This window comes from Pinus tabuliformis, chromosome Q (genome assembly GCF_031772625.1).
Source record: "Pinus tabuliformis cultivar Carrire ecotype Pingquan chromosome Q, CPIR1, whole genome shotgun sequence".
NCBI classification, from domain to species: Eukaryota; Viridiplantae; Streptophyta; class Pinopsida; order Pinales; family Pinaceae; genus Pinus; species Pinus tabuliformis.
The window spans coordinates 498,333,334-498,405,422 of NC_142296.1; the positions used below are offsets into that span (position 1 = coordinate 498,333,334).

At 37.0% G+C, this 72,089-nt stretch overlaps 1 pseudogene; it reads right to left on the bottom strand.

The window, feature by feature from the left end:
* Nucleotides 1–18,053: 18,053 nt before the first annotated feature.
* Nucleotides 18,054–19,161, bottom strand: LOC149220340 (armadillo repeat-containing protein LFR pseudogene; annotated as a pseudogene).
* Between the last annotated feature and the right edge of the window lie 52,928 nt (nt 19,162–72,089).

Here is a 72,089-nt window from a genome sequence, read left to right on the forward strand (position 1 = left end):
GCTCAGCTGAAAATAAGAGACCAGTTAGGCCCTTTTATCATTAACAAGAGGGAGGCATGGGAAGATGCTGATAAGATATTAGGGGAAGAACTTAAATTAAATAAAAGCTTCTGGTGGGTGCCATATGACCCAAATAGCTTCATAAGTGACAGAAGAGTAAGAAACCGGCCATCAACTTACATACATCATAGGATCCCTGAAGTAGAGCAATTTGCTAATCAGGATGAGTGGGTTGAGGGTAAATTAATAGAAGAACTCACTGAGCAAGAACAGATGGAACAAGCTATGAAAAATCTTGAAAAGACCCTTCACCTAGACTCTTTTGGACAGGTATCTTTCAAGCTGCCTCAGCAAACCAGAGTGGGTACATCTTCAGCTGGAACTTCATAGCAACTAGTACAAGAAACCAGCACACCAGTTTCAGGCTCTTCTAAAGGTAAGGAGGTAGCAGGTACAGAGCAGCAAGCCATGACTGATCAGTAGGGGCAAATTCCTCCAGTACAGACCAAAGCACTAGAGATACCAGCATTACAGACTCCTCTAAATGAGGAAAAAGGCAAGAAAAGAGACAGAGAAGAGGCCACACCCATCAGTGGACCTGCAGAACAGCCAGGTGCTAAAAGGCAAAGACTGAATCCTCTATCTGAAGAGGAAATCATTGAAGAAACAATAGAAAGCCTAAGAGGTGAGAGGGCAACTAGCCCACATACCTCCCCAGTGATAGACACATCAACCAGCTCACACAGGCAGGAGCTAGAAAGGAAGCATAGTGTGGAAGTTTCATCCACTAGACCATCAAGTAAGCAGACCTCTGATGTCAAAAGAACATTCACAGAGATAAAGGCTAGAAATGATCCATTGAGGCTGCAAATTTATGACCAATATCTTAAGATGGCCCCCACAAAACAGCAAAGATTGATGTCTGCCTATGACATAAAGGAGGGCAAAATGATCATGAGCTATTTTAAGCCCAAGGTGCAGCAACCACAATCGGCAGTTGATTATATCAGGACAAATCTAGAAGTCTTGGCCAAAGACATTCATCCAATAGACCAGATTGAGCTGCACAAACAAACTGGAGAGATGGTGTATTCACACTAGCTGATAAAGCTATGTTGGCTCACAAACTCCAAAACTCATTGGAGAACACATCAGCTCAGCTATATTTAGAGAAAGCTTCCTCTCTAGCAAAGGACAACAGGTTCAAATCCTTGGAGGATATTATCATTGAACTGAGACATGATCCCAAAGATGCCAAAGGCATAAGAGCACTAATGAAGAAAAAGTAAGAGGACATTGGTGCCCTCAGAAAACAACTCAAAATGCCACCTTCTATGCATCCACAGACAACAGATGTTGTACAGCAGAAATCCGAGGAGGACATGATGGACCTGCTCATGAGGTTGAATGAAAGATTGAGTGAGATAGAGTAGGCATTGGAGAAAGAACTACAAGGAAAGCAGGGAGAGTCAACCTCCCAGCCACCTGAAGTAGCTCCAACAGTCACAGTTGCCCCTCCCACAGTTATAATAGCAGTGCCTCCCACTATCCCAGCATCAACAGCAGAAATCACCACAAGTACCTCAGCAACAACACCAGGCAGCAGTACAGCTATGACTACAAAGCAACTAATAAAAGCCATGGAGGAATTGAAACTCCAAGAATCTGAATTGAAGCAAGTCAGAGAAAAAATAGTAAAGATTGAGCAAAGTTATGATAAATCCAAGATGACTGTGGCAGAGAAAACAAGAGTAGTCAAACCATTGGAGAACAAGCTAAGAGCCTTAGAAAAGGATCTCTCTTTGCATAAGCCTTTGGCAGAAATCAGGGGAATCCTGTGGAACAACATCATTCGGTCATTTAGTGATGTATGGAGGTCTATTCAGACCATTTATGAACAGATTGATTTGATAAAAGTAGCCCAAGTGGAAGTTCAGAATACCAGAGCCTTATTGGGACAAATGCCTGAGCAAGCTAACAGGCTAATACATTTTTTGAATACCAAGACCAGTGAAGAACTGGAAGCACTGGATATTAGAGACATAACAGGTACCATTTTGGACATCAAGAGAGTTCTAACCATGAGAACTCTAATGCAAAACTTGGACAGAAGATGCCAAGACATGCAGGTAGAAATTGATTCTTTCACAGAAAAATTTACAGTCTTGAATCAAAAGGGTTTGCCGAGTCCTTTGGGAGATAATGATCGTTTGATGAAGCACAAGGACTATGTACATAAATTAAATACATTTTCTGTCAATCAAGCTAATGCATCTTCAAGTACTTCAGCAGAAAAAGCACTTCCATCTGGCCAGTCCCTTTATGATAGCCTGGAAAATCTATTCTACATAGAGCATGAGGTGAAGCATCTGTTCACCATCCCTCCTAACTTCTTCAGGTACACAGAGACTGACGAGACTTTAAGGAAGCTATAGAGACATAAAATACCAGGACCAGAGTGGTGGAAAAGCATGTTGGAGATCCTGTAAATTTGTCTTTGGTCAATGCAAAATTTTGGACCATCTAATATAATGCATAGAACAGCAATAAATCGTAGTCACGCGGGTCAAGCACATCACTTGAGAGTTAAAGGAAGTCCAACCTGGGAAAAATAATCAGCACAGAGGATCAGTAGAAGACAGCTGGGAACCAACTTGCAGCACCTACCTTTAGTACTTCTCATAAAGACAGAACAACCAGCGCAGCATGAATTTATTGCATCTATTTATTGTCTCCCTGTTTTCGAGACTGTTTGTCTCTATCTATCTAAAAGAAGCATTAATTATCAACAGATATCATTTCTATCAGATATTTTGTATAATATCATGGCATTTTTGTATAAATACCCCTCCAGACTTAGTATTTTGGGTTGGGTGGTGCTGAATGTTCAGAGTTTTGACTGTAATACTGAAGAATTTTTTGGAATAAAAGCTGTTGGAACCAATTATGTCTGGTCTACTGGAATAGGAATTGATGCCAAGGACCATGTTATAGAATTCTTGAATCATCTCATGGATCAATAAGTCTTTCTAACTTGTGTTTTATAATTTCTGTGTTTAATATATCATCTATGTGTCATTATCTAAATAACAGGGAAAAAGAATAACTCAGAACTTGCTTAATTGCACTCTGTGTTCAGTCTTTGTTATTATTAATGTTTTCTTCAGAAATAACATAAACAGTGAATTCTTGATTGTTCCTGTTTCCCCTGATTCTTTCACCTTGAATATTTTCTAAGGAATTCTTAACTATTCCTAAGCAGTACTCAGCCATTTTCCCTCTGTCAACATCATGAAGGATTATTAATTGCCCTTTACCCATTGACTCCATTCCACCTGATTCCAACTTATGAATTGTTCCATGTTTGATTACCTTACTCTATGATACCTCCTCTGTTAATAAACATGTTCCAGGAAGCTGTCCTTATTTGACCCCATCATGCCCAATGGAATGAAATTCTTCAGTGTTACCTCACAGTTCTGTCGAATTTCCATCTCTCCAACCAAAACTCAAAACAAAACCTTGCACTTCATAGCTAGCCTAATATACTTCAAAACAAAGCTAAATTATAAAGAGAGAGCCCTCTCAGGATGTAGATTGGCTAGAATCTGTGTCTAAAAGGCTGGTCTGTGGTTACCTCGGTCGTATTCCCTTTCTTACAACTTTTGGGAACAACTTGAGTGATAACACATACTAGGGACGATTGTCATTCTTGGTGACTTACTCTCATCATATTACACCCTATTAGACTTTTCTTGACTTTACTGAACTTATTTTAGTCTTTTTGAAGTGTTTTTAGTAAAAAATTGTGCTTGACTGTCTCTTGATTTGACTCTCTGGCACCAGCGTAGTGTTGGCCTGGACACAGTGTGCTACACAGTAGCCCCTTCCTTAGAGACAGTGCATTGTAGCACATTGTCTCCCTCTCTAGCCTGCACTGATTCCTTTTAGGCTAAAAAACCCACCTTTGGCTTGATTTTTTCCAAAGTTGCTTCTATTTTTGCTTGCTAAAAGATCAATGATTCTTGTGGTTCTGAAATCAAGTTGTATTTCTCCTCCTAGCCCTACTTTGGCCTTGATTTTTTAGTGTTTCTTAAATGATTTCTTTATCATTATCAATTCATTGTCAAATTTAGCTTATAGTCGATTAATATTTTATGAAAAGGAACTGTCGTAAAGTCTTCGTTTCTTGCAAAAAGATTGATTGATTGTATGTGCATTAGTTTCCTTTTGTTCATCTAAACATTAAGGGAATTGAAAAGAAAAACTTGCATTATGCATCTAGAGGTTTGTGTGTGCTTGTAGGAATAGTATAGGGAAATTGCATTAGATGTGCTCTTTGCTCTTTGATTAAACATTTTGATTGATCTATCCCTTGCAGTTAAGGTTTTTGTTGTTCAAAATCAAATGGAAAGAATGTTTCTAATCATAGTTTCATTCTGGGAATTTCAAAGACATCATGCGGTGAACTTGAAAGAAAAACTCTTAATCAAGATTAACTTAAAAGTTATCTCAATTAACCTAATGGAGCATTGTCACCTAAAGAATAACATTTAGAGGTTCTAGGCTAGAGACGTGTTCCGGCATCGTAAAACACAACAACTGTCATGAATTGTCTATGATACATTCCGAGTGTGATATCTCATTCCACATACGTAAGTATATCGTAGCTCGTCCAGGTACATTCAGGTATATAGGGCAGTGTTATAGTATGAAAAGTATAAAGGAATTATCTCACTGTGTAGTTTTGCATTAGACAGTGCTAACATGGATTGGGCCTCCACGTACTTTCGGGTATATATGGGAGGACTAAATTAGGTTGCTATCCATTCTTAGGTAACTGACTCAGTCACCTTGTACACTGTGATACATCGAACACAACATTCAGGGACATTTCCTGCACATATGTTAAGTCCTTGGTTTATTAAGACAGTATATTGCAGTTCACAGTTGCTTGGTAATCCTTTTTCCTAGATTACCCTCTTTTTGTTTATTTCTTTTTGTAATAAAATCAATCAAAAATCGCGGAGGAACATCAACCCTTACCCCATCATTCGTAGAGAACAATGAGTAAACTGCTTTTACCCCCTGAAGCTACACCTAGTCGGAAAAAGCGGTCTCGTTTGACTAAATCCAATACATCACAAACTCCTGGTTCTTCATCTAAATTACCATTGTCACCTATACCGGTAAGTACTGTGACCCCAGTTACTCCTACAATTATTGGTACATCTGTTACTGAAGTGGAATCTCCACAATTAACTTAGGACACTAAAAATGAACTTAGTGAAACGGTAACCCAAGTTGTCCAACAAGAATTTGATTCTCAACCCAAAGTTGTTCAACAAGAAATTACTTTTAAACTTGAATCTGTTCAACCAGAAGTTGATCCTAAACTTATCATAGTTCAACCAAAATTTACTTCTGAACCAAAAGTTACCTTTGAACCTGAAGTTGTTCAAGAAGCCCTACCTGAACCTATTGTTCTTTTACCAGAACACTTGGATCTTAAAGTTGAACAATCTGAAGTTGTTATGATACTGGAAGAAAATCGACCAGTTTATGCTCAGACATTTGTAACTATTGAGCCTTCCCCTTTACTGTAGAGTAAAATACCAAAATTCTATTACAGAACTGACAGTGAAATCCTTCCACCTGGTTTGATTTTGATTGAATAGGAACCTGAAGAAGAAACACCCAGAACTCCAATTCTCTTTGGACCTGAACTTTATCTTTATCCTCATACTCCTCATTTTACTGCTCCTTTTGATCCTGATTACTTTCAGACTCTCGTTGATTCGTTAGGACATTTATTAGGACATTTGAATATGGCAGAATCAACATCCCAGATTGTACCATCTGTTACAGTTGTGGCAGAATCCTCTGTCGCTACTTCTTTGATGTTTACCACAACACTTGAATCACATTTGTATGGTCTTTCATCTATCCTACCAAGTTACCAATCTTTATCTAGAACCCACTTAGGTGTTGCTTCTAGTCCATGGTCTTCACCCATGTCCTCCATAGGAATTTTACCTGGTTCTTCACTTACGGATATTGAACAGTTTGATCCATCAAGTCAATATCAAGCTGGTTCATTTGGTTACCATCCAATGTATCCGCTTTACATTGGATTACCCCCATATGGAGAACAATATGCACAATCTCCTTATCCTCCATTTTCTAGGTGGAAACCACATGGCAGTATGTCGTTGTCTTTAGGTCAGCCTGGAATGACTATTTGTAAGTGGTAGCAAACAATGCCCGTTCAACCAAGGCTTGTGTATCCATCACAACCAATGCAATCTATTTCATCCATACCTACTACGACTGTTGTTACAACTTTACCATAGTCGCAAGCTCAGTTAGTTGTATCTCAACCTTTGCAAGCTGGTCCTTCAACCTCTGTCCCCTAAGTTTCGGTTTTACATATTCAGTCTTCTCAGACCTTTTTACAACAACCGTTTGTGCCTAGAATCCAACAGCCTCAGGCCAGTTTACCATTTACTGGAATAATTCAGACTTATACTGGTGTAATATATTCACAACCTATTCAAACTTACATTGGTGGGCAACAATCGTTAAATCAACAACAATTCCAACAATACCAAACTTATCCTAGACTTGGTCAACAAGCCTATGCTGGGTTTGGTCAACAACAAGTTTACCTAGGTCCTGGTCAACAAGCCTATGGTGGGTTTGGACAACAGCAAATTTATCCTAGTGCCCAACAACCTCCTTATATCGGATTTGCTCAACAAACTTACCCCTGTCAAGGTTACCAAAAACATTTTCCTTATGTTGGTATGCAAAGGCCTATTTCCGAGGAAATTCCATCTTACCCTGGTTACGCTCAACCTGATCTTAATAGACAGTTTCCTTTTGTTGCAACACTTGAATTACCAGATTTAAATCGGCTTACCAATGATCCAATTCTTTATGCACCTTGGTGGCCAGTGATTCCTCATAAATTGCCTTCCAATATTCTGAAATTCAATGGAAACCCTAGAGAAAACCTATCCAACCATGTTATGATTTTTCATTTATGGTGTTCATCAAACTCCTTGAATGATGATTCAGTTAGACTACGTATTTTCCAGCGAAAACTTACTGGTCCGACTGCAAAGTGGTATATTGAATTACCACGAGCTTCATTTGATAAATTTACATCCTTAGCCACCATGTTTTTAACCCACTTCCAGTTACCCATCCGATATGAAACTAGAATGGAACTATTGACTGATTTTAAATAGACTACTACTGCTCACATTTCTGATCATACTCATGAGTGGCATCGTCTTCATCGAATGGTCAAAACTTATGTTCCTAATAAGATTTTAGTTGAGTGGTTTATAAAATCCTTGTTGCCATCTATCACCAAGGATGTGGCTAAAGGAGAAGTTGTCACTAAAGAGCAAGTAATTTCTCATGCCCAATACTTACACTTGATTTACACCTAGTCTGACACGTTTTATGACAAAATTCCAAATGCACCTAGACCAACTTTCACTGTTCCTCCACCCCCATCGAGTAAGGACTCTCATGCCAGTGACGGTGTGATTGGTTCTTCAAGCACACAAACAACAGGTAGACCATCTGGTCAAACACTTGCTATTTCCAATCAAACTTCTACTGCATCTGATAATACTCCTGCTTCCAAAATAAATGCCGTGTCATCTGACAAAGGCAAGAATGAAAAGCAACCTAGAAGCAAGAAGAAGGGGAAAGCTAAAAAGAAACAAGATCCTCCCCCTTAAGACAAATCATCTGATTCCTCTTATCTAGCTAGGAAAATTCATTATCCATGTTTAATCTGTAATGAGGAGAATTTTACACAAGACTCTCATCACCGCTCTGAAGTCTCAAAACTTCTTAAGACTTCTAGTGCATCTGCTGTGTTGACAGATCCTTTTCTGAATCCAGAGACTCATTTGGTTGCTACAGATCATGCTTCCACTTCACAAGTGCTTATGCTATCCACCTCTAAGCCTAAAATTGATGTTTTGGTGTCTACATGAAGTAAATATTATGGTAATCCATCGTCATCGTCAAATAACTAGGCTTTAGATCAACCAAATACTTCAACTTTGACTTCGTCTTATCCTATTCCACCACCTATTGCACCAAAGTTAACAGTAAAACCACCTAAAGGAGTTGTACATAAGTCTACATTCAACCCTCGAGCTCAAGCAGCACAAAAATATAACATAGTAGACGATTTGGCTCAGTCACCTTCTGCTATGTCGACACTTGAGGTGCTTCAAAATTGTCCCTCCCAAAACCAGGCTTTATTGTCAGCAATCGATGGAATTGATCCAATGGATTTTAATCTTGTGGTTTTTAATTATGCGAGATATACGCCACAATTACCAACTCAATTAGCTTTCTTGATCCAAGTAAAGGCTTTGAATAAACTCGTTCACCAAACCATTGTTGATGAGGGTGCATCTACTTGTATCATGTCAATGAGTTGCTGGAAAACACTTGGCTCCCTGCCTTTGTCACGGTCACCTACAACTTTAAAATATTTTGATGGTCGCACTTATACGCCTTGTGGAATTTTAAGTAACCTACATATAGAACTAGGGGGAAAAATTGTAACTGTTGAATTTGAGGTTGTTGACAAACCCCTTGACTACAACATTTTTCTAGGAAGACCTTCGGTTTATGCTATGGATGCTATGGTTTCAACATACTTTCGTATGATCGCTTTCCCTCATAAAGGTGGAATCACAGTAATTGATCAAGTCGGCTTCTTTGCCTCTCTTTCACGGGCTACTACAAGCATTCCATTAGTTCACAGACCCCCTATATCTCTTCATAACGTTGGAGTAGGTCTCTTCAAAGATCCTTCCCTAATGGGTACTTTTTCATTATCGTCACCATCACAAATGAAGAAAGTTGCAAAAGTTGACACTTGCAACATGATATCTTCGAAATAATGACTTGAAAAAAACACATTTTTTTATAGAATTCATATTAGCCAAATAAATTGGTTTTCTATTATGAATTGAGGTTTGTACTGTGCCAGGAATCTAGATTTTCACAACCAAACCTCTTTATTATTTTTTTTATCTTTTTCTATTTTTTTTATTCTTTTCTTTTCTGGATGGAGGCAGGGTATAATGGAGTCAGGAAGTATGGAAAGCTTATGAAAGTAAGATAGGTTGAAATCATGATCTAGGAGTAGATGGATAGATAGATAATAGATCTGGACTTCAACATGGTAGATCTGAATGATTGTGAAGCTTAGCATACAATATGGTAGATGAATGAAATCATGAACAATATGGCTTATGAAAGGATTCTTTGGAAATGGATGTGACTTGTCATGGTACAAAACTTGACTTCTTCTTTTGATGATTAGCTTCATGTCTTTTGCCTCGATCTCGATCCATCTTGTAGGTTTGTTGGTGTTGTTGGTCAGCAACTGAAAGCAAGCTTCACGAGTTTGAGTTTCTTTGGATGAACTAAACATCCTGTGAATTTAACTTTGCTTTGACTTGAATATTTGCATTTCATATTCTCATATATTAATTGTTAAATATTGACTTTGAAAAGTCCTTCATCCATGGAGTTCACTCCTTAAATCTTCTTATGACTTGCAAAAACATAGCATTTACCTGCAATATAATATTAGATGATGGAGGAAGATAGGTGTACAGTCTCTCTTCTTCCAATTAATATATAAATAACTACAAGAAATTCTTTAAAAAAATTCCAAAGATGATATACAAAGAAAACACATTTGTTTTACCCCTTGATGATGGTGGCCAACCTAGACCTCCTAGCGATATGTTGTTCACAAAATCTTTGTTTTATGTCCAATTAGAGTGATTCAAAAGAAAATTTGAAGTGAATTCATATGGATACTTCCATTATAAAAAAAAATCAAAATGGTTTAAAATGATATGTTAAAAATGATGAGAAGTACCATGTTTGATAGAGCTTCTTGTGAATGTTTTACTAGACCGACATTCACTATTTGGAGTGTAACATTTTCATTAAAAATCAGATTGGTGTCATTCTACTTGGAGATTAAAGTATATTAATTTTTTTATATCCACTAGAAACATATTTTTAAAATTGTTATGTTTGATATCACAAAATTGTTGATGAATAGACCTAGGAGGCATAATTTCACTATGTTGATTTTAAGACATGCTGGCACTAAATGTGGCATAACATTTTCACCTAGCCTTAAAATGGGATTATTCAAATTGTGTCGTGAAATATACTTGAATATATATCTCCCACATAAACAGGTTTTGAAAGGAAGATAATTTGATATGTGAAATATTCCAATGAACAGTCAAGACCTAAAATTATCACCATGCAGATTTTTTGACAAGCAGATAGTATTTTGAGCATAACATTTTCATATGATGCCGGATTGAGGTGACTCAAATTGATTTGGAAACTAGATTCAAAGGGATATTTTTCCTATGCATATCATGTAAAAATGTTTCCATTAGACCCTTTTAATCAATGTTGTACTAATTCTATTCTCAAAATTTCACTTGAGACCTAGTATTTATTTTGATCATATTTTTTATTTGCGATCCAAATTGAAAATTTCAAAATGGATTTAAAGACTAGATTTCAAGAGATAACATGTTTAAAAACATGCTTTGAAAATGATCCTATATGGTTACCCAAAATAGGATTGTCCTTGCTGCATTTTTCCGTAAAATCCTTCCAAATGAGTATTGAACAATGATTTGAAGAATTATTCATGGGAGCTTGAACCAAAATTCTTATTGTGAATTGATTTACATATTTATTTATTAATTTATTCTATCCTACTCTATTGTAGAAAAACAAATCATTCTCTTAAGTATAAGAGAATTTCAAAATCATTCTCCTCAACTGTCATAACACAAAGTTCTTCTTGTGGAACTTGTTCAAAATCATGAATTCACAAGGGATCTTGTGATACATATTCTAGATTTCCTTCAATATACAACTCTATTTTTTGAATTTCATTGCATCTGATCCATAATTCATTGATATCCTTACAAAGATAACTAGAAGAAGCTTCTAGATTCTCTACTTATGGATCCTCTTCATGGATTCTTTGTTCCTCTTCTATCTTTTGAAATGAAGATTCATCCCTAGTGACCATTCTAAATTGTAGACAAAGATTTGAGAAGATCCTTGTGGTGGCATACCCTCCTTCTCTAAATGACTTATTTAACATCATGTTTTGTATATTTTTGTTTTGAAAATAAATTTTGTAGTTAATGAGTTTTTTTTAGTGGTTGGGGGTTTTGTTTTGAGGATCTACCTTTCTAATTTCTATGTCTAAGTGTGAATAACCATAAAGAAAAGTGTTTTTTCTTTTATGTTTTATTGTTGTTTTTGTTTTTTTTTTATATTTTCTAAACAATCTTCCTAACCAACTCTATCTAAGTGTGCTTCCCCGACAATGACACCAAAAATGTCAGTCTAATTTATGGATTTGAATTAGAGCATCTATTTTAATTATCAATCTAGGTTGGTAATCTTAAAAGAAAACCAAAGTATATGGAAGCTTAGATTAAACTAGTGTAGGAAGTAGTTGTTTAGATGAAAATAATGGAAATGCATATTACAAATATAAAATTTACTAAAAAGAAAACATTGAAATTTTAATCTAGAACCAAGAGTGCAATGAGTCTTTGTGGAGCATAGCCAATGAGGAAGAGGCTCTAACTTAGAGGTCTTGGTTGTCCTTTCTCATTATCCTTATTCCAACAAGATCAGTTCCACCATAAAGAATAGCATAACCAAATCAAGAAAGTAGTAAAGATTAAATTCATAAACACAATTTTTAGTTCAGTTCTTAATCTAGAAGGAAAAGGTGGATCTAACTTAGATGCCTTGGTTGACCTTCCCTGCTTAAACCAATTACTAAAAATAAATCATTCCAAAAGCATAAATGATAACTAATTCAAGAAAGCAGTAAAAATTAAATGCAAATTTTCCATTTCAGTGCCTATTCTAGAAGGAAGAGAATCTAAATTAGATGCCTTGGTTGACCTTCCCTGCTTAAACCAATTACTGAAAGGAAATCATTCAAAAGACATAAATGAACATGGCATATAATGAATCTATTCATAAAATATTCACAAGAAACTATAAAGGAAACAACAATCTAAAATACTCACAATTATACACAAAATTACACTGCAGTGTACTTAGCTCAAAATGGGGGCCCTCCACCCTTGCTTGGTACACTTGAAACTATCAGCTACAGTAGATCATAAATCACATTCCACAATAGGAACAACAAGAAAATAGAAGACAATTTCTTCAAATTATATTCAGAAATAGAGAAGTCTCAATAGTCATAATACATGTTCATAGTTGCTAAATAATTATGCTTAAATAAGGAAAAAGTATAACAAACTCAAATAAAATATCTGTAACAACCTATAAGAGCCCCAATCCATCTAATTAGGTTGAACTCATCCATTTTGCTGCACAAAATATGGTAGGATTCCACAAAATCACAAAACTACCCCTTAAATTAGGGGATTTTCTGGGTGACTGGTCAAGTTTGACCAGCTTTGACTAGGCATGTTCTGACTCATTTGGATTGTGCCAATAGGAGTATGTCCATCCTTGGTTCCCATACTTCTTGAATATATCTTCAATTTCCACCTAGTTGTCCTGCACATACGACTTCAATGGAGCCATTACGGGAAATTTTGTTCTAGTCAAAAATAATTTTTAATACCCAATTTTTACTAAAAATTCTAAAAATTAAAAGACATAATTATTTTACCTTAATGTGAAAAAAGAGGAAAAAATATGGAAAATATGACCATGGTATGATGGTAAGGGATGATAGATAGATGGATTATGCATGGTGAAAAAGGGTCAAAATTGAGGGCCAACAGAACTGTCACCGATTTACTATCTTGTGTATTAAACCTCTGCAATATTATCTCGACATACTTCCTTTGGTTTAACCAAGCTTCCTCTTTTCCAGATATCATTTAATTTCCATCCCCAAATATAGTTTGTAGCACCAAGATCTTTCATGTCGAATTTGGAGGACAATTGGACCTTCAATTCCTGGATAATTTATTTGTCATTTCCAATCAGCAACATATCATCCACATATGAGACCATATAAATAAAATGGTCGCTAATTAATTTAAAATACAGACAGTGATCCACTTTACTTTTGGTGAAGCCAAGTCCCCGTATAAATGTATAGAATTTCTGATACCACATCCTTGGTGATTGTTTTAACCCATACAGAGACTTTTTTAACCTGAATACCAGTTCTTTTTTTCCCTTCACCGCAAAGCTTTCAGGTTGCCTCATGTAAATATCTTATTCCAGATCCCTGTGAAGAAATGTTGTCTTCACATCGATCTATTTGACCTCAAAATCAAAAGCAACAACAATAGATAAAAGTAATCTAATAGAACCTACCTTCGCAATAGGAGAAAAAATATCACCAAAATCAATTCCCGTCACTTGGGAATAACTTTTTTCTAAAAACCATCTTTATATTTCTCCACCTTGCCTTCTGCATTCATCTTCTTCTTAAAAATCCATTTTCTTCCAACGGCTTTCCTTCCAGCCAGTAACTCCACTAGATCCTAAGCCTCATCTTTTTCCAAAGATTCCATTTCATCAACCATGGCCTCTTTCTAGAGTTTTCCATCCTCTGAATCTACTGCCTCCCAGACATTTCTAGGATCATTATCAATAATAGATAAAGAAAAATTTGAATAGAAAGAAGATGGACTATAACTTTCTGGCTACCTTCTTTCTCGAATTGGTCTTCTCATGGCTGTAGTTTGTGTCTCTTCATCTTTTGATTCCTCTTCTATTGTAGAGTTTGATTCTTCCTCCTTTAGCTCAAACTCTATCTTCTTAAGTCCTTTGGTAGGAATTCATGTTTAATAACATATTTCACCTCTCTAAACACTACATCTTGGTTGTACACAACCTTCCTTGTATCTAGCTTCTAAAGCTTATAACTTTTTAAACCACCATTATACCCAATAAAGATGCACTTTTCATATTTACTATCCAACTTGGTTATTTTCTCTTTTGGAACATGTACACATGCATCACAGCTAAATACCCTCAGATGCGAAAGAGAGGGTTTTTTACCAGTCCAAACCTCATGTGGAGACTTCTCCTCCAACGCTGATGAAGGTGATCTATTGACCATGTAACATGCAGTCTCCACCACCTCTTCCTAGAATTCTTGTCCCAATGTTGCACCACTGAGCATGCTTCTTTCCTTTTCCATCAACATCCTATTCATTATTTCTACAACTTCATTTTGCTGAGGTGTGTATGGAGTAGTCTTTTTCTGTGCTATACCGCACTTCTTACAGAACTCTTCATATTCCTTCTTGCAGAACTCTCCACCATTATGTATCCTCAACGCCTTTATCTTCTTCTCTGTCTGGTTTTCCGCCAGAGCCTTAAATTCTTTAAACCTATCAAAGACTTCATATTTCTTCCTGAGGAAATATATCCATGTATTCCTTGAGAATTCATCTATAAATGATACATAGTACACAAATATACCCAATGATGGAATCGAAATAGGTCTAAACACATCACTGTGCATAAGCTCTAATATCCCTTGCGCCCTCTTAGCACCAGAGGGGAAACTCACTCGATTCTACTTCCCACATACACAATGTTCACAGAAATCGAAATCCAGAGAGCAATTAGATATACCTTCTACCATACCATTACCATGAAGTATTCAAATGCCCTTCTCTCCAATATGTCCAAGCCTTTGATGCCATAATATGGTCTTTTCTCCAAAGACCACAAGGTTTTCTGCTCCACTTCGAAGAACCACAAAACTATTGCACCCATCAATAATAATGCTACCCAGAAGCTTGTACAAAGTTCCAATCCAAACTCCCCGCATCAATATCAATGCTCCCCGAACCATCTTGCAAGTATCTTTCTTGAACATTGTGTTTACACCCGCATCATCCATCTTGCTTACAAAAATCAGATTTCTGGCCAATGCAAGAATATACAGAACACCCGGAAGTGTTTTAATCCTTCCACCTTGCAACTTCAGCTTGACTTTTCTGCATCTGAAGATTCTATCCTTCCTTTCATCCCTTAAGAAGACATCACCACCATCATATTTCTCATACTCACAGAACCACTCCCTATGGTGAGTGAATTGAATGGATGCGCCTGAGTATATCAACTATACCTTATGATCTACCTATGTTCTTGAAGAAGAAGCCAAGTACACATCCCCACCTTCATCTAAGGTGGTTTGCACCTCTGCAAAAGGAGCATCATTAGATCCCTTTCCTTTCTCCGGAGCTTTAGATCTACAATCCTCTTTGAAGTGCCCTTTCTTTCCACATTTCTAGCACACCTTTATAGGTTTTCTTGGAGATTTAGATCTCCCTCTAGATTTAGATCTCTCACTCGAGGACCTATTTTTATTTATGTTCTAGGACCATATTCATATAGACAAGGCATATCCATTATGTCCCTCCATATTTTTCCGTCTCATCTCCTCCGACAACAAGGATGAGACTATTTCATCAAACTTCAAGGTAGTTGTATTACTACCTATTGCAACGACTAGACTATCCCATGAATGTGGTAGAGAACACTACAAACTTATGCACTTATCTTCATCTTAAATTTTAATATCAAAAAATAACAACTTACTTACCACAGTATTAAAGGTGTTCAAATTCTCTGTCACCAAGTCTCCATCCTAAATCCTCAGGTTATACAACTTTTTACGTAGGAACAGTCTGTTCACCAGAGACTTAGATTGATACAAAGTCCCTAACCTGTCCAACAAAGCCTTCGTCATAGCTTCCCCTGATACATTCAAAAATACTGAATCTGAGATACACAACCATATTGTGGTCTTTGATTTCCGATCCAACTTCCTCTAGTGTTCATCTGACATTTTCGTTTGTTTAGTACCTAGATCTATCGCGATCCACTAATTGTTATCCACCAGTAGATCCACTATCTCGAGTTTCCACAACTCAAAACTCTGACCATTAAATTTCTCGATCTCTATCTTTCCACTACTTGCCATCTTCTTTCACTGCAAGAATCGATCCCGTAGATCTCCCAATGAACCAAGTCTACCACAGGCCCGAGAAAAACCCCTCAGCAACAATGGTGTCCCCTTGAAGCCGAAATAACTTTGATACCAAATACAAGTTTTAATTATGTACATAAATTACTTACATATGAATTCTAAAAATAGAAAATAAACAATGGCGAGAGCATAAAACATAAAATATATATATAGAGAGATTTTCTCCTGGATTCCAAAACAAGGACTACCAGATTGATTTTTCTTTATATTCCTTTCAATGTTACAATATCGATATGTATATATATATATATATATATATATATATATATATATATATATATATATATATATATATATAGATATATATATATATATATATATATATATATATATATACATGTATATATATATATACATGTATATATATATATATATATATATATATATATATATATATCTATATATATATATATATATCTACATGTATATATATATATATATATATATATATATATATATGTCAAAGCATCCATAATCCCCAATCCATTAACCCTTGATTAGAACATAACCGTAGTTCCCTTAACCGGATCTACAAGGTACCATGGGTAAAAAAACATCTTGCCCAAAACCATGTGCAAAACCCATGCACAAAACACACTTGTCAGTTTCAAAGTGTTGGGTTTCTTAAAGGCGGTTCATCTTCAACTATTCTGGATCTAGCTCCTCGTCCACATTCACAATGGATTGCCAAATTTTAGCCTCATTGTCATAATAAAACAATTATAAATCCAAAATTATAATTAAATAAATCAAATCTTGAGAATTAGGAGTTAGTTCCTCAAACTAGGGAGTTTAGTTAGGATAAGAGATTCTCTCCAATTAGTTCTCCTAGATTAGTGTTTTGTTGAGAAAAATTCTCAACCATAGTGTCCAAGATAGACATATTATCTTGAGACCAACTTCCTCATGTATTTATTTGTACTATTATCATTCTTTGTACATTGGATTGATTAATAATGAGAATGTGAGGAATGCTGTAAGGCTGAGGCTTTTTCTGCCATGTCTGGTTTTTCTATATGTTTGATATTTATTTTATAAGTGTGATTGTGTCTTAGTTGATTTAGATTTCTACATGTGGTATCAGAGAAATTGTGAGAAGTCATGAAGAAGATTTTTTTGCATGTGACGAGTACGAAGCTCTATGGTTGACCAAAAAGTTTCTTCTGTTGCTTTAGTGTTATCAATCGTAGCATATGAATGAAGACAATTATCAGAGCATGGACATAGGGAGCCACGACATCTTTTCTAAGAAATGAAACACTCCTTGGATACTGCTCATTCCCGCAATTCCCACTATCTTTGTGTCATTTAGAATCTTTAGATCCCCAGTTATATTTTCGAAATCCTTAGCCACTTCTTGCAGCCCAACCTGGTGTGTAGCCACCTCCAACGGTTCCCGTTGTTTTACGTCTTTGAATACAGTTCTCACTATATGTTCTAAATATATCCCATAGTCACTTTGATCATTTTTTACCATTACGCTAGAAATATTTGCGGCTTCTTTCAGTGATTTCTCCCATTCCGTGGTGTCTCTGCGCTTTAGTTTGTGTTTTTTAAAGCCTTCGGCATAAGGTCCCCTCGTAATGTCATGAAGGTGAAAAGGATCAACGTCATAAAAAATGGGTAGAAGGGTAGAGAGTGCTCATCATGAACTGATTTCAAAATCCAATTTAGCTCATTCAAGCACCAAGGTGATTCAACATATTTCTTAGAAAAATGATGATGTTAACAGAGGCACTGCGAATGGCTCCTTTGGGGCCATCTCCCATGCGAAGTTCCTTCAGATCGATAAAGACGTGCAACCCACACTGCTTGAGATTATGGTAGATCAGGGTGGCATGAGTGAGCTTGGCGTCAGGTCCCCTATGGCTTATGAAAACTTGCCCTAGCATAACATCCGCTCTCAAGGACAATACGAATTGAGGCACTGCTAATGGATCTCGTGATTGCAGTGAGGACACTTTCTCTGGGCCAAATTGTTTTTGAATGCAGAAAGATGTGCAGCCCATGCTGAGCGAGGTGATGATAGAGGATGAGGTGATCGAATTATCTTTAGAAGTATTCCTATTGCCCAGTGTTCATTAGCAAGCCTCAATCGGTAGTCCATTTTGACCTCTGCAAGATTGTAAAGGGAGGCTACAGCTGATGCCTACGTATCTGCCCCAGGAACAAATGGTTCGTTATCTAGATTGACAATCAGTCGTCCAACCAACTCCGCATGAACACAGTGCCAAGCTTTAACAGGTGACCCTAGTATACCCACGATTGCTTCAACTTCCCTCTTCTCAGTTGTGGGAGCCTGTGATGCATTTGACGAACTGAAGATTCGCAAATTCAGAAAGGGTTCCAGGTTGAAAATTGTCTCAATTTCATTTGTAACAAGTTCCTTGTCCTCAGTATCATGGTCTTCCATGCACTGAACAATTGTCTCAAGGCAATGCCGATGTTGAGCCATTACTGACTCATTATCTGACATAAAGGAAAAATTGCATATAACATTTGAAGTAGTGACAACACATTGTTATCTTTCTGCTCGGCCCTCAAAAAATCCCTCTTCATCATACCACCAATCAGAACCCCTATTTTTAGTACCATCTCCTTTCTCCTTTGAAGTTAAAGCATCAGATACTGACCTGATGCGTGAAAGTGGATCATTTGGGCTTGTTATTTCATATTCAGATCCAAAACCTGTGAAGACACAATTTTCTCCCAAAACCCTTGGCCTGGCCAGTTTTGCAGCCTCCCTTGAGTGTGCGATATCACGCCAATCATCAACAACTTGCAAAAGAGCATCCAAAACTCAAAGTAGCTTTGCAAGAGGAGTAGAATCTTTTCAAAGATCCTCCTTTTCTTTGAAGGACAACACTATAAGAGCATTTAAGGCCCATGTCATATCACTCTTTAACCCACTATGTAGTGCCATGACAATTCTTTTACTGTTCTGATCCATTTTCGATTCAATGATTCGATGATGATGATGCTCAAACCCTCTAGACAGGAAGTGGAAAATAGCCTGCTGCGAAGTGGCCACTTCTTCTTTAAGGATTCAGCTATTATAACAGCATAAAGAGCCTCTTCTGTTGTTGTTGTTATAGTTGCAGAACGGGCCTATAAAGACAGGAAATTGCATCGCTGCTAAGGTAAGGTGTCTTTTTTTAAAATTTTGAGTGATTTTTGGAGTAGATCAAATATTTTTATTTTGGGAGTCATAAGGGTGAATATTGGGATTAATTTTGAATAAGGTTGATGATTTGTGGAATGAAAAGATGAACTTCATTTAGTCATATTTGAAGTCATAAGTGAATTTGTTTGAGTGAAAGTCATTATTGTAATCCAAAGTAATGTTTTACTTTGAGAGCAATTGAGTCAGTGCAGGCAGTTTTTTGAAGACAATTTGCTTCCAAAGTTTGCAAGTGCGACATTCTCTTTGAGAAGTTTCCACGACAAAGTTGTGACATTGAAGAATGATGTACTTCAATAATTAATAAAATCATAATTTTTTTGGTGCTTGTGTCCTAGATCTGCCTGAAATTGAATAAGGAGATCTTAGGTACACCATGTGTAATGAATGAGTGTGTATGACTTGTGTTCAGATTATCAAAACACTCTCTTTGTATTATGCTTAAACAACTACATGCACATAAGCGAGCTTAAGTATAAGAACGCTTAATCAAGCTTAAGTACACAAGCACAAAGCGTCACATCATCAACTTGATAAGATGATATTCCAAGCAAGCACATTTCACATCATGTAATCAAAGCAATCAAGTTAAGGACGCTACAAAATCAAGCATTTCAAGTCAAGACGACATCAACATCATCAACACTTTTTGTATCACTTGTAGATAAACATTTTTTAACTGAATTGTACGGGTGCATTATTGGTTGTAATCGACACCCTAATTTTAATTGTTAAGGTGAATACATTAAGTCAAGTAATTCTTCAACTCAGTCATCAAGATTGAACTTATCATTTGTCTCTTGGGTGCATTTTTGACAATGTTTGACACCCTTTCTTTAAAAAAAAAAAAAGTCAGCATATTCAGTGAGTACATTCAAGTAAGCACAAAGTGTCAGTATTCAATCGAGCAAGTTCAAGCAAGCCATCAAGCAAGCAATCATCATCAAACAAGTGTGAGTTCAAACAATCAATTGTTACAACAAGTTCAAGTGAGCGTGCAACAATCAACCAAGCATCAAGCGAGTGAGTTCAACTCTAAAGAAAGCAAATGTGATATTCAAACAACCATCAAGCCCGTTCATATCTACAACAAGTGAGCGCGAGTTCAAGCAAGCAAGATCAAGCATTTAAGCAAGTGAGTTCTAAAAATCTTGCAAGTATTCAAAGCAAGCTAGCATGAGTTCCAACAAGTTCACATGGCAACAAGCATTCAATTGTTAAAGATTCTTAACAATTTGATCCTCTCAACTAATGAAGGTATGGTACAAATTAGCAAAGCAATAGTACAAGCGAGCCTGAATTCAAAGTGAGCAAGCAAACATGGCGGCACACATTCAACTGTCCCAAATTCTTAACAATTTGATTTTATCATTAGTTGGTGACATGGTGAACATTAGAAAAAAACTCTTGTTGATATTCAAGTGCATCTTCAACATGCACATGAAATGATTGAGTTCCTTCAACTCGAGTCACAACTACAAAGAACTGAGTTTCTAGAGAAGAGTGATGCTTCCAAGTATTTGAACAATACAAATACAGCTGATGATTCCAAGTCACTAATCCGACCAACTTCTAGTGTCGAAGTGGTCCCTGATCCAGTTCAACTTTCTTCCAAACCAATCATCATGACATGGGAAGAAATCCAAAGTAACAGAAATCGACAAGGCTTAGGATATGTCAACGATGACGCCAAATTTCATATCCTAAATTATTCAAGGCCCATTAAGTTTGTCAGTGCAAGGTTTCTTGCACAAATCACATCGGCTAGTTCTAAGAAAGTTGTAGACAAACAAACATGTGCGCAAACTAAAGTTGCAGTCAAACCAAAATGCCTTCATTGTCAAAGAATCGGTCATCTGGAAGATCAGTGTTTTGATCTCCATCCTTGTCACCATTGTGGCAAGTCAAATCATTCATCAGCACAATGCAGCAAACAACAACAATCAAGCAGATTGAAGATCGATTATTCATGGATTGATCCCTGGGAATGGTCATCCACAGTTAGAAGATTGTATAAGTTTTACAATTGAATTCACTCATACATATTGGAGCCAGTAGTAAAAATGAAGATGGTACTCTTGCGCAGTTGAATGGGGGAGTGCACCAGTGAAACACTCCTACACCTGGAGGGGGGGAGTTCAACAATAATTTGAAGAAGATTGTCTCTCCTTTTAGCTAGCAAAGGGGGGGAAATGTCAATGAAATTGACAGTGGTTGTCAGACTGAAAGTCTTGAAAACATCACTGAAGTAGCTAGTGGGCATTTTCATCAACGAGTGAGCATCAACAAATTTTCCAGTGGGCGATCGACTTCAAAGTCAACCGTGAGCAATTTTCAAACACAGCAAAAGCAACAGTGAGTTTTTTTTCAACGTCATCAACTAGTGGGCATTCTCAATATTTTGTCAGTTGATATAGGATGTCGATTTCAAGAAAAGGACAGTTGGATCCTTTTGCAGCTTGGCACGTGATGGAGTTGTCAAACGACATTCAGAGATGAATCAAACATGCAGCTAATTCATGTTCTCTTCAGATTTGTGTTTTTTCATCATCCAGCTTTGGTGGTTTTTCAGATAAATGTTTGTTGAGGATCAACTTGAGAACTTGGAAGAGGGTTCCTTGTTCTTATTTTTGATTTATAATTTGGGGGGGGGGGATGTTAGCCTCACTCTCATAATAAAACAATTATAAATCCAAAATTATAATTAAATAAATCAAATCTTGAGAATTAGGAGTTAGTTCCTCAAACTAGGGAGTTTAGTGAGGATGAGAGATTCTCTCCAACTAGTTCTCCTAGATTAGTGTTTTGTTGAGAGAATTTATCAACCATAGTGTCCAAGATAGACGTATTATCTTGAGACCAACTTCCTCATGTATTTATTTGTACTATTATCATTCTCTGTACATTGGATTGATTAATAATGAGAATGTGATGAATGCTGTAAGGTTGAGGCCTTTTCCGCCATGTCTGGTTTTTGTATATCTAATATTTATTTTATAAGTGTGAGTGTGTATTAGTCGATTTAGTTTTCTACACCAAATGTCAGCATTATGACAAAGTTGGCCATGTGAAAGATCATTGTTTTGATATTCATACATGTGATCATTGTGGTCAACTCACTCATCATTCAAAAAGATGCTTTAGAAAAAGCCTCCTGCAAGAACACATATTCACTTTTGATGGTTCACTTCTTGGAAATAGGCTTCAACAACCAAGAATATATTTTTCTCATACCACAAAATTTGTTCTCGAGTTTTGACACGTCTTGCAGTTGAGATTTATTCATCTTCTCAGCTTATATCTAATGGGGGGGAATTATTGGTCATCTACAAGCATCAAAGATAATCAAGTGAGTTTGAGCCACGACCTAAACCTGCTGTCTGATCCTAGAGCTAGAGTCAACAATACCTAGATTTAGGTTTGTAGCTAGAGACAAAGAAACCCATGAGCATGCCTTTGGTTGGTTTCCTTCCTTAAACCACCACAGTTTGAGACCTCAATGGTCTCCCTTTTCAGAAGAATCCATTTAGAATAATACTTCAACTTCTATCTAGATTTGGAAGAGTTCTACGTTGAGACCTCAATGGTTTCCCATTTTTAGAACATTCCCCTAGCAAAAGACTTGAACTTCTAGCCACATTTGGAATTGTTCGAGGAATTACATCAAACATTCTACGTTGATACCCAGAGGTCTTCCTTCTAGCCGGATTTGGAATTGTTCCAGGAACCGCACTAAGCATTCTAGTGTTGGTGGTCATCCTTAAACCACCACTAGTTGAGACCTCGAATTCTGCTACCTTATACCATCATCTCAGAGAGGACATTTAGCATATTGCTATTGTGCATTGTTGTATATTTGTATTATATCTCTCTTCTTTTACTCGTATACACCACTTCATATTAAGGGGGGAAATGTTGGACACCTAATCCACTAAGGATTTTGGATGTGGAATATGAAGAGTGATTGGAGTCCAAGAGACCAGTTGGTATATGAGAATCGAGGGTCATGCACATTGTATAAATGTATATCATTGTGAATAGTAAAAGCATTCAACGTTTTATCTTTCATATCTTGTTTATTATTTTGTATGGTTTAACACACGTAATAATGATTAAAAATTAAATTAATCTCAAAACCTTATTTCAGATTTCATGTATTTTCATTTTTTCTCGATGTGGGTAAATACTCGGAGGTATGCATAGTGGGTGCTCGTTGGATGTGGAATTTAATTATGCAGACAATGAGTGTCTATACTTGACATTTGAATAAAACTGGAGGGAGATAAGAAAAAAATACAATAAAGAAGTAGTTTTATTTTTTTTCATTAAAAATTCATAGCTCTTATTTTGTTATTTTAATTATTATTCCATTGTTTTTCTTAGGAGGCCCATTTCGGACCTCAAGATTCCCCTAATCCATACAACACTTGTTTATAAGACATATTTTTTAAATTAATGATTTTGATTAAAAATGAAAAAAGAGCTCAACTACTTTGAAGATAAATCTTAACCTTGATTTGTGAATACCACTAAAATATTCCATGGAGGTTAAATCCCTTTCACCCACCTAATAATTATTAATAATTAATTTAAAATTCTCATATACCAAGAAATATGCAGAGTATATACTCGTTGGATGTGGAATTTAATTCCGCATCCAATGAGTCTCTTCTGCATCCAATGAGTCTTTGTCCTGGACATTTGAGTAGATCTAGAGGGAGATAACCAAAAAATACACTAAAAAAGCAGTTGTATATGTTTTTATTTAAAAATTTATAACACGTATATTTTTTAAAAACAAATTGGCTAGGTTTTGTGAGTCCTCATATGACAGGCACAACTAACTTGTGGCTTGAGTAACCATGACCTAGGAGCATCTAAGCCACAAAATCACTTGGGGATCTCATTTGGCTTGGGTGACACCAGCCCTTAGCATGGATGGATTTTTTACCCACGGAGTTTTGAACCAGTGATCTTTACACCACAGGTCCCTTAATGGAACTCCCTATCACCGTCCGCTCTACACTCTGTGGACATAACTCTTTTCTATTATTATTATTGTTGTTATTTTATTATTTTCCTTAGGTGGCCCATCTTAGATATCAAAATTCCCCTAATCCATATGACACTTATTTATAAGACATTTTCTTAAATTAATAGGTTTATATAGAAGGAAAAAAGGGCATTATTTCTTTGAAGATAAATATTAACATTAATTTGTGAATGCTATTAAAATATTGCATTGAGGTTAAATCCTTATCATCCAACTAATAATTATTAATAATTAAATTAAAATTCTCAAAACACTATTTCAAAATTCAACGCGTCTTTTCCATGTATTTTCATTTTTTGCCGATGTGGGTTTAATTAGAAGTATGGATAGTGAGTACTCGTTGGATTTGAAATTTAATTCCCCATCCAATGAGTGTCCAAACTTGACATTTCAGTAAACCTAAATGGAAATAATCGAAGAAAAAAAAATTACAATAAAACTAGTTTTCTTTGTATTTATTTTAAAATTGAAAATTTTTATTTTAGTTTTTCCAAAGTGAAAAAACTCTTAATTTTAGTCAACTTCAAACAACGAGCAAAACTACATTCTTTAGATGCTAAGAAAAAGTAAATCATGACTCTTATTTTAATATTTAAATCTTATTTTATTATTTTATGAGAAAGTCTATTTTAAAAGTCAAAATTCTCATAATTTATAGGAAATTGGTTTATATGACATTTTTTAAAAATTAATCAATTTAATTAAAAAAGAACAAAATAAATTTTAACAATAATTTGTAAATACTATTAAAATACTCCATAGAAATTAAATCTTTATCATCCTTTAATAATTATTAATTAAATTAAAATTCTTAAACCCTATTTCAAATTTTAACTTATTTTAAATATTTTAAAAATTATTAATAATTAAATTAAAATTCTTAAAACACAGATCAAATTTTATTATCCATTTTGTCAAATTTAGATTTATAAGAATTCTGCGGGGCGTCCACTATGGGCGGAGGTTTCCTCAACCAAATGTATTGGTGGAGGCGTCCATTACTTTCTCCCCGAGCTTGAATGACGATAATAGAAGTACAAGGATATTTCAAGTCAAGCTTCTCAAACTTGAAAGCTTTTCAATGGTCGTATTTTGTCAAATTTGGATTTATAAGAATTCTGCGGGGCGTCCACTATGGGCGGAGGTTTTCTCAACCAAATGTATTGGTGGAGGCATCCATTACTTTCTCCCCAAGCTTAACCAAATGTATCTGTTTTCAATGGTCGTACAAGTGAAGTGATGAAACTGTTTTCGGATTCTACCAACTAAAGAAACATGTCAACTTATTGGGCATATAACAGATAATATGGGTGGAATATCTCAATTGAGTTCACTGAAGAGAAAATCAAGTGAAGTAAACCCTGATGAGGAAAATAACATCGTGTAAGGAAAAAGGGATGATGATGAAGATACTACCTTCCAAAGGGACAATGAAAAATTATCTAAGCATGTGCAAAATGTGTTGAAGGAAATGTGACCCAAGAACTCTAGAAGTCAAGCAGTAACAATTGCTAGTAGTGTAAATGTAGAGAAACTTCCAAAGGGTAAAGTTAAAGAGATAATGAAAATTCCCAAAAAGGCTGAGGTTACAAAAGGAATTGGAGATAGAGAAATAGGTTCATACATAGTTCCTAGATTTCTATATACAACTAATGATTCTTAGAAGACTTTCATTCTAGTTGTTATCCATCCATAAACCAATGCTACAATAGAGTTAATGGGTTCTAGATCTACTTTACTAGCCTTTATTTGAACTAAGTCATTGATATAGATATAGTTGAGTGGCAGAAGCACACATGGGAGGTGGTGGCAAGAGATTATTGATAGTTTGAGTCAACTACTAGAAATAAGAAGTTAAAAACCATTTTGACTAGAGTTGAAGCACAACTAAACAATTCTAAGGTGGCAGATAAACCAAAGAAAACAATATTAAGGATCTAGAAGATAAAAGAATCAATTTTTTAGGTTTTCCAATGTTAGGTCCCTATAATACTAGTGTATCCCATTATTTTTATTGTTAGTGTAGCTCGCTTATCATTATTGTTGTGCCCATGTAGCCCCCCTATTTTTATTGTTGTGCCCTATAGAAGCCCAATAGTGTTATTGTTGTGCCCTTACATTATTATTGTTATGTAGCCTCTAATTATATTGTGACCCCTTAGAGTCCTATTTATACAAAGGAGGTCTTGTCATTTGTATCAGGCAATAATTTTTCATTTATGTGATGTAAAGGAGGTTTACCCTTCAAAGAGGCTATTTCTCAAGTCATTGATCTATCTTTTCTTCTATTTTTTGAGCTGGTTGCATAACATTTGTATCAGAGCTTTGGATTTTAGGGTTCATTGCTTCAAACGGTCATCTTGGTATTTTTGCTATAAATTGTTTTCTACAAGGCCTCAGAAGCTGAAATTTCGACTGAATGGATCCAAAATATTGGTGAAGTTTGTGTAAAAATTTTAGATCTTGGTTCACTATATTTTCTAAGATATTTTCCAAAGAATTTAGGGTGTTTTCAAGCTCCAGAATTCAATCTCAAAAAAAAGACCTAGGGAAAATAATTATAACTTTTGCGCTGAGCATCGGATTTTAATTTCATAAAATCTGGCTGAAATTACATAAACTTTGGGTTTTCATATATCCTTTTCAAGGCTGAAGGTCAAAAAAGTCATATGTGGCACTCCGTACAAGTTCGCTCTACTGAATGAGTCTATAATTAGGTCAACGTGGGATATTGGACATAAGATTTTCTTGAAGAATCCAATCTTGGTTAGAATTATGGCATTGGAAAGAAGACTCAGAGGGATACCACAGGATGAAATTTGAGACCTTGGAGATCCAAAATTACATATATAAAGCAATTTCAATATTGAGCTCCTAAAAAGAAAGAAAAATGTGTGTATTTGTTAACATTTTCCATAACTTTTGTTTGAAAAATCAGTTTGAAGTGATTCAAAGGGCATAGTGAAGCATAGATATCATTGTTTGATTCCAAAATGGCTCAAAAAGAATGGACACACCTAGTAAGCAACCAGAAATATCTACGATGATGCATGAAGAAGAGGAAGAAATACAACATGATGTATCAAAATTATGAGACCAAGTGCAACAAATTTCACTCTCGGAAAGAGTAACCAAAAATGTATTGGAAGATAAGATGGATGGTTTGAAGGATGGTTTAAAATACGACATGGAAGTAATGATGAATATCAAGATAGAAGGTTTGAAGGAAGGTTTGACAAGGTACTCCATGAAAATCATGATGATGACAAAAGGAATACAAATTATGATTTTAGAGACTCCAATGGTGAGTTGAAGACTAACCAAATTCCAAAGATTGATATGAGGAAATTTTATGGCAAGGATTCGGTAACATGGATCTATAGATAGAGCAATTCTTTAATTTACATGGTGTGCCTCACACACAAAAAGTACGCATTACATATTTATATTTAGAACAAAATTAGTTTGTGTGGCATCGATGGCTTTGTTCTCTTAAATAAATTGTCACTTGGAAAAAATTTGTGGAAGAATTGGTAGCACATTACGAGGATATAAAGAGAAATAATTTCTTTATCCAATTGATAAATCTCAAACAAAAGGGTTCAATGGCAGAGCACATTAAGGACTTCCAAAGATTGAATATCAAGGTAAATGATATTCCAAAGGAGAATAATATTGATATATTCATAGGGACTTTAAAGGATAACATCCAACATGAGGTTCCCCTTTGGGAACCTAATTCATTAGAGAAGGCATTCAAGATGGCAAGAAAATTTGAAATAAAAATTATAGAAACAAGGAAGTCTACCACTCATAACTATAAATATGGGAGTGTTGTTGCTCCTAGCCTTCCAAAACCTACAAGGTTGGCACCACAAAAATTGGAGGAAAAAAGAGAAAAAGGGCTTTGTTGCAATTGTGATAGAAAATACACTAAAGGTCATAAGTGTGTTGAGAACAAATTATTTTATATTGATTGTGAAGAGGAGGAAAAAAAGATCAAGAAACATCAAAGGAAGAGGATATACATTAGGAACCAACCCAGAAAAAGAAGAAATTAATCCAACCATATCTTGTAATGAATTGGAAGGAATTACCACTCCTCAAACTCTCAGGATAGAAGGATATATCAAGAATAAAAATGTAATAGTTCTAATTAATTTGGGTAGTACCCTGTTGTGCCCTACAACAACCCCCCATTTCATAACATTTTTATCACAAACAATTAACATATGAAATGGGTCCCTTTTAAAATTTTAATTGGCATTAATGAATTTGTTCGAAAAGGAATGATAATCAAATGAAATTTGTCAATAAAAGCCTTTTTGAACAAATAATAAGCAATTTTTGGTTAAGTCCGAAAGAGCAATCGCAAGATCATTTGCTACCTTGTTTCTTTCCGATGCGATATCGCTATCGGCCATCGGCGATAGCCAATGCACACACAGAAAAAGCACATGCCTTTTCCCCGATGCGACACGATATCGGCAATCAACTATCGGCGCTGCTTCTTATGAAAAGTGTTTTAAAGCTTCGACCCGATGCGATATCGCTATCGGTAGTCGGCACAATCCCATACATCTTCATAAGACGTTCAGATCTTTTCCCGATGCGATGTAATATCGCTATCGGTAGTCGGTAAGTCAATCGATATGCATTTAGGGATTATGTTCGCAAGTTAAATATGATGCAATGTCGCAATCGGCATTCGCCAAGACCTTTCCCAAATGATAATGTCACTCACACCCCCGATGCGATGCGATGACTCTTAATGATGACCTGAAAGGTGATTAGTTCAAAGCTTTAAAGTTATATTTAAATCCGATTTGACAAAAGCACAAATTTCAAAATGCCGTTAAGTAAAGGGATAAGGTAATGCATGCGTATTTAAAGCTTTGCCCCTTCGAATTAACGAACAATTACGATTAGACCTTGAAAAAATCTATTGCACGCTTTAAGGGGTCATTCGGTTTAATAACTTAAGTAATGGTCATTTATGGGGCTGCAGGCTGTAAAATCACCATCATTGCATCTGCGGTGCCTTCTCAAATCATTAGATCCGCAGCCACTTTTAGAATTAATCTCACCACGCTTCAAGTTATATATCTATCCCGTTATGGATTGTCATTGTTATTTCCTTGTTACGATTTCTCTTGCATTTGTGTAGAATTCAACCGAGAGAAGTCAGAATATGATGGGAAAGAAGTTCAAGAAGGTGGCAGGTTCTACTACGACACCTGTCTCAGGCCAAGCTGCTATAGTTTCAAAGAAAGGCTTAATCTCAGATACTACATGCACTGGTCTTCCTGGCACTACATGGCAAGGTACATACAATTTGCTAGAAGCAGAACAACCAGAAAAGACAGTAACGGAGGCTAGTGTGGATGAACTAAGAAAGTCTGAGGCAACTCTTAAAGATTTGGCTGACTCCTTTCTGCACAGAATAGCAGCCAGAGAACAAGTCTTGCCTTATACTGATGTGGTACGTTGGGCAATTGAAGAAATTACTCTCACTGATAGAACCTTCCATACTAAGGATGGAAGGATTTTCGGTTCCTTCAAGCCTGACGACTTGAGACGGATGTATCATTTGCCCAAACCTGAGCAAGTCTATAACAGAGCCTTTGTGGAGAAGTTCGCGAAAGAGAATGAATCACCATCCGAACCGCTCCGAGATTGGAGGCAGAATCCAGCTAAACACAAGCATGATATGTCGGGTAAGTACTCCAATGCTTCTTTGGCTTCACCTTATTGCTATGCTGGGATTATGATGTGTAGATTGTGGGGATTTCATGACTCTGCTAATATCCATGTTGATATGGTCCCCTTAATGGAAGCGGCCGTAAATAGTATAATCATGGATTGGGCCACTATTCTGTCCGATAAATTGGTCATAGCTATTCGTGAGTTTAGGGCCAAAACCAGAGTCACCGAGAGAAAAATCCCACCCTTCTATTACTCTGCTTACATTATGGATACCCTTTGTTTTAATTCTGAATTTCCTGTCCTTGGTTGGAGATGGACCACCCACGACCCAACACCTATTCATTTGTATCATCGGAAATTGTGGAAACCCTCCCACAAAGACCATTTGTATCAAATCTGCAATGGTTTCATGGTGCCCGTTCACTACTCTATTTTTGACAGACCTATCCCTAGAATTTCTTATGAAGCTTCTTTTGACCTACCAGCCGTAGCCCATTGGTTCGGCGAAGAACATTTTACTTATATTAGAGTTTTTGGAAGCAAGGCTAGGCCACATGTTCTCCCCCTGTACATCCCGGATAAATTGTTAGCCCGGGAAATCTCCTACCAGATTATGTCTGAGGGTGTCACACAAACTCTCAAAGAGGAGAAAAAGAGAGGATGGCCCTCTTTTCCTTTAAGAATTGGAGTTTATACGCTGCTAAATTACAAGCATGCAGAAAAGGAAGCAGCAAAACTCCAAATGATATCCCTAGCTTCTATTCCAAATAGACTCTATGATCCAAAAAAGACTGCTTTCATTGCCTTGGAACAGGCCAAACTATCAAAGGTCGTCCATCAGGAGGATCAGTTTGATGACCTGTTCATGAGTGCCGATTCAATAAGCCAAGTCAGACAACTTGCTTCACTGAGATATGAAGATGTGGAGTTAACTGAATTTAATAAACTTAGAAAGCAAAGGTTGCAAACTTTGCCTCTAGATTTATTATCCACAACCCCAACATCCTCCTCAAGCGAGTCTGGTCAGCAGCAAATACACCTATCTCCTGTTACAACTAAAGAGTATGATAAACAACAGGAGGAAAGGCAAAACAAGCTGCAAGCAGAAAAGCATCAAAGGGAGCAGATAGAAAGGCAGCAAAAGGCACAAAAGGATCAAGAGCAAAGAAAGCAAAAGGAGTTAGAAGAACAGAGGAAAAGAGAAGAAGAAGAGAAGGCAAAGAAGGAATTGGAGGAACAACAGCAAAGAGCACAAGAGGAGCAACAGCGGAAGGCATTCGAGGAACAGCAGAGGATTGAACAGGAGAAAGAACAGAGTAAAGCCCACACAGAACAAGGTGAGCAAATCTCTACTGATCCTGAATTGATTAAAGAATGGAACCAATTCGATTCCATTATAAGTGGTAAGGAAGCCTCCAAAGACTCAGACGCCTCCAAAACAAATAAAGCTCCCGATACTACTTCTTCTCCGGTTCTAGAAGGAACCAGCGGCCCACCCATGGTACAGAATGTTGAGGTAATTACTCAAGACCCATCCGATCAAATTGATCTTCAGGTGGAGGAAATTCCTCCTCTAGACATTTTCTACAGCCCAAAGCATAGAGCCGTTGTTAGACGCTCTAGGAAAAGACGAAGGCTTGATCAACCTTCTATTTCACCTGAGCACACAGTCACGGGCAATGTCGTCTGGAAGGGAGAATTAGATCCCTCTGAAGATCTGACAAAGCTATCGCAATTTGCGGGAGCTTATTCAGCGGCAACTATTGACAAAGCATCCGAAGTAAGTCTTCTTTTGAAGACTAAAGAGCATGAGATATACGCATTGCAAGCAGAAGTAATTGAGGCAAAGAATAAGGCAGCGCAGGTAGAGGAACAATTGCTGGCCCAACAACAAGAGAATCATTTGTTAACCCAGCAAATCGAAAAACTGAGGATAGACCAAAGTGACATTCAAAAAGCAAAAGAATTGTCAGAGTCATTATCCCAGTTAAAAGCATCTAATGAGCTGATGATGAAATCTAAAGACGAGCAAATAATTCAGCTATCAGCACAGCTCGAAGGTATTAAGAGCGCCCAGAGTATTGATGATTTCAGAACAGAGGCAACTCGAATAAACAGCGCATTGATATCTCAAATCAGGCTCTTGTGCCAACAACTTGTTGACGCTGAATCACTTTGTGAAACATCTACAGCAGTGTGTGAACAAATAGAGAAAGCCAGGAGTAAGTTGGATCAGGCTGAAGACGATATAACAGAGTATATTGAATGGCAAGACACTCCAGAAGGGCAAGCAGCAAACTTTTCCCGAATCCATGTAACATATAAGGATATACTTTTCATGGAATGGAACACACAGGTGATGAAAGCAGAAAGGGCAGCCTCGAGTTGCAAAATGATTGCCAGCAACATGATCAATCTAGTCAATGATACATTGTATCTAGCAAACATGATTTCCCAATGCACACCTGGAAACATAACAACAGCAAACATGCTGGAGCATAGGAATTACCCTGATCTGGAGAAACAAGGGCGGTTAATTGCTGGAATAAATACCTTGACCGCCGACGCATACTGGCTTTTCCTGATTAAACCACATTCTCAAAGGTCGGCTCTTAACTGTCTAACAGATGCTCTCCGATACCTGATTGCCGACATTCAAGATGCCACATATGATGCACAGCTGACTTCACGCCTCAATACTCCACCAGAAGTAGAGCCAATGCTGGCGATATGTCAGCGAAGGAGTAAAGGCAAAGAGACCTCTGACTGAAGCATCGCCGCCGACTGCCGAATCACCAAAATGCAAGATGATGTTTGTTAATGCCGATTTAGTAGCTTTTCAGTTGTAGATTTTTAGATATTTAGATATTTAGATTAGTATAGTATTTATAGACCCTTTCATTGTTTTGGAAAGGGTCGTAAAATTTTGTAAAAGACTTAAAGGCTGAAGTTTGCACTATTGTGCTTCAGTCTGTATTCTTTTTGAGACTCGACCACTGGTTCTTAATTTTACTTGGAAGGCTGTTTTAAGTAAATTGTGCACTATTGTCGTTTGCTTGGAATGCTTTCTGGTTTGAAGGAAGGACCGCGACATAGCGATTAATATAGTGGATTGATCAAACAGCTTGCATGGTACTATTATCTGTATCTGTTCTCTTTTCTATTATATGAATTGCTGTGTTATTACTTTTGCTATTGTTGATTACATGTATGCAATATAACAGCAAGTCTGCATTTCATATCACTATTGAATGTTTTGTGATTTGTTATCTCTCTTACTCATGCGTGTAACAATGATATAAATGACTGAGTGCAGTAATTCGCTATTATCGCTCTGCATAACTACTTATGCAGAGCAATCTTAAATGATTTAAACATCTATGCTTATTGTTAGTGCCATCTATATGCCTGCCATTAAGCATAGATTATCAAACGCTGCATTCTATGAATCGATAAGTCCCGGGATTAGTTTATAGTTATTATATTTTTCTTGTAGTTTAGTTATTTATTTGTTATCACCTTATATCGTAAATCATTCATCCATCCCGTTTACTTATAATATTTGGGAAACTGGTCCCATTATCCCCAGTCGGAGCCACTATTCCAAACGGAAAAGGAGCTGCACTAAGTTCCGGACCGGTGGTTTCCCCGATGTTGTTGCAACGAATTTCGGGGCATCAACATACCCATAATTTTATTCATTGTAACATAGCAAAGGAATTGAATTGATTTCTATATCGAGTTCCAGGGTGTCAATTGATGGTTACAAATGAAGACACTATATATTGCTCTGAAAAGTTCCATAATATCAAGCTAACCATGTGGGAATATTATTGAATAGGCTAATGCTTTTCATTCCAATGGGTGCCACTGATGTTGTACTAGGAGTCCAATGGTTACAATCTTTGGGGACGATATATTTTAATTTTCAAGAATTTTTCTTGAATTTGTTTGGGAAGGAAAGGAAACTGAATTAGGGGTATTACAGGGAAACCAGGGAAAATAATCAGCTCTAATGGCATGAATTTTTTTGAAGAAAGAAAAACATGGTGTAATTTCACAATTATGCTCACTAGAGGTTCAAACATCGAAAACATCTATTTCTCCAGATCTCCAAAAGGACTTGGACAATAATTATAAGGTATATGAGACTTCTAAAGGCCTCCCACCTATTCAAGGTTATGATCATGCTATTCACTTGATTCCAGGAAGTGTCCCTCTAAACATTAGGCCCAACAGATATCCCTATGCCCAAAAGAGTGAAATTGAATGTATGGTTGTAGAAATGTTAGAGTCTCATATTATTCAACCTAGTCAAAGTTCCTTCTCTGCTCCGTGGATTAGAAAAGGAATATCCTTGAAATATGATCCATTACATTTAATAAATGATTTAATGAAACAGGTAGGTTTGTGAACCTATACATGTGTTAAACCCTGAAATGGAAAAACTGGCTAATACTAACACTTGGCTTAAAAATAATGAAAATACAGTTAATGTATAGGCATCCAAGGAAGCTATGCTTGAGGAAGTACAAATGGAAGTTAGCTTAGTTGAAGAGAATCCATCTCATGCAACTAAAGAAACATGTCAACTTATTGGGCATATAACAGATAATATGGGTGGAATATCTCAATTGAGTTCACTGAAGAGAAAATCAAGTGAAGTAAATCTTGATGAAATAACATCATGAAAGAAAAAAGGGATGATGATGAAGACACTACCTTCCAAAGGGATAATGAAAAATTATCTAATTATGTGAAAAATGTGTTGAAGGAAATGTGACCCAAGAACTCTAGAAGTCAAGCAGTAACAATTGCTACTAGTGTAAATGTAGAGAAACTTCCAAAGGCTAAAGTTAAAAAGATAATGAAAATTCCCAAAAAGGCTAAGGTTACAAAAGGAATTGGAGGTAGAGAAATAGCTTCATACACAATTCCTAGATTTCTATTTATAACTAATGATTCTTAGAAGACTTTCATTCTAGCTGTTATCCAGCCATAAACCAATGCTACAATATAGTTAATGGGTTCTCGATCTACTTTACTAGCCTTTATTTGAACTAAGTCATTGATATAGATATAGTTGAGTGGCAGAAGCACACGTGGGAGGTGGTGGCAAGAGATTATTGATAGTTTGAGTCAACTACTTGAAATAAGAAGTTAAAAACCATTTTGACTAGAGTTGAAGCACAACTAAACAATTCTAAGGTGGCAGATAAACCAAAGAAAACAATATTAAGGATCTAGAAGATAAAAGAATCAATTTTTTAGGTTTTCCAATGTTAGGTCCCTATAATACTAGTGTATCCCATTATTTTTATTGTTAGTGTAGCTCACTTATCATTATTGTTGTGCCCATGTAGCCCCCCTGTTTTTATTGTTTTGCCCCATTGAAGCCCACTAGTGTTATTGTTGTGCCCTTACATTATTATTGTTATGTAGCCTCTAATTATATTGAGACCCCTTAGAGTCCTATTTATACAAAGGAAGTCTTGTCATTTGTATCAGGCAATAATTTTTCATTTATGTGATGTAAAGGAGGTTTACCCTTCAAAGAGGCTATTTCTCAAGTCATTGATCTATCTTTTCTTCTATTTTGTGAGCTGGTTGCATAAAATTTGTATCAGAGCTTTGGATTTTAGGGTTTCACTGCTTCAAATGGTCATCTTGGTATTTTTGCTATAAATTTTTTTCTACAAGGCCTCAGAAGCTGAAATTTTGACTGAATGGATCCAAAATATTGGTGAAGTTTGTGTAAAAATTTCAGATCTTGGTTCACTATATTTTTTAAGATATTGTCCAAAGAATTTAGGGTGTTTTCAAGCTCCAAAATTCAATCTCATTCATTAGATGATAGATGGGGAAGGATAATGCATTGGTCAAATTGTTTTCGGATTCTACGAACAATTTATAAAAATTCTGCCCATGCCAAACCCTAGGCGTCCACCACAACCTTTAAAGGCCCATTTCAAACTTCGCTAAATCAATAGTCAAGCTTCGCTACTGCCTTTCAAACTTGAAAGAGCCTTCACTCCCTAAAGTACCCTTATCTGCTCTCCCCAGTCATATTTTCCAGAAATCCAAGTGAAGTGGTCAAACTGTTGTCAGACTCTACCAACCCCAGACGTCCCCCACTTCCAATATATCGTCTTTTCCACACTACTTCAAGTTTTCAAAGGTGATAGATAATAACAAAAATTGATTTGATGTAACATGAATCAATAATAATAATATTATATATACTATGAACACTACACTGAACATCACGTTTTACTGAACGTTTCACTTATTACATATAAGAAAATACTTTTAAAAATTAAAATATTTAACGGTTTATCAATATGAATCCAATATATTTTCAGTTATCTATTTTTTCATTCACATTTTTTATTATCGTTTAATTAAAATTTCCCAAACTATTATTTTTTATAATATTTATAATTTTAACATTAATATTTATAAATTATTTAATTTATATAATTATACTAATAATATTTTCATAAATTTATTTAATATTACAATAATTCTTGTGTTAAATGGATAATTTACATTTAGTTATAAATTTATTTAATATTACCATAATTCTTGTGTTAAATGGATGATTTACATTTAGTTGTAAAAATACATAGTCAATTTAATTACATATCAAATATTAAGTAATCATTTCTTAATAAATATAATTGTGAATATTAACTAAAAATTTGAAATCTAAAAAGTATTACACCATAGCCCTTTTTCTTAGAAGTTGCAAGAAAAATGTTGCATGTAAGTGATCCTCACTTTCTTTCAAAAAGTTAAAAAGGAAATAATCATAATTCCTTTTGAAATATTATCTTTGATAATTAGAGGTAAGTTGTGTTGGAGATCATTGAAAAGGACTTGATGTGATATGGATTAGAAATGAATTTTCTTGGAAAACTGATTCATTGCATTTAATATATAATTTAAAGAAGCAAGTAGGTTTGTCAACCTATACACATGTGTCAAACCCTGAAATGGAAAAAATGGCTAATACTGACACTTAGGTTCAAAGTAATGAAAATCTAGTTAATGTATGGGAATCCAAGGAAGCTATGATCGAGGAAGTACAAATGGAAGTTAGCTCAGGTGAAGAGAAACCCTCTCGTATGACTAAAGAAATATGTCCACTTCTTGGGCATATGATAGATAAAAGAATCAATTTTTTAGGTTTTCCAATGTTAGGTCCATATAATACTAGTGTATCCCATTATTTTTATTGTTAGTGTAGCTCGCTTATCATTATTGTTGTGCCCATGTAGCCCCCCTATTTTTATTGTTGTGCCCTATAGAAGCCCACTAGTGTTATTGTTGTGCCCTTACATTATTATTGTTATGTAGCCTCTAATTATATTGTGACCCCTTAGAGTCCTATTTATACAAAGGAGGTCTTGTCATTCTTTTATCTTCTAGATCCTTAATATTGTTTTCTTTGGTTTATCTGCCACCTTAGAATTGTTTAGTTGTGCTTCAACTCTAGTCAAAATGGTTTTTAACTTCTTATTTCTAGTAGTTGACTCAAACTATCAATAATCTCTTGCCACCACCTCCCACGTGTGCTTCTTCCACTCAACTATATCTATGTCAATGACTTAGTTCAAATAAAGGCTAGTAAAGTAGATCTAGAACCCATTAACTCTATTGTAGCATTGGTTTATGGCTGGATAACAACTAGAATGAAAGTCTTCTAAGAATCTAATAGAAATCTAAGAACTGCGTATGAAGCTATTTCTCTACCTCCAATTCCTTTTGTAACCTCAGCCTTTTTGGGAATTTTCATTATCTCTTTAACTTTACCCTTTGGAAGTTTCTCTACATTTACACTAGTAGCAATTGTTACTGCTTGACTTCTAGAGTTCTTGGGTCACATTTCCTTCAACACATTTTTCACATGCTTAGATAATTTTTCAAGAGGCTATTGCTCAAGTCATTGATCTATCTTTTCTTCTATTTTGTGAGCTAGTTGCATAACATTTGTATCAGAGCTTTGGATTTTAGGGTTTCATTGCTTCAAACGGTCATCTTGGTATTTTTGCTATAAATTATTTTCTACAAGGCCTCAGAAGCTGAAATTTCGACTGAATGGATCCAAAATATTGGTGAAGTTTGTGTAAAAATTTCAAATCTTGGTTCACTATATTTTCAAAGATATTGTCCAAATAATTTTGGGTGTTTTCAAGCTCCAGAATTCAATCTCAAAAAAATGACCTAGGGAAAATAATTATAACTTTTGCGCTGAGCAACGGATTTTAATTTCATAAAATGTGGTTGAAATTACATAAACTTTGGGTTTTCATATATCCTTTTCAAGGCTGAAGGTCAAAAAATTGATATGTGGCACTCTATACAAGTTCGCTCTACTGAACGAGTCTATAATTAGGTCAACATGGGATATTGGACATAAGATTTTCTTGAAGAATCCAATCTTGGTTAGAATTATGGCATTGTAAAGAAGACTCAGAGGGATACCACGGGATGAAATTTGAGACCTTGGAGATCCAAAATTACATATATAAAGCAATTTCAATATTGAGCTCCTAAAAAGAAAGAAAAATGTGTGTATTTGTTAACATTTTCCATAACTTTTGTTTGAAAAATCAGTTTGAAGTGATTCAAAGGCATAGTGAAGCATAGATATCATTGTTTGATTCCAAAATGGCTAAAAAAAAATGGACACACCTAGTAAGTAACCAGAAATATCTATGATGACGCATGAAGAAGAGGAAGAAATACAACATGATATATCAAAATTATGAGACCAAGTGCAACAAATTTCACTCTCGAAAAGAGTAACCAAAAATGTATTGGAAGATAAGATGGATGGTTTAAAATACGACATGGAAGTAATGATGAATATCAAGATAGAAGGTTTGAAGGAAGGTTTGACAAGGTACTCCATGAAAATCATGATGATGACAAAAGGAATACAAATTATGATTTTAGAGACTCCAATGGTGAGTTGAAGACTAACCAAATTCCAAAGATCGATATGAGGAAGTTTTATGGCAAGGATTCGGTAACATGGATACTACAGATGGAGAAATTCTTTAATTTACATGGTGTGCCTCACACACAAAAAGTACGCATTACATATTTATATTTAGAAAAAAATTAGTTTGTGTGGTATCGATGGCTTTGTTCTCGTAAATAAATTGTCACTTGGAAAAAATTTGTGGAAGAATTGGTAGCATATTATGAGGATATAAAGAGAAATAATTTCTCTATCCAATTGATAAATCTCAAACAAAAGGGTTCAATGGCAGAGCACATTGAGGACTTCCAAAGATTGAATATCAAGGTAAATGATATTCCAAAGGAGCATAATGTTGATATATTCATAGGGACTTTAAAGGATAACATCCAACATGAGGTTCCCCTTTGGGAACCTAATTCATTAGAGAAGGCATTCAAGATGGTAAGAAAATTTGAAATAAAAATTATGGAAACAAGGAAGTCTACCATTCACAACTATAAATATGGAAGTGTTGTTGCTCCTAGCCTTCCAAAACCTACAAGGTTGGCACCACAAAAATTGGAGGAAAAAAGAGAAAAAGGGCTTTGTTACAATTGTGATAGAAAATACACTAAAGGTCATAAGTGTGTTGAGAAGAAATTATTTTATATTGATTATGAAGAGGAGGAAAAAAAGAACTAGAAACATCAAAGGAAGAGGATATACGTTAGGCACCAACCCCAGAAAAAGAAGAAATTAATCCAACCATATCTTGTAATGAATTGGAAGGAATTACCACTCCTCAAACTCTCAGGATAGAAGGATATTTCAAGAATAAAAATGTAATAGTTCTGATTAATTCAGGTAGTACCCATAAGTTTATTGATTGTAACATAGCAAAGGAATTGAATTGATTTCTATATCGACTTCCAAAGTGTCAATTGATGGTTGCAAATGGAGGCACTATATATTGCTCTGAAAAGTTCCATAATATCAAGCTAACCATGTGGGAATATTACTGAATAGGCCAATGCTTTTCATTCCAATGGGTGGCACTGATGTTGTACTAGGAGGCCAATGGTTACAATCTTTGGGGACGATAGATTTTAATTTTCAAGAATTTTTCTTGAATTTTTTTTGGGAAGGAAAGGAAACTGAATTAGGGGTATTACAAGGAAACCAGGGAAAATAATCAGATCTAATGGCATGGATTTTTTTGAAGAAAGAACAACATGGTGTAATTTCACTATTATGCTCACTAGAGGTTCAAACATCGAAATCATCTATTTCTCCATATCTCCAAAAAGACTTGGACAATAATTATAAGGTATTTGAGACTCCCAAAGGCCTCCCACCTATTCAAGGTTATGATCATGCTATTCACTTGATTCCAGGAAGTGTCCCTCCAAACATCAGGCCCTACAAATATCTCTATGCCCAATCGAGTGAAATTGAATGTATGGTTGCAGAAATGTTAGAGGCTCATATTATTCAACCTAGTCAAAGTTATTTCTCTTCTCTAGTAGTATTGGTACACAAGAAGGATGGATCATGGCGTATGTGTCTAGATTACAGGGAGCTCAAAAAACTTACTATTAAAGACAAATTTCCCATTCCTGTCGTTGATGAATTGTTAGATGAATTACATGGAGAAATTTACTTCAACAAGTTGGATCTTCGTTCAGGATATCATCAGATTAGATTGAAGACTGAAGACATTCCGAAAATAACATTCAGAACTCCTGAAGGTCATTATGAATTTTTGGTCATGCCTTTTGACCTTACTAATGCACCTTCCACATTTCAAGGTTTGATGAATTCCATTTTTAAACCCTTGGAAATTTTTTGTTTGTATCTTTTGATGAGATATTAATCTAAAGCGAGTCTTGGACAAGGTGCTCAAACTATTGGAGGAGAAGCAATTATATGAACAAATCTCCACATGTTTCTTTGGAGTATATGAGGTGTAATATTTGGGTCATACTTTATCTCATGGGGGTGTTAAGGTAGAACCTGGACAAAATTAAAGTCATCAAGGAATGGAAAATCCCCAAAACCTTAAAGCATCTTTGAGGATTTCTCGGGTTGAAGGGGTATTATCGCAAGTTTGTTAATAATTATGGGAGAATAATAACACCTCTCACAACATTACTGAAGAAAGATGCATAATATTAGACTCCAGAAGAAAATAAGGCCTTTGAACATCTTAAAGAGGCAATGTGCCAAGCACAAGTCTTAGCTACACCAGAATTCACAAAAACCTTTATGGAGGAATGTGATGCCTCAGGAAATGGAATTGGTGTTGTTTTTATGCAAAAAAGAAGATCCATTTCCTTTGAAATTCATCTAATAAATGGAAATTATTTACACAAACCTATTTATGAGAAAGAAATGTTGGAAATACTACATGCACTAAAGCAATGGTGAACTTACTTAATGTGAAGACACTTCAAGGTAAAAAAGTTTCACGATAGTCTTAAATACTTTTTGCAACAAAGATTATCTTCAAAAGAGCAACAAAAATGGGTCACAAATATGTCGGGGTATGACTTTGAAATCATATACAAAAAGGGGAAGCAAAATGTTTTTACATATGGAATCTTGAGAAAGGATGAGGATATGGAAGCATTGCTTTGTGCCATTTGTATTATCCAACTTGATTGGATAACCGAAGCAAGGGATGAATGGAAGAATGACGAAGAGGTGTGGACACTCATTCAAAAGTTGTAGCAATATCCCAGTACATCTCATGCATTTATCTAGAAAAATGATTCGTTATGGTACAAAGATCACTTATATCTTTGTAATAATTCCCAACTCAAACAAAATATTATTTTAGAATTGCACACCTTCCCCTTAGGAGGGAACTCAAGATTTTTAAAAAAATACCACAAGGTCAAGAAGGATTTTTTTTGGGATGCCCTTAAATATGATATTCAAAATTTAGTGGTTGAATGTTTGGTTTGCGAGAAAAACAAAGTTGAGAAAATTAAGACCCCAGGTCTGCTACAACCTTTAGCCATTCCATGTCAGCGATGGGAGGAGGTCTCAATTGATTTTATCATAGGTTTACACAAGTTTGAAGGAAAGAGTGTCATCATGGTGGTAGTTGATAGACTTACCAGGTATGCACACTTTTGTGCATTATATCATCCTTTCAAATCCAGTACAGTTGCTACTGCATTTATGGAAGCGATTTGAAAGCTACATGGAAACCCAAAGATTATTGTAAGTGACAAAGGTCCCATTTTCACTGGAAATTTTTGGACGGAATTGTTTTCTTGTCTTGGTTCTCAATTAACTCATAGCTCATCTTATCATCCTCAATCTAATTGGAAAAATGAGAGAGTGAACAAATGTTTGGAATTATATCTCATAGCATTGTATATGATAAACAAACACAATGGGTTAAGTGGTTACCTCATGCTGAATGTTGCTATAACACTTCGTTCTGTACTGCAGCAAAAATGACCCCATTTATGGAACTCTATGGATATCATCCGTTGTCCATCACATCATCTTTAAGAGAAAATTCTAAGGTTCAAGTAGTGGAAGATCACATCAAGAATCAATAACAAGTTCTCCAACTCTTAAAGGATAACCTCACTCTGGTGCAGAATTGAATGAAACAATAGGCATATCGACATCGCAGTGAAAGAAGTTTTGATGAAGGCATCTGGGTATTTTTATAGCTACAAAAATGCAAACAAATGTTTGTCAAGTAAGCTAAGAAGGATAATAAATTATCACCCAAGTACTGTGGTCCTTACAAGGTGTTGTAAAATATTGGTACTGTGGCATACAAATTGGAGCTTCCTACATCTTCTCGAGTACACCCAGTTTCCCATGTTTCATGCTTAGAGAAGGTTATCGGTGACAGATCCCAGTTCAAACAATATTGCCAGAACTTGATGAGGAAGGAAAAATCATATTGGATGCTGAAGGAGTCACGGAAAAAAGAACTTGACAACTATGGAATAGATCTATTTCATTGTATCTCATTAAGTGGAAGAACTTACCAGATGAAGATTCCACATGGGAGGATGAGAATTTTATATAGAAGCTTCCAGAACTACTCAAGCGTTGAGTTCAATGCTTTTTTGAAGGAGAGGGGCATGTTGGGCCCCTATAATACTTGTGTATCCCCTTATTGTTATTGTTGCGTCCTCACATTGTTATTGTTTTGTAGGATTTGATTATATTGTGACGCTTTAGACTCTTATATATACAAAGGAGGTCATTTCATTTGTATCATCCAAGAATTGTTCATTTAAGTAATGTAAAGGAGGTTTCCCCCTCAAAGAGGCTAATGCTCAAGTCTTTGATCTATATTTTCTTCTATTTTGTGAGATGGTTGCATAACATCCGAAGGATGGAGCTAACACCAAAAAATTATTGGAAATTAAAGATAAATAAATCAAAGATTTAAAGTTGTCTCTAAAAACTCTTGATTATGAAGTCACATATTTAGTTGAGACTTTCAGCGCAAGGAGGAAGAAGCGAAGAAGATCCAAGAATTTCAAAGAACATGAAGTATGAAAGTCTGTAAATTAAAGGAATTAAAAGAACAACTTTCCAAATATATTCCAAAATTTGAAGAAAAAGAAAAGAAATATTTGAGCAAACTAGAAGAATATAAGACCACCATTGACAAAGCCATGTAGTAGGATGTAATAGGAAATTTTGATTTGGAAAAAGTAATGTTTTTTGAGACTAAAATTATTGAACTTGAGGGGAAAATAGAAAATGAACAACAAGAGAGAAATCAACTAGAGAAAAAGTGGAACAATGAGATAAAGGACAAAGATGAAGTTATTGAAGGTGTGGAATCAATGTTTTTTCTGAGGAAATATATGGGCAGATCAACTTGAAGGGATCGCATCCCACTGGTTTATTAGTAGAGCCTAACCCCAAGGGTGTAGAGGAAAATTGACCCTATGACCTCCCATTAATGAGTTTATTTAGCAATGGGAACTTGACCAAATGAGCTTTAAACCCTTGAGGCTATTACTGTTGGAAGCAAAGGATAGCGAAATATGATCTCTCTCTCTCTCTCTCTCTTTCTATATATATATATATATATATATATATATATATATATATATATATATATATATATATATATATATATATAGATATAACACGACATTGGGAAGGTCCACTCTTGTTGAGGATAAAGACGATTTTTGGGAGATGATAAATGAAAAAATCCTCAAGATAAGACCTTATGTGAATATCCTCCTTTGTTCTAAGATAGTGGTCATGGAAAATGACAATATTGAAATAAGGAACATAAATCTTTTAGTGGAGGAAATATTAAAGGAGGTGGATCAAATAATGAATTGTCTAAATACACTACTTAGCATAGATGATTGTATATGATCAGTTTTATCAGTCAAAGAGAGGTAGAAAATTATAGAAGGAATGAATAATGAGATCGCTAAATCCGGGAAGATCATTGTTGAGTTTAAGGAAGAGTGGGGTTATATACAAACGTTCAGAATCCCATCCTCCTAGGAAAATTCTCCTTGGCTAGTAGCAGAAGAACAATTTCTGGTAAACTCTCTCTTCATATATTATAATGTATTTGCCCTCTTGGAAAATATGATTCAACAATTTCCCTCTTCCCCTTATAAGATCTTATCTCAACTTAGGATGACCTATTTGAGATTTAAGACATTACAATGGGTATCTCCAGCGAAATGGGACAAATTTCTAAAGTTAAAAATTAGACTCACTCATAAGACTATCCTTACTCCCGCTGCATATGGTAATGATGAAGTTCCACCTTTGTAATCCGTGATTAAAGAAATTGAAGAATTATATGATAAAGGGGAAAATGTCACAGATTTCCGAATCTAAAGAATAAGAGTGTCCAATTTCCTCAAGTCCCAATTGTTGATGTTGCGTCAAAGGGAAAGACCAATGTTTTCAAACAATATTCAAAAAAACAAAATTTCTTTTTGCGAGAGGTTTTAATTTTTTAATTATGCAATGTAATTTTATAGTTAAAAGATTGTTATTCGAAGAGTTATTGAATTGTATATGAGGACCTCAAATTCATTTTGAGGGGGTAGGGATTTTTGGAGAGATGAACTTATGTTTCAACAGTTTCAATAGTTTCAACGCACATGCTTTGCTAACTGTATCTTGATGAGTTTTTCAATTTATCATATGCAATTTGATATAATAATAGTGTTTTTTTATTATTCATGTTTTGTTAATTTTATTTCATCATATTTTGATTTATGTTAATGATTTATTTGATTGACACGATAAATTGATAAAACGTTATAATATTACTTGATTTGTCTTCTTTTAGATATGCATTATCTGAAGTATTCGAATCACGATATTTAATTGATTTCTTGTAGGTTGAACATAAAATACATGATGTTGGATGATTTTGTCACTTTTTTCATGAGAAATATAATTATACATCAATAATATATGTTTTGTTGTTTTATTTGTCTTATGCTTATTTTCTTTCTCCATATTGTAATTTATGTCATTCATCAATTTATGTGCACATTGTTTATCATTGTATCTTTAAATTTTACATTTGATTCGTTAATCATGTGTTTTATATAAGTTTTTTTCAATATAAATCTTAACCACTTATTTTTTTTGGCACTTATTTATAATCTAACCATACTTGTTATCATAGAATACATGAATATGTAAGTTCACAAGGAATACCCCCTTAGGTTAAGGAAGGCCTTTCCTTCAACTTTATGCAAGAGAATAATTTTTATCCTCATTTAATGTCTTTTAGATTATTTTGTGTTGCTGAGACAATTTGAAAGACAACAACTACTAAAATATTCCAAGGAGGTTAAATCCTTACCATCCACCTTGTTGGGCACCTAATCCGCTAAGGGTTTTGGGTTTGGAATATGAAGAGTCATTAGAGTCCAAGATATCACTTGGTATATGAAAACCAACGATCATACATATTGTATAAATGTATATCATTGTGAATAATAAATGCATTCAATAGTTTATCTTTCATATCTTGTCTATTATTTTGTGTTGTTTAACATGGTATCAGAGTAGGCATACTCTTGCTTTGCCCAAATTTGAGCCACTAGTTTTTGTGGCCCTTTTCTGCATGTCAATCCTGCAACTTTACCCGTAATCTTGAAATAGAAAAAACTAGCATCCTAGGTCTGTAAATTTAAATGTTTTCAGTCAAATTGCATTACCAGGGTTTGTCATATGCTATCTTTAAAAGGTTGAGGTTTTATTGATACATGGACAGTCTCTCTACACCTACCTTACCTATTCGTCAATGCAACACCATCTTTGAAATCCATATCATGACGTATATGCACGAGCTTACCATAATGTCTCCATGATAGTATGTTGTCGTAACACTTGAGCTTAAGTTATAATTTTTGAGAAATATATACCATTTATAGGAGAAAGAGCATCCTCAATAAGCATATAATCTTCATCCTAGTTCCAACATTACACCTTCATTTGGCCTTGGTGTAACATTTGGTTCAATTAAAACTTCATTTAGCAATGGGATCACTCTTTTATTTGATTTTGGAAGTGTATTTGAATTCAACAATTTAAATTGTTGGAAAATGGTTGATGGAGTATTAGAATTACCAAACAATCTTATACTATTTGTTGTTGACAATATAGTCTTTAATCAATAAGGACACACTTTCTTTTATTAGAAACTATTTGCGAAATGCATAAGAAAAGATTGATTTTTTGCAGTTTGAGTCACAGCTACAACAAGATGAGATACAACAAAAAAGAATTCAAAATATTTTTAACTTGTTTTTCTTCAGAGAAATCCTCTATTTGAGATTAAAACAAACTCCCATCAACAACCAACAAGTGATCAAGTTATTAAAGTTGAGATTTATCCACATCAAGTGCCAATTTTATGAGTGATTTTGCATAAAGCTACAAGTGTTTAGGTTCCACTTCCCAAGCCCATCACTAGACCTTAGGAAGAGCTTGTTAACAATAGGAACAGAAATGGTCTTGGATATTATAAGGAGGTGTCCTTTCCTATTCCATACTACTCCAAGCCCATTCAGTTTCAAAGTGTTGGGTTTCTTCAAGCCAATTTATCTTCAACTGTTCCAGGTCTTACTGCTCATCCACATTAACAACAGATTGCCAAACGCCAACATTGTGATAGAGTTGGCCATGTGAAATATCATTATTTTGATCTTCATCCCTATGAGTATTATGGTCAGCATACTCATCATTTAAAATGATGCTTTAGAAACAAGCCTCCTACAAGAACGAAGATTCACCTTGGATGGATCACTTCTTGGAAATGGGCTTCAATAACTAAGAATATATTTTTCTCATACCACAAAATTTGTTCTTGAGTTTCGACATGTCTTGTAGTTTATATTTCTTCATCTTCTCACCTTATATCTAATAGGAGGGGAATTAATGGTCATATACAAGCTCAAATATAATCAAGTGAGTTTGAGCCACAACTTGAACCTATTACCTAATCCTGGAGATAGAGTCAACCATACCCAGACTTAGAGTTGTATCCAGAGACGGAGAAGCCCATGAGCATGCCTTTGGTGGGCGACCTTCCTTAAACCACCACAGGTTGAGATCTCAATGATATCCCTTTTTATAAAACTTTCTCTAGTAGAATACTTCAACTTCTAGCCGTATTTGGAAGAGTTCCAGGTTGATACCTCAATGGTCTATGTTTTTAAGAACATTACTCTAGTAGAAGACTTCGACTTCTAACCATATTTGGAATTGTTTGAGGAACTACATCAAGTATTCCAATGTTTGTGGTCATCCTTAAACCACCTCCGGTTGAGACCTCAAGTTCTCCCGCCTTATACCATCATCTTTGAGAGCACATTCAACCTATTTCTATCATGCATTGTTGTATTTTTGAATTATAAATATCTTCTTTGACTCATATATATCCCTTCAGATTAAGGAGGGGAATGTTGGACACATAATCCTCTAAGGGTTTTGGGTGTGGAATATGAAGTGTCATTAGAGTCCAAGAGACCACTAGGTCTATGAAAACCAAGGATCATACACATTGTATAAATGTATACCATTGTGAATAGTAAATGCATTCAAATATTAACTTTTATATCTTGTCTATTATTTTGTGATGTTTAACATGGTATCAGAGCAGGCATACTCCTGCCTTGCCCAGTTTTGAGCCGCTAGATTTTTTGGCCCTTCTATACATGCCAATCCTGCAACTCTACCCATAATATTGAAATAGAAGAAACTGGTGTCCTGGGTCTATAAATTCAAATGTTTTCAGTCAACCTGCATTACCAAGGTCTGTCATATGCTCTGTTTAAAGGGTTGATGTTCTGTTGATACGTTGATGGTCTCTCTGTGCATGCCTTACCTATTTGTCAATGTAACACCATCTTTGAATGCATGCACTATATTGGATATCGAAACACTAGTTCATTGGTTTGTTCACTGCTATTGCATTTAAGTAGTGTGTACGTTGGTTGCTCTGCATTGAAACGTGTAGTTTGGAACTATATGAAGAATATTTAAAACCCATGTCAAAGGATAACTTTGATTCATTGGTTCATTTATGTGTGCAGTCTCTATGCATTAACACTCCTGGTATGTGCGTTGAATGACTATCATATGTGTTGGAGCCGTGGTATATATATATATATATATATATATTCAGTGCACTGATTAAAGTAATATGTGAGTTATGTTGTGTAGAATGTCATGAATTGTACGCAATGAATTATATATGTCATGAGTTTTGGTTGGAGAAATCTCCATGTGTTGTAAGTATCCATTCAAGTTTCACCTTGATTCGTTTATTTTATCATGGGCTGATTTTGAAGAATTGGACATTTTTTCTATCCCCTCGAACTGCGGGATTTGTTTTTTAAATTGGTTTACAATGAAATGCAAAGAGGCCACAACATTGTTTATGGGTTTCCTATTGTATTTTGATGTTTTTTTGTGTTGGGAATCATGATTGTCGTTAGATCAAAACTTGCAGGTGTTAGTCAACGATCGCATCGCTAGAGATAAGGATCCATAAGAGGTTGTTAGTCCATGTCACAAAACACACTGGGAGCATTGGTTTACCCAATGTCCAATGATTTCCCCCCAATGCGAGTCAGTGTGTATCGAACTCATGGCCTACGATCTGATACCTATTTTTGGGAATCACGATTGTTGTTAGACCAAAACCCGCAGGTGCTAGTCAATGATCGAATCACTAGATATAAGGATCCACGAGAGGCAGTTAGTCCATGTCACTAAACATACGGGGAGAGTTGGTTTATCCAATGTCTAACATTTTGGTACCTTGCAGTGCCATGGAGGATTTAAAATTTGGTGTTGGATGCATTTTGAAGATTTTCTCAGTTCTCTAACTATCCCCTAACATTTTTGAACAACTTTGTATTCTCACTTGGTGGGCCCTCATCTTGGTAATAAGTCTGGTTTAAGGCATGGAAAATATTGGTGGAATTAGAGATCTCGATGAAGTTTCTGTGTTGCAATATAGTTGACAATAGTGCCTATGTATGAAGATGGCTACTATGTATTCTTCTAACTGCATCTATTGTTAAGATTCCTTTGGCATTATTGAATTGTTGGCATCTAGATATTGTTTGGCACTTCTTTCTATCATAATGCTTTGCATGTAAAAAGTGGTCAAATCCTTCTATTAATTAAGAGCATCAATTTATAAGATAAAGAACATCCTCAATAAACATACAATCTTCAATCTAGTTCCATCATTGCACCTTCATTTGGCCTAGGTGTAACATTTGGTTCAATTACAACTTCCTTTAGCAAAGAGAGCCTCTTTCATTTGATTTTGGGAGTGTATTTGATTCAATAATTTAAACCATTGGAAAATGGTTGATGGAGTATTAGAATTACTTAATAATATTATAGTATATGTTGTTGACAATATAGTCAGAGTCAACAAGGACACACTTTCTGACATTAGAACATGTTAGCAAAATGCAGAAGAAAATATTGATTTTTTGTAGCTTGAGTCACAGCTACAACAAGATGAGATACAACAAATAATAATTCAAAATATTTTGAACTTGTTTTTGTTAAGAGAAATCCTCTATTTTAGGTTGAAACAAACTCCCATCAGCAACCAACAAGTGATCAAGTTAGTAAAGTTGAGGTTGATCCCCTCAAGTGCCAATTTCGGGAGTAATTTTGCATAAAGATACAAAATTTTAGGTTCCACTTCCAAAGCTCATCACCAGGACTTAGGAAGATCTTGTTAACAATAGGAAAAAACTTGGTCTTGGATATGACAAGGAGGTGTCCTTTCATATTCTAGACTACTCCGAGCCCATTCAATTTCAAAGTGTTGGGTTTCTTAAAGGTGGTTCATCTTCAACTGTTCCAGATCCTGCTCCTCATCCACATTCATAATAGATTGGAAAATGCCAACATTGTGAAAAAGTTGGCCATGTGAAAGATCATTTTTTTTATCCTCATCCATGTGAGCATTGTGGTCAGCACACTCATCATTCAAAAATATGCTTTAGAAAAAAGCCTCCTACAAAAACAAAGATTCACCTTGGATGGATCACTTCTTGGAAATGGGTTTCAACAACCAAGAATATATTTTTCTCATACAACAAAATTTGTTCTTGAGTTTTGACATGTCTTGCAGTTGATATTTATTCATCTTCTCACCTTATATCTAACAGGGGGGAATTTATGGTCATCTACAAGATTCAAAGATAATCAAGCGAGTTTGAGCCACACCCTGAACCTATTGCCTGATCCTAGAGCTAGAGTCAACCATACCTAGATTTAGGGTTGTATCTAGAGACAAAGAAACCCATGAGCATGCCTTTGGTGGTTTCCATACTTAAACCACCGCAGGTTGAGACCTCAATGGTCTCCCTTTTCAGAAGACTTCCTCTAGAAGAATACTTTAGCTTCTAGCTATATTTGGAAGAGTTCTAAGTTGATACCTCAATGGTTTTCATTTTTTAGAACATTCCTCTAGCAGAAGACTTCAACTTCTAGCCAAATTTGGAATTGTTAGAGGAATTACATCAAACATTCTAGGTTGATACCAAAAGGTCTCCCTTCTATCCGGATTTGGAATTTTTCTAGGAACTGCACTAAGCATTCCAGTGTTGGTGGTCATCCTTGAACCACCACTAGTTGAGACCTCGAGTTCTCCCACCTTATACCATCATCTCAGAGAGCACATTCAACCTATTTTTATGATACATTGTTGTATATTTGTATTATAGCTCTACTCTTAAACTCATATATACCCCTTCAGATTAAGGGGGGAAATGTTGGATGCCTAATCCACAAAGGGTTTTGGGTGTGGAATATGAAGAGTGATTGGAGTCCAAGAGACCAGTTGGTATATGAAAATCGAGGGTCATACACACTGTATAAATATATGCCATTATGAATAGTAAATTAATTCAACGTTTTAGATTTTTTCTTCGAGATGATACTAGAATTGTGGGCTCTGCAATCTGAACTAGGGTTTGAGTTAGGGTTTGGCCGCTGGTAACCATGGCGGGTCATGGAGGAGGGATTTATGCTCCCTCCTACAGTCAAGCAGCCACAAATAGAAGCAAGGGAGCTGATTTGCATCGCCTCAAGAAACCAACGAAGGTGATAACTGAGGATATTAACACAAGAAATATCAAACCTCACAGACATAAAGAAAATCATGAGGAAGATAGTAGGGAGAAGAGGAAAGAGGGTAGCAGTCAGAAAGTTGCACTTATGAGTGCGATAGGGGTCTATAAACCCAATTCAACTATTATTCCTCGAATCATTTTAAGTGACCCAGCGCTACAAGTGCATAGAGATCACATGGCGGAACACGCGGTTATATGCAAATTTATGGGTATTTGGCCAACGGAGAAGGCCTTGCACGCATGGATAAGGAACCGCTGGAAGCCAAAGGGGGAAATAAACCTTCACCTTGGATTTTAGGGCTTCTTTACGGTGGTGTTCATGAGATTAGAAGATAAATACAGAGTGTTCGAGGGAGGACCCTATTTTTACGTTGCTGCAGGCCTGTATATGTGACCATGGATGATGAAGTTTGTCCTAGAACGAGAAATGTTCACTTCGGTACTGGTATGGATAAGACTATACTCTCTTCCTTTAGATTATTGGTTGTCGGGGTCTCTAAAGGCTATCAGAAACAAACTAGGGCATTTTATAAAGATATTAGATGCAACTCTAAGAGGTAAATACACTTCCTTCGCCTGGATTTGTGTGGAAATGGACTTATCTAGGGCACTTCTGGACGAGATTATTTTAGAAGTGTATGATGAAGAATGGGTGTAGACGGTGGACTATGAACATGTCCCATTTAGGTGTCGTAAGTGCCATGAGCACGGGCACCTATACAAAGACTGCCCATCAAACAAACTAGAGAGCAACACAAAAACCACCATAGGCAAAGATCTTGAGGGTTTCACTAAGGTTGAGGGTAAAGGGAAAGGAGGAAAGTAGTACCAAAAGAAAATCAACGAGGACGGGCAACTGAGCCACAATAGTTTCAAGATCTTAGAAGAAGAAGTTGGAAACAACTGGGCAAACCAGGAATCAAAGACTAATGTTGAAAATAGAAACAAGAAATGCTAAAAATAGCATTGCTATAAATAGCATTTCAGGATATACTCCAACTCTGTTGGAAATAGAAAAAAATAGAAATGCTAAAAATAGAATTGCTATAAATAGCATTTCGGGATAGATTCCAATTTTAATTAGTCCCTGAATTAAAATTGAGAATTAAAATTCGAATTTAGTCTCACTAGCTGTTTGAAAAATAATTAATTAATTCATCTTGAGTTAATTAGTTGGAGAAAATCAAACATGAAGTCTATGTGAAGACATGCAACAATTATCCCTTTGATTGAGGAAGTTATCCCTTAATTAAGGAGATAAAGGTGTGTTGTAATTAGTTAGCTCAGTTAACGGAGTTAAGTCCAGTTAAATTAGTTCCAAACAGTTGGAGGAACTAAGTGTAAGTTCAGTTAGTTAATGAATGCATGCATGCAACTAGTGTTCTCTAGATAACTGAATATTCTCTCATAAATAACTCATGCATCTCAGTTCAGAGAAAGGCCCAGTTGAGATTAAAGACAGGGACATTGTACTATCAATTGGAGGAATTTTCCTATAATGGAAACTCATCCATCCAGAAGGAATTATCTCCTTCGGGATTGCACAGTTATTTCAGAGGTCAGTGTTCTGTATGAGGTGAGAATCACACAGGTTGCAGCTGGAGGACCCAGGAGAAACTGCACAAGGAAATAGGAGGCTTGGAGGACTGAAGGAAGGCATATGCGTTGTCTATTCTGTCTATGAGTAGCAGTGAGGGATTATACTGAGAGATGGATAGCTTGAGAGTTAAAGCTTTGTGTAAGCCTGAGATATTTCCACTTGTATGATAATACAGATAGTGGGGTTTTTAGCTAAGGCTTTACCTAGAGTATTTTTCTGTGTTTCATGTGTGATTGTTTCTTCTTCTCTGATATGTGTTCTATTTGATCTTGCTCAAAATCGATTAAGCTTCCACAAGTTTGATTGTAGAAGTAGATTAAGTATTTTTCTTTAGTACATTGCATAATCAGTTTAATCTATAGCGAGAATTTCTACATGGTATCAAAGCAAAGGTGATCAAAGCAGAGAACAATATACAAAGAAGGGAGAAGTTCAAAGTTTGAAGTTATTGATTGTAGAAATCGAATTCTTATCACATCTCAAAGTTCACCAATGGAGTTCAATGGTTTGAGACTTGAGTATGCCCTAGATGGTAGCTCGAATTACATAGCCTGGGAGGATCGCATGGAAGTGGTATTAGAGGAAAATGGTTTGAAGGACTTCATTGATCAAGAAGTCCCCAAGCTAGCAACAGCTAATGCCCAAGAATTGGTGGAATGGAAGAAATGTGTGGCGAGAGTGAGGAGGATTATTCTGGAGGGAGTTCGAGACCATATTATCTCGAGTCTCCATGGGAAGGAGACACTGCTTTCAATGTGGAAGACATTGAAGGATCTATATCAGAACAGCAGTGATCAGAGGAAGTTAGCGCTGAAAGACAAGCTTCGAAAAATCAAGTGTGAAAAGGGCGACATGATCTCTACATATCAGCACAAGCTCACCACCTGCAAAGATGAGCTTGGAAGTGTAGGAATCACGACAACCGGTGATGATATGGTGAGTCTTTCTCTCCTTGGTCTTCCTAAGAGCTGGCATAGCTATCAAGACTCAGTGAATGGAAGAGAGAGACTATCGGATTGGGAACAGCTGTGGTCGGATCTGATGTAGGAGGAGATCAGGAGGAGCACCAGAGATGGTTCTTCATCCAAGGAGGATGAAGAAAATTTCACCTTAGCGAGTAAGGCAAGGAAAGGGAAGGAGAAGGATTCTCATCCCAAACATGGAGGGAAGAAGATTGACAAATCTAAAGTGAGATGCTTTAATTGTCATGAGGTGGGCCATTATGCAACTAATTGTCCATTGAAGAAATCCAAGAAGGGATCCTCGGAAGGATCTGAAGGTGAGGCATTGGCCTCTCAGTTCGAATTGGATTTTACCCTCATCACATGCATGGTTTCATCGATGATGGGTTGTGGTTGGTTTCTTGACAGTGGAGCCTCATTCCACATGAATGACGATAAGAGTTTGTTTAGTACCTTGGAGGAGAAATACCTCAAGATACTCATAGAGATGGGTGACGATGAAAGGTACCATGTTTCAGGTGAAGGTACAGTTGCTTTTCAGAGGGAGCATGGAGCTCGCATCACCTTGACAGATGTGAAGTATGTGCCAGGACTGAAGAAGAACTTGGTATCGATCGCGATGCTGGAGGACAAAGGCTATGATGTAGTCTTCAGTAAGGGAAAGGTTTTCCTTAGACACATCACCATGAGACAAGTGAAGCAGATCGGTTCACGAGTCAAGAACTTGTATGCTCTTGAGGTTCAAGATGCATGTAAAGCCTTGAGGAGCAAGGAAACTGTTGGAGACTTGGTGGTTGAGAGGGAGAGTACATTACCTCTCAACATGCAGTGCTAGAAGAAGTCTCAAAAAATTGTGGAGGAGCCACAATTGGTGAAGCAACCTCAGGAGGTTGTGGAGCAGCCACAATTGGAGAAGTTGAGAGGAGACCGAGTGGAGGCATCCAATCATGTAGAGACCTCCAATAGGGGGAAATTTCGAGCCAAGTGGGCAAAGGGATCACATGCATCCATATCTCTAGGTGTGAGGTGGGGCGATGTGAAGTGATAGTCCCAAGAAGACTGAAATAGGGGTGGAATCATTGAGGTACCCAGCCTCTTTGATTAGACCTTTCCGACAAGGAGTAGCAGGACTAGCTAAGTGGGTAGAGACAAATGCAGGTGGAGCGGCAGAGGAAGCTTCAACATCAGAGGGTGTTTGTAGCCCAATAGGGAGGTCAGATACTTACTTCTCAGTAACTGAGTTGCAGTGTAGCATTGGGCAGCACAATGCAACATGATGAGAGGAGGTGTAGTGTTGGGAGATAGGACCAGCAACATCATGGATACAGCATGAGGAATCAGTGTGATTGATGCAGTCATAGATCAAAGTGACAGAGGCTAGAGCAGTCAGATACTAAAGGGCACAAAGGTGCAGAGTTTTCAGTCGACAGAGGCAATAGCAGTCAGAGACTTTGATGACAGAGGCATCATTCTGATTCAGGTTGGATATTTTTTGTGTTCCTAGAGTTGTTGGAGCAACAACACTTGAGAGAAGTGTTGCATGCAAAACATTCCAAAGGTTCAGGATCAGGTTTGAGTTGAATGCCTTTCTTGTTGAGAGGGAGTGTTGAAAATAGAAACAAGAAATGCTAAAAATATAAATGCTAAAAATAGCATTGCTATAAATAGCATTTCAAGATATACTCCAACTCTGTTGGAAATAGCAAAAAATAGAAATGCTAAAAATAGCATTGCTATAAATAGCATTTCGGGATAGATTCCAATTTTAATTAGTCCCTGAATTAAAATTTGAATTTAGTCTCACTAGCTGTTTGAAAAATAATTAATTAATTCATCTTGAGTTAATTAGTTGGAGAAAATCAAACATGGAATCTATGTGAAGACATGCAATAGTTATCCCTTTGATTGAGGAAGTTATCCTTTAATTAAGGAGATAAGGATGAGTTGTAATTAGTTAGCTCAGTTAACTGAGTTAAGTCCAGTTAAATTAGTTCCAAACAGTTGGCGGAACTAATTGTGAGTTCAGTTAGTTAATGCATGCATGCATGTAGTGTTCTCTAGATTACTGAATATTCTCTCATAAATAACTCATGCATGTCAGTTCAAAGAAAGACCTAATTGAGATTAAAGACAGGGACATTGTACTATCAGTTGGAGGAATTTTCCTATAAAGGAAACTCATCCATCTAGAAGGAATTATCTCCTTCAGGATTGTGCAGTTATTTCAAAGGTTAGCATTGTGTGTGAGGTGAGAATCACATAGGTTGCAGCTGGAGGACCCAGGAGAAACTGCGCAAGGAAATAGGAGGCTTGGAGGACTGAAGGAAGGCATATGTGTTGTCTATTTTGTCTATGAGCAACAGTGGGGGATTGTACTGAGAGCTGGATAGCTTGAGAGCTAAAGCTTTGTGTAATCCTGAGATATTTCCACTTGTATGATAATGCAGATAGCAAGGTTTTTAGCTGAGGCTTTTCCCAGAGTATTCTTCTATGTTTCATGTGTGATTGTTTCTTCTTCTTTGTTATATGTGTTCTATTTGATCTTGCTCAAATCGATTAAGCTTCTGCAAGTTTGATTGTAGAAGTAGATTAAGTATTTTGCTTTATTACATTGCATAATCAGTTTGATCTACAGTGAGAATTTCTACAACTAATACCAATGAGAAGGATAGGGATGCTAGCATGCAGGATATACCAGAGAACAACAAGCAAAAGGATGATCTACCGAGCATTTTGGAGCTCAGTAGGGAGCATGAGATGACCCCAAGTGAGGTGGGAATGGAGGACCATGAACTGCAGGAGATTCTAGAGAGGAAGAACTTAGATATAGAAAAGATTCTGGAGCAAGGTATTACCAAAGGGGTTGACTCCCTGACAAAAGAGGAGTTTGACAGGGTTAAACATCTCTTCCTCTGGAGATCCCAATCGAAGGGTTCTGGAGTCAAAAGAAACCATGACAGTCAGGAGAATAGAGGGATGAAAACAATGGAGGAAACACCGGGGCACTCTTCCAAGAACCCGGGTAGGAAAAGAGGAAGGAAAAGACAGAATGAGTTGCTGACCGAATGTGGAAAAATCATGATTAACTCAGGTAAGATGAGAGATCTCACCATTTAATCCATTACAAACCTTTCTTAATGAAGCTTACAACCTGGAACATCAGGGGCCTAGGAAGTAAAAGGAAACAAAGAAATCTTAGTAGTGGAATAAAAGAAGAAAAACCAGATATGGTTTCTATTCAGGAAACAAAGTGTTCGATGGACAAGATCAAAGAAATACATAGCAAATGGTTAATAAAATATGAGTATCTAGAGGTTAAGGCAGATAAATCGGCAGGGGGGATTCTTACACATTGGGATCCCAGAAACTTGGAATCCTGGATGCGGAAGTGTCCAAGAACTATCTATCATTGGTGATTCAACCTTTGGGTGATAGGGAGATTTACATCATTACAAATGTCTATGGTCCTCAAAAACTAGAAGACAAACTCAAGCTTCTCACCTCCCTTGAGGAGCTGAGAGAGAGATATCCTGATATGCCCTAGATTCTGGCAGGGGATTTCAATATGATCAAATCTCTTACAGAGAAAAAAGGTGGCACTAGAACACTAGGCAGAGACTCCATTACCTTCCAGAACTTCATAAATAACATGAGACTAGTGGATGTTGAAACAATAAATGGTACTTTCACCTGGAACAACAAGAGAGGAGGGGCTTCTCAAGTTGTCTCTAAACTAGACAGATTCATAGTCTTAGAGGACCTCCTTCTCACAGGCATTGACATGTCAGCTTTAATGCTTTCCTTTGGAGGCTCGTACCACTGACCTGTCTAGCTTGAAGCCACTTTTATGGGTACACCGAGGAACAGACCATTTAGGTTTGAAAATTTCTGGCTCTCTCATCCTGACTTCACCAGAAATATTGACAAATGGTGGATGGAAGATATGCCCATTCAAGGCACTAAAATGTTCATGCTGCAACAAAGGCTTAAACACATCAAATACAGACTTAAAGACTGGAACAAAAAAGAGTTTGGTAATATTTTCAAAGCCAAAAGAGAAGTTGAATAGAAACTCCAGGGGATTAATCAAATCATCATCACAGATGGTTTTATTGAGGAAATGAAAACTCAAGCTGATTCTCTTTAGAAGGAATGGGAAGATAGATGCATGCAAGAGGAGATTTTCTAGAGACAGAAATTGAGGGTGCAGTGGATTAGAGAAGGGGAAAGAAACATGAAGTTTTTTCATAAATCAACTTTGGATCATAGGTCACATAATAGAATTTAAAAACTCAGAGATGTTCAAGGGAAAGAGCTCATCTCCCACAAACAAATGGAATCCGTCCTAGTTCAACACTTCCTTAGCATAGCAGAGGAGCCTCTCTTCGATAGATCACGGTTCATTAACAATTTCACAAAGTACATTCCCAAGCTTGTAACCAGGGAAGACAATCACAATCTTAACAAGCCAGTGTCTGAAGATGAGGTCAGCGAAGTTATCAATGAGATGCAAAATGGGAAATCTCCTGGCCCGGATGGGTTCAATGTAGACTTCTTCAAAGCATGTTGGAAAATAGTCAAACAAGACATCCTTGATGTTGTGGAAGACTCAAGAAGATCCAAAACTATGTTGAAGGCTCTCAATGCCTCTTTCATAGCTTTTATTCCAAAACAGGAAAAAGCAATGACACCGGACAGATTCAGACCCATAGCTTTATGTAATGTGGTGTACAAAATTATTTCCAAAGTGATCACTAACAGACTCAAGGCCCTTCTTCCAGCTCTTGTCTCAAAGGAGAAAACTGGTTATGTGGAAGGAAGACAAATTCTCAACAACATCATACAAGCTCACGAGGTGGTACACTCTCTCAAGAGCAATAAACAAGTTGGTATGTTCATACAACTTGACCTAGCGAAAGCTTATGATAAGCTCAACTGGTCTTACATTAGGGCAGTGCTAAAAGCTTATGGTTTCGACCACAAATGGATTAGATGGGTTATGGCCCTTGCATCCATGGCTATTTTTTCAATCCTGCTTAATGGCTCGCACTCTAGAACCTTTATTCCTTCTAGGGGTCTCAGACAAGGAGATCCGCTCTCCCCCTTCCTCTTTGTGCTCATGATGGAAGGGCTAGGTAGAGCGATCAAAATGGAAAATGCTGAAGGAAGAATCCAGGGATTGAAACTTACCATAGATGTGCTACTTCGACTCATCAACAATTTGTGGATGACACTATGCTGCAAGGTATTCCCACGGTTAAGGAAGCCAAAGCTTTCAAACAAATCTTGAATGACTTTGCTATGGCCGCTGGTACATAAGTAAGCCTTGAAAAGTCAAAGGTTTTCTTTTTTAACATTGACATTGCTATTTAGAGGAACCTCACCAGAATTCTCGGGTTTCAAAGGGATCAGTTACCTTCTAAGTACCTTGGAATGCCTCTTATGGACAAACCTCTGAGAAAGGGAGTGTGGGAGCCAGTAATTAACAAACTTTAGGATAAGATCAGGAAATGGACTTGCAGGTCTTTAAATTTGGCAGGGCATCTTGTGCTTACAAAGGCTATCCTGTAGGCCATACCCATTTTCATGTTGTCAGCTCTTCCTACTCCTAAAGGAGTTATACAACAAATCAGGAATATTCAAAGAGATTTTCTTTAGGGAAAAGGGGAAGAGATAAAGAAGTGGACTTTGGTAGCTTGGGACAAGCTCTGCAAACCTAAGGCTCATGGTGGTTTAGGGCTTCATGACCCTGAAATCCTCAGTAGAGTATCAAGGAGCCAAACTATGGTGGAGGTGGCTCAAGGAATTGACTACCCCTTGGGCTAAGCTTTGGAAGTAGAAATATACAAATAACTAGCAGGAGAGGGATCATATCAGAATGTCAGGACTCAGCAAGGGCTCCAACATTTGGAACCTTGCTTGGGAAAATAGAGCCATTTTCCAGCAGCATAGTTTCTGGGAAATCCGAGATGGGAACCTTGCACAGTTTTGGGAGGATAACTGGCAACAGGAACCAAATTTGTTTATAGAAGAATTAACTGCTCTAAAAAATGATACTGATAACAAAGGTTTACTTATGGTAAGTGACTTCTGGGATTAGGTAAGGGACAATGGTAAATGGAGAATGTGGAAGAATCTTGGCTATAGTGAAGAGAGTCCTTTGAGGGCCGACGCAGATTCCCTTGCTCTTGACTTGGAGTAGAGGAAGATTTTGTTGTCTTCCTTGTCTTACCAACTGAGATGGGGTCGAAACACTGAAGGAACTTTTAACGTCAAAGAAGCTAAACACATGACCCTAGGTTTTGATTATCCAAACCCTGATCATGTTTGGAATGACCTTTGGAAGAGCCCGCAATGGATGAAAATCACATTGTTTATGTGGTTGGTTCACCAAAAGAAAATTCTCGCATGGGAGAATCTTCTGAAAAGGGGATTTGTTGGCCCAAATAAATGCCATCTATATGGCTCACAAGAGGAGATGATGGAGCATTTACTAAACCTATGCCCCTTCACCTCTACCATGTGGGATTGGGCGGCCTCAGTCTTCAGGCAAACAGACAGGGACATACTCAGCATCACAAACACTTTGAAGAATTAGAGGAAAGACTTCTCAGGTAATGAAATCATTAACAAGGCTTGGACTCTGGTTCCAGGCTTTATTATTTGGGATGTATGGAAAGAACGCAACAGTAGGATTTTTAAGAGCAAAATAGGCTCGACCCAGAGTATCATTGTCCAAATTTTATGCCAGCTTAATGATACAGTAGGAGCCCTTATGTGGAAAATTATTGAGGACCCCCCTTCGCCCCAGGATGCTTGCATACTAATGCAGCTAGGTATCCATTCTCTAATTCCCCAAGGTGCTGGCAAGGGTGTGAGCAAAATAATTGTTGGTAAAGATATCTGGCAACCTCCTCCTCCTGGTTTTTTGAAAATCAATATAAACGGGGCCTCTAAGGGCAACCTAGGGATGGTTGGATATGGCGGTGTCATAAGAGATGAGCAGGGGCGCATAAAGAATATCTTCCATAGTCATTTGGGGACTGCCACAAACAACATGGTGGAGCTTATGGCCTTATAGCAGTGTATGGAAATCCTGATGGAGGCAAATTTACACATCGCCATTATTGAAGCTGACTCTGAATTGGTCATTAATGCAGCCAAGAAGATGTGTAATGGAATGGCACCCTGAAAAGTGTCGAAACACTGGAGGCTCTCACAGGTCTTTTAGCATATTCATTCCCACTTGCGAACCCTGAGAACCGTAAGCTTTGTTCATGTGCGAAGAAAAGCTAATATGCTAACTGATCATCTAGCGAATGAAGGGGTGCTATGTAAGGAAAGTTATATCCGGTATGACTGGGAGTCTATACCCTTTGGTAAACTACGTGATGATTGTCAACGACAGACAGCCAAAGACATGGCGAATCTCCAGACCAATGAAGAAGGAGCAGGAGGAAGACCAGCAGGAGATGAAGGAATGGCATAAACCCAAAGTGAAGAGAAGTATTAAGAGGTGATGTAACGATGCACAAGAGTCGTTAGATCATGGAGGATCAATGGACATATTTGGTGGACAATTTTAGCGGGAGTAGGAGCGGGCAGAACTCCTTGAGCCTGGTTGAAGTGTTGCAGTAAATCCTGACCGTCGATCTTATATCCACGCACTGACGTCTTATTCCATTATGGGGGTTCAGTTATTGGTAACCCACGTGCTAGTTGAATAGCCGCAGACCGTTGGATCTAAGTGCCCCGTCATCGAATGGATATCAGGCTTGAAGTTGGTGGGTGGTTAAGTTGAAGAGCGGACCCGAATTTTTATAGATCAAATGTTCTTTTCCTTTATCGGGTCTAGATAGTGGTTAAGGGGCGCGCAAGTTCCTGAAGCGATGTTGCGAAAACCGTCAGATCAAGAACCAGATCAATGACAGAGATTTAATCGTGATTTGTCTTTCGGTAAAAGAGTCTGGCCAGTGATAAACTCAGTTTTGCGACTTTTCGATGGGCCGAGGTTTGTGAGGTTGTGATGGAATTTGGACCATTATATCAACAGGTTGATTAAACGGTAGAGGTTTACTCTCGCATTTCATAGTTTCAAGTGTTGGCAGCTTGCAGTTAATGCGATGTGCGATAAGTCAAGAATGCAATAAGTCGAGGATGCGATAAGCCGAGGATGCGATAAGCCAAGAATGCGACAGAGGTCTATAATGACACTGATAACAATGTGATAAGCCAAGGTTGCGATGGACTTTGGTCCGTTAGATCAATAGGTTGATCCAACGGCAGAGATTTACTCTCGCATTTCACAGTTTCAAGTGTTGGCGGCTTGCAGTTAATGTGATGTGCGATAAGCCGAGAATGGGAAGCGTCTAAATTTGTTTTGTGTGTGATGTTTCGGGTTTTGTTGACCATGTTTCTTGTTTTCATCAACGGTTCTGTCTTTTGCTGGTCTTTACACTTGTAAATACGTGTACCATATGTAATCTTGTTTTTGAGGTTAATTGAAGGCTCCACTCTTACTTGACCCAAAAAAAAGAACTCAATGTTTTATCTTTCATATCTTGTTTATTATTGTGTATTATTTAACGCACCTAATAATTATTAAAATTTAAATTAATCTAAAAACTTGATTTCAAATTTCATGTATTTTCATTTTTTATCGACGTGGGTAAATACTCAAAGGTATGCATAGTGGGTGCTCGTTGGATGTAGAATTTAAAAATGCAGGCAATGGGTGTCTACACTTACAACCCAAAGGGAGACAAGAAAAAAATACAATAAAGAAGTAGTTTTTTTTCTTTAAAAATTCATAGTTCTTATTTTATTATTTGAATTATTATTCTATTGTTTTTCTTAGGAGGCCCATTTTGAGCCTCAAAATTCCCCTAATCCAGATGACACTTTTTTATAAGATTTTTTTTTTTTTTTTTTAAATTAATGAGTTTGATTAAAAATGAAAAAGAACATAATTACTTTGAAGATAAATCTTAACCTTGAACTTTGAATACTACTAAAATATTCCATGGAGGTTAAATCCCTATCACCTACCTAATAATTATTAATAACTAATAAATGGCCTCATACTTTAGGGGGAAACTGTTATAGACATTTTTGTGCCTTACAGCATTGAGCATGAAATGTCCATAATCCAAGGGATCCAAAGTCCCTAAAAGAGTTGTTCCTGCCCCTAAAGGAACAAGGTCAACCAATGAAAGCTTCTCCCATAAGTTCTCCACCTAAAACCACTCAGAAACAGTCAATTCAGGATCAATTTAGAGGCTCCACTAGCTGCCTACGTTGAAATGCAGAGGCTACACTGGCTAGGTGCACTGCAACGCAGGTGGAAGCACTACCAGGGTGCGCTGAGCGGGAAATGACAAATGGCAAGCTCATTCAACGAGGTGGAAAGACCATGGAAGCTTCCAGAATCTTCTCCAATGACACTTGCCTCAATGAATTCGACTAGTGATGAGTAAGAGGCTCTCAGCCTCCAAGTGGAAGCAAGAACTGACAGAGAGAAGCCACAAGTCAAAACATAAGCTGACTCATCCTCTCTGCTTACGTCTATATATGGATCTCTCACCCAGAGGTTCAGGAGGCTAGAATTTTGTACTTTGCAGAGAATTGTTGTTGGTTTGAGATTGAGATTAGTACATTGGGTGATTTATGCTTTGTTGGGGGAGAGGAAGGGATTCCTTTGTTGGGAGGTAGATGCTGGATCGGGACTCACTTGGTTGTATCTCCTCTTGGACTTTCTTATCTTATCAATAAAACTATTTGAGTTTCTCCTATGTGCTTGTATATCAATGATGCTTTGTTATATTTGCACATTTAGTTTATATCTGATCCTAAACTAGTTATGAATGTAAATCTATGTCTGTTGTGTAGTTTTCCTCTCTTGTGATCTTGCAGGAACTTGGTGTAAGCTGGACCAGTGAATGAGCAAGCAGCGGGGAGCGAACAAAGGAGAGAGCGATTGGATCGACAAACTAGTGGAAGACACCGGTTAGTTACATCCTTCTTCTCCATTTACATTTCATAAAGAAGAATACGAAGATAGTTTTCCTTGTTTGTTGCTAAGGCACTATCACACCTTAGAGTGGGATAGGGGCATTCCGAATTGGATACTTTTCCCAACAACAAATTGGCGACTCCGCCGGGGATCGTATCTTGTTAGTTTATTTGTGTTTCTATTGTTGTTCATCTCATAAACTCAAGAGTGCCGAATCGAACTACATTTGCCATTTTCAAATGCAAAGTAGAGATCTGCTACTCTAGTCCATTCGCTGGGCCAGTTTATGATCTGAACAGCTGATCCACAAGTGCTCTAACAGCCCTTTGTGATAGATCTTAGTCCTCCTTTAAATCATCCTCCTAATTGTACCTTATTGATAGCTTTTATCCGGCCAAAAACTGTAGATTAAACTGCAAACCGTGACCCAGAACCCAAAGACAATTCTCGTTTCTGCTTCAACGGAGACTCTGTGAAGAGGTTCTGCATTTCAACGCAGGTCCCGTGAAGGATACTTGCGCTGAAGTTTAGTTTCTCTGTGCTGAGGGTGCGCTGATCAGCCCTTGCCTTGTGCAGCTGTGGTTCCCTGCTTCCTTTTGCTCAGTTTTGTCTTTGTTTTTGCAGCCTGTTATCAGTGTGTGTACCTATCTGAAACCCCTTTTCTTTGCCTCAATTCCGCCTCAGTTGTATAAAGAAACTGTATTTGTTCTTTGTGTATTTGTTACATCATTTGCAGTTTCCCATTACAAAAGTAAACTAGTCATACTGTCGCCCTTAGATCTGGACCTGTCGTAAGTGTCGTTTTGATCTTAGGAGTGAGTTTGTTTGCTGTTCACAGTTGATTAAGCTTTTACTTTTGTCGTTTGGTTTGAATTTATGCATTTCTAGTGTCAAAACAAGTAAATCATAAAGTGTCGTAATCGTCTTTTTGATTTCGAAAAAGGAGCTTGTTTATGTTTTTCACTTGAAATCGAATTCAAATTTGTACAACAACTTTCTTTTTAGGCATCAATATTAAGAAAGCGAAAACAAATACATGCATATGTGCATTTGCATTTTGATAGTTTGCATGCTTTGATTTAGGAAAAGTGCATTTACAGTGTGCTCTATGCTCTTTCAGAAAAGATTGTGTCTTTCTTTTCCCCTTGTAGCTAGGTTTTTTCATTGTTGAAAAGATATAAAAGCTTGCTTATCATCTTTAGACTGCATTTAGGAATTGTATCATACATCTCGTGGTGATCCAAAAAGGCAAACTTCTAAGAAAGATCAACCTAAAATAAATTGAATGAACTTAACAACGCATTGGAACTTAACGCACAACATAGAGGTCTAGGCTAGAGATGTGTTCCAGCGTCGTAAAACCTGGTGACTGTCGATCTCGCTGATGGTTGGGTGATTCCTCCTGAGAGACAATAAGCACCAGTACGGATTGTGCTCCCACGTACCGTCGAGTATATATTGGGAGACCCCTATAGGCATAAAACCTTCATCCTTAGGAAGCCGTGTCGGCCGCCCTACTGATCGCAATGCACTGAACACAGCATTCGGGAAGATTGACCGCCCGTACCTTAAAAAGTATTCTGCGGTTTTGCAAAAAGTTTGGCACACCCTCTACCTAGAACTCCAGAGCAGTTCCTTTTGGCCTTTTTCAGACCCTATAACGGAAAAAGTCCATCCGAGCATTTGTCACTTCGGGCTCGTTAAAACATCGAAGGCGACTAGAGTCATCTTTAGCTTTTTCTCGACTCTTTAAAATTGAAAAAGCAAGTTGTGTTTAAGCGTCGTTAAAATTTATTTTAAACGAAACAATCACCCCTTTTTCCTGCGTTGATCTTTAGGTTGAGAAAATGGAGCCTACCAACCAAGGAATTCCCCTTGGCGGAAATCCTAGTCCCTTCTCCTCTTGGGGAGATGTTGGTGCACCCCATATGGCCACGTTGTTGCTTCCAGGACTGACAATTGGCTTGCCGGTCTGGCTCTTCTCAACCAATGTCGTTCAGAACACCACTATTCCTGAACAGTCGAATCAACAGTTAGACCAGTCCAGAGTTACCCACCAACCTTCTACTTCCTCTAATTCTTCCTCTCCTCCTTCCTCTTCGCTTGACGGAACTGGTAAAACTAAAAACCAAGTTCCTAAGGAGAAGAAAGAAAAGAAGAAGAAAGAGAAGAAGAAGAAGGAGCCAAAAGCGACTGGGGGCATACGAGTGGCGTCTAACGAAAATCCACACACAGCACTGACTAGGCCTAAATCGCCATGTGTCATATGCAAGGGAGACCACTTTCACAGAGATTGTCCCTGCATCCCTCAGATACTAAGGGACTGGTCTCCCCGTTTGCACAATCCGGTGGCATCAACCTCTGAAAGCCATGTTGAATGCACACCGTCAACTAGCGAAAGTGAAGTCCCTGGACAAAAAGAGAGAGCTAGATCTCCCTGTAGACTGTGCGAAGGCAACCATGCCATCCACCGTTGTCCCTTCTTAGACGAAGCGAAAAGAGTTTTAGATGATCGTCCGGTCTCACCGTTACGACTTCCTCCTGGATATAAAAAAACTCTTGCCGAGTCCTTCGTTAGTTGAAAATCCAGCCGGTCCGCTCAAGTGGTCAGCTAAAGCACCGGTCATTGAAGATGAACCAGCTGAATCCATACCCGACGAAAGTCAAAAGGTCGAGGCGGCAGTTGACCCGGTCTTGCCTTCAGAGGTTTTGTCTTCGAATGATACAGTCACTGAAGAGGATAAAGATGACACCATCCAAATTCTCTTCATCAACACAGACTCCGACAAGCACGGGGGCAATCCCCCCATTCCTTTATCACAGGAAGTAAGTTCGTCAGAGCGATACCCGGCCGTCTACTCGGTCCCACCACCAAGCAACCTAGTTGTCTCCTTCGACTGGAACCAACTAGGCAGACCCCATTTGCCAGCAAGCATACCATTCAGAATTATCGTCCAAATATACAGAATGGTCATGGTTGGCACCATCATTGATGAGGGGGCATCTGTGAGTATCCTTTCCTCTATTGCTTGGAAAGTGCTTGGTTCGCCATCGCTTTTGCCTGAAATGAGAAATCTGACAGGCTTCGATAAAGGAACCAGTCGACCTTTAGGGATCCTCCCCAACGTGCCTATCACATTGAAAGGGAAGATCGTTCAAATGAACGTGATGGTCATTCAAGGACCCTTGGATTATAACCTACTCCTTGGACAAGACTATATATATTGCATGGGAGCCATCGTCTCCTCACTCTTTAGAGTAATGTGTTTTCCGCACGAAGGAAGAGTGGTCAAGCTCGTGGACCAGCTTTCATTTCCCGGATCACGCATCGCAAATAGTCATATACCTTCCCTAAATGGTCTCTTCACGCAAGAAATGTCTCAACCCACGGTCCATCCTCCCGATGAGCGCGAGTGATTCCGAAGGATATGACTGGAACCCAGGGGGCATGCGTCCTGGTCTGCTTCGGTAGGAAAACTTTGGGTATAGGGTAGGTTTCTGCGGGAGAATATGACTAGTCTGTACCCCATCCGTCTTGGAAGAGGGGTTATTCTAGAATAAGATTCTTTTATCAAAGTTATGTGTTTGGCGCTCGTTGTCACTCACCTTTGTCTATCTCAGTAGACATCGCCGAGGAAGTGTTTTGTTTGCTACACAGATGAGACAATCTTTGGTAACCTGAAAGAGGTAGGCCTTTCCTGGTAGAACAAATGTTTTATCTGCAAATTGAGGGGTAACCTTGAAATCGTACTTTATACCTGGGGGCATGCAAACCTTTTGGAGTGCAAGCAAAGAGCGGTTATTTATCTGTTTTTGGGGTTAGCCGTTTCCTAACTTGCATAAAGAAAGGATTCTAGAGCAAAGCTTTGTAAGGCGCAAGCTCCATAAAAAATGGAATCTTACATGAGACATTCTTATCATATGACTGGATAAAATCGAGCAGTTTTAGCACATAGTTCATGCTCGTTAAAAAATAAACATAAGACCGAGCAGTGTTTTTCCGCGTTTAAGCTCGTTAAAAAATGAACTACCCTCCGGTAAATAACCACCGTGAATGTAACATTATCAGCCATTAAAGCCTTGGTCGTGTTTGCACCGTCACCTCCACTTTTCCATTGACCGATCATTCACCTCCATATTGATTGTTTACCCATTTTGAGGAACAGCTGCGAAGAGTGATTTCACTAGCCATCCTTGTGACACTGCCATGATTGGAAAATTCCAACCCTTACCTGGAATCAGCTGCTACCCGTTTATCACTCGTTCCTCAAAAGACGAGTCTTCTTTAAGCTCTTTTCATCTGACTCACAAAATAGGAAAATATTGCCGAGTTTTGGCCTTCCAGCTCGTTAAAGCGACCAGAAGTGCTATCCCTCCTCTAGATTTTAATCTTTTTGGACCTGAGGGATTATTGCACAAAAAGATCAAGCGCTTGTTTTGTTCGGCTCGTTAAAACTATCGAAAATTCATCCCTTCTGTATTGTTTTATACTTTTTCGGACTTAAGGGATTAGATGACGAAAAAGGAATTTCGGAGTTATCTTTACGTACCTTTTCAGACTCTCTAAAAATGAAAAGGGCCGAGTTATCTTTGTCGTTAAACTCGTTAAAAACATTAATAGCGACAAACTTGTCTTTAGACGAGAATGAGTTTCACTATCACTAGGCTCGTTAAAACATAGCGATGGGTTTGCCCGAAGGGAAAATTATAGAAAAAGCATATGTTATCCTCCTCAATCTTGACAAAAATAAAGAGGTACTGGTCAGAAATGACTAGGGAAAAATTGGGAAGAAACTCAAAGAACTTTTATTGGTAGCAAGTCGCTCTTGAACATGACACTTTCACTCCGTGCCTGAGTCAGGTTGGGTTTTTTCATTCACCGGTCACATCACCATGGTCTCGCCATACCATCCACCTTTGGGGTAAATGCTACCAATCCATCACACAAGTGTCGCCGATATGTTCAAGAGAAGTCATCCAGAGAAGTCAACCGTGTCCCATCCACTACCATACATTATCCTTCATTCTTTCATGACCGCCACCCTGAACCATATATCATCAGATCGTTTTCACTTCCATCAAAATCATTTCCTCCGTTCCGTGTCACTGATGTGGGATACATCAAGGCCCTCCTTTGACGGATCGCTTCTTGTCGACATCAGCTCATTATCCAAGAAGTTGATCTAGGAACACCCCCTTGAGTACTTTGAAGCTTGCATGCCTCAATGGCAAGTTTCTCACTTCCGGTGACAGGTATACATCAATGACCTTCGACCAAAATATTTTGCGTGGTGTTTGACGCCAAGTCCTTTATTCACACCACGTGAATTGTACTGCAGTACCTTGAGGGTCATTATCATTATCGGTGATTACTCTCGCGCTTGTTAACAGTTTACATCATTGACTGGTAATCAAGTGATGTCTTTCCATGTTCGACTTCAGAACATTTCTCACATGGATCGACTTGTACTTAGAGTGAAGATCGGACGAGATTAAAGACCCCGGATCTAGTTTCATCCATCCGGGCTGCGATATATATTCAGGAAAAATAAAGACATTGACATGTACAACATTTCAGCACAGATAATCATCCTACCAAAAGGATGATGATTTCATCAAAATCATCAGTCTACCATCAGACGATTGTTTGTTCTATTTACAGAAAAATGAATTTATAAAGCTGAGCATGGGAATGCCCGCCAGGGAAAATTTTAAGAACCCCCCCTAAATTTATAAATATAATAAATGGGCGAATCTCCATGGTATATAGGAAAAATGGAAGGCGATTTTATCAATAATATATGTATATATAATTTTTTGGCGAATCTCTCACCAGGCATGGCGAATATTTTACTCAATTATAAAATCTTGTAAGATCTTGGCGAGTATCTTAGCATAGGCTACATGCTGGTTTAATTGCCCCATTTAAATAGGCTACATTCCACGTGAATACCAATATGGGTCAATACCATGTGCCATTTTGGTGAATACCATGGGTCAATACCATGTGCTATTTTTATTTTTATTAATTCTAATATTAGGGTTAATAATGGTTTTTTGCATGATATTAATAACAATCTAGTCCATGGTATTTGTCCCATAGTATTTTGGCCATAGGTTTCACCTAAATATAACCCATTTTTTGAGTGTTCGTGAATATAAGGTGACTTATGGAGTAAATATAAAAAGATGTTTTATTTTTTTACCATACCTCTCGTTTATTTATATTTTTATTAATTTACCATACCTCTTTTACAAATATTGTATTTGGCCTATAGGATTCACTTAAATAAAACCTCTTTCTTGAGCCTTCATAAATAGAACGAGGGTTATGGACTAAATATAAAAAGAGGTTTTATTTATTTATTTATATTTTTATTTATTTACCATACCTTTTGAGTAAGTATAAAAATACGTTTTATTTATTTACCATACCTCCACTTTACTTATATTTTTATTTGTTTACACCCTTACATGTATATAAGGTGACTTATGGAGTAAATATAAAAAATGTTTTATTTATTTACAATACCTCTCATTTATTTATATTTTTATTAATTTACCATACCTCTTTTATAAATATGGTATTTGGCCCATAGGATTCACTTAAGTAAAACCTATTCTTGAAAATGGGCGAATGGATTCACTTAAATAAAACCTATTCTTGAAAATGGGCGAATGGAAGGTTGTAAGTCCTAATTTCAAGGGCTAAATCTACCTTTTCTACCCTCTCCCTTAAAATAAGGTGGGCTATTTGAGGTGATTTGTAAAAATGTACTATGATACAAAATATTCGCCCACTAAAAATTTAAAACCCCTTAATTTCGCCAAAGGGCGAACATTCGCCCCTAAAATTATCCTTGATGCCCGCCTCAGCTAGATCATGAAAGTAGTATGAAAAATAATGTATTGTATTGTATCTTATTACAGGTCTCCTCCCGGCATTGGAAGAACTTCAGATCCTCCTAATAAAGCATTTCACCCGATAAACGGCCTCATACTTTAGGGGGCAACTGTTATAGACATTTTTGTGCCTTACAGCATTGAGCATGAAATGTCCATAATCCAAGGGATCCAAAGTTCCTAAAAGAGTTGTTCCTGCCCCTAAAGGAACAAGGTCAACCAATGACAGCTTCTCCCAGAAGTTCTCCACCAAAAACCACTCAGAAACAGTCAATTCAGGATCAATTTAGAGGCTCCACTAGCTGCCTGCATTGAAATGCAGAGGCTACACTGGCTAGGTGCACTGCAACGTAGGTGGAAGCACTACCAGGGTGCGCTGAGCGGGAAATGACAAATGGCAAGCTCATTCAACGAGGTGGAAAGACCATGGAAGCTTCCAGAATCTTCTCCAATGACACTTGCCTCAATGAATTCGACTAGTGATGAGTAAGAGGCTCTCAACCTCCAAGTGGAAGCAAGAACTGACAGAGAGAAGCCACAAGTCAAAACATAAGCTGACTCATCCTCTCTGCTTACATCTATATATGGATCTCTCACCCAGAGGTTCAGGAGGCTGGAATTTTGTACTTTGCAGAGAATTGCTGTTGGTTTGAGATTGAGATTAGTACATTGGGTGATTTATGCTTTGTTGGAGGAGAGGAAGGGATTGCTTTGCTGGGAGGTAGATGCTGGATCGGGACTCACTTGGTTGTATCTCCTCTTGGACTTTCTTATCTTATCAATAAAACTATTTGAGTTTCTCCTATGTGCTTGTATATCAATGATGCTTTGTTATATTTTCACATTTAGTTTATATCTGATCCTAAACTAGTTATGAATGTAAATCTATGTCTGTTGTGTAGTTTTCCTCTCTTGTGAT